Genomic DNA, 72,089 nt, shown 5'->3' with positions numbered 1-72,089 from the left:
CAGGGCAAGGAAAAGAAGATATTTGAAAATATTAAATGAAATCTAAGGATTAAGCACAGTGGGAAATTGCTGGTTGAGCAAGTACAGGCATGAGAAAATGGGTTCAAATGCCAAGTTCTCACATTAAATTCTGGGCATGGCGGTGGAAAGCTCTAATCTCAGTACTGAGGAGTGTGTGTGTGGCTGTGGTATTGGGTGGAGTAGAGACAGGCAAATCTTGGGGGTTCCCTTTTTGGCATAACAGATTCAGATACACAAAGGTAAGGATTCACATCACATAGGTAAGGACATTCTCTCTCTCTCTCTCTCTCTCTCTCTCTCTCTCTCTCTCTCTCTCTCTCTCTCTCTCTCTCTCTCTCTCTCTCACACACACACACACACATACACACACACAGGGAGAGAGAGAAAAAAGACCAGTTTATGATAGGGTGGAAGAGAAGATATTGTACAAAATGCAGACAAGGCTTGACTTTGAGGAGCAGTGTGGAAAAGAATCCTAATATGGTTTTCTCAAAGGGAATCAAATGAGTAATTGTATGTTTAACAGAGATTGCACCAGCAGTCTGGGGTTTCCTGAAGCAAAGCTGAAAATCTCATATAAAAAAGGTTAAGTCACAATGTGCCACACAGTGCTGAACATCTTGCTGTAGTTCTAAAACATTCATGCCTTATACAACCCATTTTCTCTGAGGGCTATCTCCAGAGACATTAAGACAAATGTACAGCAAAGAAGGATAAAGACTAAATCAATTCAAAACAGGATGAGAAGCTTTGTAGGTCGAACAAGAAATGTACTAGAAGTAAATCATGTTTTGGAGAAGAGTCAGACACAGAAGGCCTTTATAAATTTTAAAAATGTGAAGTCATGAGGATGAAGTAATGAAACTGGGATCTAGGGTGCAATAGGGTGGTATATTAAAGATAAACAGTGAAGAATAGAACATTCCTGGGTGATTATTCAATATTACACATGGCCATAGACAGAAATCTCAATAGACAGCCCTTCAAGTCTCTTCCTAATCCACAAACTACCTTTCTCACCTTAACATCACAGTGGGCAGGTGTGATTATTATTCTGCTATAATATTGACTATAGCAAGATGCACACACACACACACACACACACACACACACACACAGGTCTCTGGTTCACTACCTTATAATATGCATATGTGATGCCTGCACATATTACAGACTCATGGAATGAAATGAATTAGGTATGTGTTAAAGATATAATTTTCAAAGAAACATTTTGAATGAAAAAAAGGCAAGCATGTGTGTGCCTTAGTTCTAATTTTCTATATTTTAAAAGCATATAATCACACATAAAGGAATGCTTATGATATTTTATAATGAGATGCAGAGCAAATGGCTCACAACCATTAATTTGGGTCTTGATTGGAATATGAAATGTGGAAAGGGTTTATTTTATTTTATTATATTCCATGCTTTTTCCTGTACTTTTGTTGTTGTTTATTTAGTAAGCCTATATGTGACTTTGGTGTAAGGAATAATATAGACTTGTCTTCAGAGATAGTTCTCATGTGTCATTTATAGAAGTGATTTGAAGAAGTGATCAGTACAAAATGAGCTTCACATTTCAGAACACAAACCCACACATTGCCTTCTTCATTGTTACTTTTCCCTTAAAAACGCAGTATCAGCTGAAACAGGCTGCACTTGGTGGAAAACTTATTTGCTTTCTAGGGCAAGTTTCCCATCCCTCGCTGCCCATCAGACCATTCTCCTGGGTCTTTCAGACTACGCTTTGTAAAGACACTGATTTATAATTTAATATGATAAGTTCATATTTTCCTGAGTGTACTTTTGCCAAGTCTTCTTTTTTTTTCTTGCATTTAAGAATAATGCACGCTTCAGGGATATAGGGAGGATGTTTTCTTGGGTAGGGTTTTATACCCATGTTATCTGCAGGCCTACAGGAAGCCACTCTGGCATGAGTAATACTGTCATCTTTAGCAGGAATATATAAAGTTATCACTGTGTGAGAAGTGAAAGAACATGTCCCCACCTATGGGGGACATCCTCAGATACTCAGCTGGGTTTCTATGTTTGGCTTTTTTTCCAGCATAAAACTTCATACTACAGAAATGAAGATGGTCATCTGTCCATCTCTGGCAGAGAAATTCTTCAGACATCTACTTACTACTAACTGTAAAGCAATGGAGATGAAATGTTCTCTTCTCAAGTGAGGATTACTATGACAGGAATTATACTAAAAACATTAAATATCGTACCTTGTATACACATGAAAAATGTCTAGTTAGCCAGATATTAATGGTGACTGAATAACATTTTGTACACTATGGTTAACTTGAGAAAGTGAGGAAATGCTCCTAGAGTTTACATGGTTCAGAAAGTTAGCCTGCTATCATGGTAAACACATTTTAATTGCCGTTGTAACCTACTGTGAGAAAAGTTCACTTGCTGAGTGGATGATTCCTGAACTAAAATCTCAACTTTTTCCATTGTGTAAGTAAACCTGAAAGCCTAACCAACTTATGGGGATGAGAACGAGATATTTCCTCCCTTTCTTTTCACTAGGAATTGTGATGAGGATAAGCAAGGAGCACCATGTTAATCATGTGCATTGCACATAGAGCAGAAAATGGAATGGAGGAAGGAATGAAGGTAAGCCATAGAGAGGAGCAGAAATGAGCGCCCACATGAACAAAGTGAGATTAACCTTGGAAATGTTATTGCATCCCATAACCAGTGGTTCTCACCCTTCCTAATGCTACAACTTTTTAATACAGTTCCTCATGTGTGATGACCTCAACAATAAAATCACTTTTTGCTACTTCATAACTGTAGTCTCACTTCTGTGATGAATAATAATGTAAATATCTATGTTTTCCAAGTGTCTCCAGTGACCCTGGGAAATGGTTGCTTGATCCCCATAGTGTCAAATACTACATGCTGAAAACCACAGGCCTAGATGTCCTATTTCCAGTTTTATTCTCTCCCTCCTAAAAGATCTCTACATGTTGAGGTTTTGTCTTTTACTGTTTATAGTTATGCTGAGTGCTGGTCTCCAAGATTTAAAGTCTGCACTTAGCCTGAGGGACCTTGGCCTCAGTTAATTCTGATTGGTAAATAAAGATGTCAGCAGCTAATTGCTGGGGAGAAGAGACATAGGTGGAATTTAGGTTTCCTGAGCTAGGGACCACGAGGAAGGGAGAGGAAAAGAAGCTGTGTCCATGGCTAGAGGAGAATGAGAGCTGTAATGTGCTAAGGGCCAAGAGAAGATGGTCCAGAGGTTGCTCAACTGGGTCAAGAGCAGCCAAGATGGAACATAGAAATTAGTAAGTAGTCATTTGGAGTTATCAGTAGATGGAAGAGTAGATTCTAACAGCATGGAGGTTAGGCAGTTGTCTAGCTATTATGATGCTTAAGGCATATCTAAAAATAAAAGGGTTGTGTGTCTTTCATCTGGAATCATAAATGGTCAAAGGTGGGAAGAAAAGCCCCGTTGGGATTTTTTATTAATATATTTACAACATCTACTCCTTAGGTCTGAATGGTTAATTGCCTATTCTTGTTCTGTTGATATTCACTCAAGTACCTTTCTGTATTTACAAGCAGTCTTAGAACACATGTTTGTCACTCCTTCCTTATAAATTTCCAGCATCTGTCAACCACTACAATCATTATTAGGTCCATAGAATCTACATGCTTATAACTTTGTTAAGGCCTCCAGATCCAGCTTTGAGCAATTAGTATTTAAAGATCTCAGTTTTAAATTTTTTCTCATAGATGTGTCTTTGCCAGAAAATGTTAGTTGCAAAGATTTTATAATTTAGATTTAAAAATACATCTTAAGCATATGTTTTCTTCTCTGAGGGCACTAGGAACCTTGGCTTGTAACTGGAATCTGGCTCTCTGTAAGGCATCTTGGACTTTAAAATACATGAGTTTGTCTAACTTGGAACCAATTTTTTAACTAGTGGCTTCTCACCAGTGGTCTCCTTATAATAAAAACATCACCAGCCTTTTTCTTCAATGAGGATCAAACTCAAATGGCCAGGTTTTGATTAGAAAGTTATAACATTAAAGTCATTTTTTCCTTTAGGCAATTCTGTAAGGGGGAAAAAGTTAGTGAAAAGCAATAAACATAAATCAGTTATCTAGAGTTCCCTGCTTGCTTTTTAGTTGATTTATTCATTTTATGCTTTTAGGTGTCTTGCCTTCCTGTGTACCAGTGGAGGCAAAGGGATCATCGATCCTCTGGAGTTACAAAAGGTTGTGAGCAGCCATGTGGCTGCTAAGAACAGAACCCAGACCTTCTGGAAGAACAGCCAGTAGTCATAACTGCTGAGCCAACTCTCCAGCCTGAGGCTGTTGACTTACATGAGAATAACGTACTGAGACTACATTCCTCTTATTTCCTGGTCCAGTCAGGAGAATGCTGTCTCAAGAGTTGCATAGGAAACATACTCTAGGTTCAGAGATGCACTCAGCTGTGGAGATCGACAGTCTCATGATGTGACCTCACAAAGCAGAGCTCTTTGGCTGAGGAAACCCAAGTACAGTGCTGAGTCAGCTTCTATGGTTGAGATCAAATCTGAACAGTGGGCCTCGACTGGAGCTTCAGTCAGTTTTTCTGCTAGTCCTCAGCCTGAGTTAAAAAAAATCAAGCTGTGAGTTTGGGACTAAAAGTTTTTGGGAAAACATTATTTCAAATTAACATTAACTTCTCCCTGAGTTGTTCCATTTCTCTTCATTCATGGAAATGGCAGGTTTTTTTTTTTTTTTTTCCTTTCCTCTTTCTGTTAAGAAATGTAGAAAATGAAACTTCTACATTTGTCAAGATCCTCAAAAAGCAGTCACCTTGCAGTCAACAGACAGTTACTATTTGTGATATAGTTAGGTCATCTTAATGTCCTTCATTTTTTTAAAGGGCAGGAAATACACTGTGGCCCATCATGATATCCATAATAGTTGGCTTGAACTTATGAATTCTGTCTCATTCTCATCTTTCACTGCTCTCTCTGTCCTCATTCTTTCTCTCTTTACTGCATGGTCTCATTTAAAAGGAAACATTTCAATGACCACCCCCTCCTTTCTCAGTCTTAAGCAACTTTTCTCTCATTTTCTGCACATCTGTGGACACATGGGGAACACTATGTGAATACCAAATTGGTTTATTTCATCGTTTATTTATTCAGATGAAGGCCTTGCTTAAATTCTCTTTGTCTCTCACTTTGGGACCCTGCTGGGGTCTTCCTATTGGGCTGCCTTCTCTTTCCTTACTGCAACCTGGAATGACAGGGCTAGTTGACATCCACTGGAGGCCTCCCCTTTTCTGAAGAGGAATGGGAGGAGTGGATCAGGGGAGGGAGGAAAGGTCAGGGGGAAGGACTGGAAGGAGAGGAGGGAATGGAAACTGTGGTCAAGATGTAACATTAAATACATTAATTAATACAAAAAAAAATCTCTTTGCCTCTCAACTTCATTCCAGGTGACAAGAATCTCAATTTCTAAACATTTTTACCTCCAAAGGTAGACTTCCTAGATCTCTAGTCCTCTGTATGATATTGCTCTGCATGATATGACTTTTTTGTTGTTGTTTAATGGTATACAATTTATTTATTTCTCTTTGTATACATTAGGCCATGAACTCACATGGAATGGGATTTAGCAGCTTGGGCTCATTCCCATTAGTCCTCACAAAGTGCACTTCTCTGGGCAGAGCAGGCTTGTCCTTCACCTAAACCCAGATGCCCATCTCTAGGGCTTCCATTACGAGTTTCAGGAAGTTTTCTTTGACCTTAGAGTGCCTGGTGTGCTCAATCGGCACATTAAGCACATTAATTATCTTAGCAAGAATCTTGCCCTTAAGTTGCTAGTTTATGGTGATGTCCATGGCATGCTGGGTGACATTGTAGTCACTTCCCGGTTTGCTGTGGTATTCCCTTTTGGACAGAGTGGATTTTCTTGATGTCTACAGTCTCATCACTCTTGAAGGTAACATGCATATGGCCGAAGGAACTAGTCCATGTTTCCCAAAAGGCCTAGAGAACATATTGTGAATGTGTCCCCAAACCCTGCCACCACCCTGAGCTTCCATTTGTGTTTGCCATTTTGGTGAGTTACTGAAAGATGGCTGCCAGGACTTTTAAAACTCACATCAGCCAATTTGCCAACCACCTAAATGTGTTGGTAATGTGCTTCATAGTTATTTGTTCTTTTATTTTAAAGCAACCAACATAGTTTGATTGGACATTCTTAGTGATTTCAGAGATCCTAATCAGTTGCAGTAGTTAGTTAACCTGACCTGTGCTCTCAACAGGTCACAGGGATGCACCCGCCCAAGAGAGATATATGGATTTGAGGATGGAAGCCAGCCAGTCAGCCAGACACACACACACACACACACACACACACACACACACACATACACACACACACACACACACACACACACATACACACACACATGTACAAGCCAGTTCATTTTGAAATACCTTGGCTTTTATAATCCTTCCTGGGGCTAGCAAACAATCCCCTCTGGTATTCTGGAGTTAACAACCCTAAAAACTGTATTTCATCTCTGCTACTCCAGACCCAAATGGGAAAGTGTACACTAGGGTCACTTACTATTTGGCTAGTGCATCTTACACCCCTCTCATGGTGATTCTTCTCATCCTCTTTCCCTCCCTCCCAAGTCCTGGAATCCGAAAAGTCCCACCTCTGTCTTTTCTACCCAACCATTAGCAGGGGGCTGAATTTCTCAGTGATTTACATGTAAACAGTTTTGAGAACCAAAATTAACATTATAACACAAGCAGCATTAGGCCAAACCCACTTCAGATCTGGGCTTCAAGTCCTCTCTTCCAGCTGCATACCAAACAACAAAGCCATATTCTTAGTCCTGCTGCCTGTTAATTCCTGTCAGTGGGGTTGCTGCCATTTTAAATTTGAAAAAAGAAGCTATTTTACTATCTTGATATCATTTGCTCTAGTTCAAAAATTTTCTTTACCTTGTGAGTGAATGCTTTATTGTTGCTAAAAGTATCTTTTTAGTCTGAGAAAAAGCACACATATTTAATTGGTTGACATATAAATTGTCTTAAACATTAATTTCCACATAGACTTGGATTTTTTTTACAGACCACTTCAGACCCATTGAACTAGTATACATAGGCTTGATTATTGTGGCTTATCAGTTTATGAATATTTTAGCTATAAAAACATTTCTCTCGAACCCCAGTGCCTTTTCTGATAAGACATTTTCATAGCAAAAGTTGTCTAAGTGTTATGGCGTGTCAAATGCCATGGCAGAGAAAACATCTGTTTTGCTTCGGATGAATTTTGTTCCCATCTATCTTCACATGCCTGACTTGAAAGTTTTATTTTGTAGGTGTGAGCAGAATGTGAGACTCCCTTTCCATTCACAGTGCAGTCTGGAATGTTTTGCTGATGAAATTTCAGATTTCTTACAGAGTATTCTGCTCAGTCACACTTGTTCACCTTCCAGTGTGTTGGCAACAACTCTGAGGAAAGATTTATGCTCCAGTGTTGGCATTTCTAAGGAATTTTTCTGAGGTATTGAAATTGGAGAGGATGGCCCCATAGAGACCCGTCATGGCAGAGCCAAAGTGAACAGGCCATGCGGAGACTGAGAGTTGATGAAGAAATTTCCTGCTCACCTGTGCTTAAATGAAACTACTTTGCAGAAACAGGCTCTATAGCCTCCTCTGATCTATAGTAAATGCAGCCTTCTATGTTCAAGGGACATTTTATTATTGAGAAATAAGTCCTGAGGCTGAGGGGTGCAGCTATTTTTTTTCTCTCTTTCAACTGCCTCTGGCTGCATCCAAGATGTCTGAAGAAATGTAGCAACCATTTCTACATTAACAGCCCCCTAACGGTATGCAAGGCACAGCCTGTATAATGGTACACTGCTGCTCTGTAGAATACTTTCTGTAAAATGAAAATTAAGAACTCTTTTTCTTCACTCCCAACATTACTTGAAGGTTAATAAATATTCAAAATCTTGATTCTCACTACAGAAACTTTTATATCTTTCTAACTCACTGAAACAAAAATATCAAGAATAACTTTCTTTTTGAACTACACTCTCTTGTATAAAGATTCATCTCAGAGGCCCAGAAGGAAACAGAAAACAATTGATGATGGTTTGGGAGATGTAACTATGGATGTAAAGATCAATCAAATTAATTTTGAAAATCTAGTCAATTAGTAGTATCACTGATTTTATTTCTTTTCCAAAATAAATCGTCATTATTAAGCACTAGAATGCATGAGCACTAGTTCTAGATTTAAATGTCATCTTGAATTTAAATTAGCTTATACTTCCTGTCAGGCTATGAAGCCTCAAAGAAGACAAACAGAAGGAAATGAAATTTAAAAGTTTTTAGATGTACACATGTATTGTCCCCAGGAACAAATCAGGGAGTCAGCCTTAGGCTATAAGCATTCTTAACTTTTTTTGAAAAGTCTTTCCATTCTGTCAGTTTGTCAAGACTAGTCAGGTCAGCTCATAACTGTATATACAGAATTTGGGAAGCTGAGGCAGGTGGGTTGCCTGGAATTTGAGACCATCATGGAAAAGGAAACAGTATAAACAAACAAACAAACAAACAGAAAAACAAGGTAAACAAATGACCATTTTGAAAAATGCCTACATTGTTTTATCTATCTTTTAAATTTTTTCTACATTATAGTTTTGGGAAAAGAGTTTCTTATGAAAGAAGTGCTACTAATAACTTTTAAAGGAAGCTGCAAGACTCGCACACATTGGGATGTGCCCTGTAGTGGACAGATTAAAGATGACTGGATGCTGCATAAGAAATGATCGTACAGGATATGAAGGTTTCAAACACCCACAGGATAAGCAATCACCCCAGTGCTTTCGCTGTTAGAAAGAAGGAAAGAACATGCCAAAGTGAGATTTTCAGTAGGGAACATTATTTACTTATTTACTTTTAAGTTCTTAAGCAACTTTTAAATCTACACTACCCTTTAAAATAAAATCTTTTGAGAAGATAGAAATGAAACCCACAACCTCTCATTTGAAACCCATTTATAAATGATGGCAAACACCAGGGAAGCAAAACCCATAATACAGAAACAATATGACTGTTAAACAAGATATAACAAGGACACCACCAATAGGTATCCTAATGCAAAAGACAGAATCTCATTAGGCACCAAGCTAGACAAAGAACTGCAGGCAACTAATGACTTGTGGGTAGTCTCTCTCAGTGACTCACCTCCTCATTGTTATCTGACACCTACTTATCAGCCCTAAAATCATATAAGCACAAGCAACACTAAACAGATTCAGAAGCTGATGTGTGTGTGTGTGTGTGTGTGTGTGTGTGCGCGCTTGTGTGTAACAATAACAATAAAGAAAAAGAGCTTGTAGATTTGAGAAGGAGTAAGAAGGTCAAGGAAAGGGCTGGAGAGAGAAAAGGGAATGGGGAAATGATGTAATAATATTTTAATATTATTAAAAAATATCCATATATATGGATTTGTAGCTATTCTAAACTTGGAATATTGCCATATCTCATACCCTCCAATTATTAGAAATCCAACTGTCTTCAAAGACATTTATTCCAGCAACATGAAGACTAGTACTCTATCCCAACTGACTCATAGCAGCCATCACTCTCTTACACCATGTTTTCCATTCATTACTTGATGTTTAAATGTGTGGGGACACACAAGAAAGGCACACATTTTCCCGTACCTTTTCTTGCTCCCACCTCTCTTGTTTTAACCATTCCATTCATTCCTTTAAATCTAAATTTAGAAGAGTAAAGGATGCACAAAAGCCACTTGAAACACATTGAATAAGTGAGCACTTGTGTTTCAGTGATTTCTACCAGTGAGTAATTATTTGTTCAACTTTATTTATATACTTATTTACCTTTGAGACACAGTCTATGTGAATCCCTGAGTGGTATGGAATTCACTGTGTAGACTAGGCTGGCCTTAGTGCTAGCATTAAAGCTGTGTGCCATTTGTTCTATTTTGTTGGCATTTATTATACATTCAGGGAAAATTAGAATATAGCTGAAATAATTCATATTTTATGTAATTCTGAATTATTAAGCAAATGTAATGAATATTTAGAAGTTATCTTTATTATTTAAAATGTTCTCAGTTTTATTGACTAGTATGTAGATTTTCAATGTTTTTTCTCTATTTTTTTTTTTAATTAAGCCTTTGCCTAAGCTCCAAGTGAAGAAACGAAATTAAACACAACAGAATTTGGGTTCCCTTAAAAATATTTTGCTCTGTTCACTTCTTTTGTAGACAGGCAATCTGTTATCAAGGCAGAGACACTCTTCAATGATGAACTATAGTTGATCAAATACATTTAGTTTATCCCATAAGAAATGAAGCAGTATTTTGTAAATTGCAAAGTTGTATTAAAAATTTACATCTCTCTTTCATTTTGCCAGCCAGCTTTCCTTTAATCAGGATTTATTTGTGATTAAGTTTAATTTTCCTTATGAATTAGAAGATACATTTTGTAGAGATAAAAAGTAAACATAATTAAGAACACTTAAATATATCAGCAAACTATGGAACATTAAAGCAAACTCTAATCTCTTTTTACATATATCAAAAAATACATGTTATTATCAGCATTCTAGAAATTTCTTTGTCCTTTCCCTGTCCTTCTCAACTCTAGTGAGGAATATTATCCTCGTTATTATTAGAATTCCACACAAACTTGGTAGTAAAAAAATCTCTATTGCTGAAGCCAACGTGGTTCTTGCTGACTGGCTTTCATGATGTTGGAAGATGCTATGTAGACTGCTGGAGAACAGAGGAAGGCATCACCAGTCCTACCCAACTCTGACTCCTGTGAGCCAGTAATGACTAACAAGGCTCAATGAGCACATGGGCAATGGTGTCATGGATATTATAACAGCAATTGACCACTTTTTGATTATTTTAAGGGCTGTATACATAAGTGGATTTATTCTTCTACATTTGTCAAGAATCAATGGTTGGGAAGCCCATAGACCTTAAAGGTGAACTTTACCACTGTTACATAGTATCAAATTACTTCTCAACTTATAGTTGTGTGCATACAGGATAATGTGCAGTGGATAGTGCTTAATGCAGAAATTCACCACCGGTAAAAGTGCAGAGACTATTCTAGGGAAGTGTTTAACCACATATAGAAATGTATATCACACACACACACACACACACACACACACACACACACACACACAAACACACGCACACACACATACACACACATACATGTGTGTACACACATATACAAAGCCTCATGTACCAGAGAGGAAAAAGTAGCTTAAAGAGTGTAAGAGCCAGAGCAGAGATAAGGGATGATTAGATCTTATAGGCATGACAGGTCAACTATACTCAGGAATTTTTATCAGCTGGGGTTGCCTATACAAGACTCAACCAGTTACTCTTCTAGTAAAAGGGAAGGGCTCAGTGGCCATCACTCCAAGCTGGATAGCTACTGGCATATCTGGCTTCTGAGGGAGGGAAGCCAGTTCCCCCCCCCCCAAGGATATGGCCCCTTTGTGGTTGACCATAGTCCACTCAATGGCTCCACATCCATGAGTGAAAGAGAGGTACAAACTGGATTTCTTGTGTTTTCTATCATTCTTTAAGAGGACACAAAGTTTGGCAGTGGTTGAAAGCAGGGCATATATGAGGACTTAGATAAGGGGAGAACTGGGGGGTAAGTATGATTAAAATATACTGAGAAATGTATGAGATTCTCAAGGAATTAATAAAATGTTACATTAATATAACGATACAAATTTAAATTGCATATGTACATTTAGGTTGTACACATTCTCCAATGCACACATATATATGGTTGAGGTATATGCATGCATGCTATGATACGGTTATGATGGTCAGAAGACAACTTACAGGACTCAATTCTCTTCACCATGTAGGGTCTAAGGATTGGACTTGGGTCATTAGTCTTAGGAGCAAGTACCTTTGTCCATGGAGCAATCTCACTCTTTCTCCCAACATGCTGATGCCATTTCCTTTGATTATAGACCTAGTTCTGAGGTTGGCAGATCATGTCATAGTTTTATTTTTAATTTTTTGAGGACCCCCATATGGGTTTTTATAACTGTTATACTGGTTTGCATTCTCAGCAACCCTTAGGAGTATGGGTCTTCTTAAATTGTGTCAGTATAAGAGTAACTGGTATCTTGATGTACTGCTCATCTCTTTGCTCCTTATGACTAATGACATTCTTATATGCTTAAAATATTTCTCCACTCTAGAACAATGATCTTGCTTTATGTTATGAATGAAATCTTTACCTTTGACTTGTCACATTTTAATCTGTGGCATATCTATGTATTACACTGAAGATGCTGTGAGGTAAAGAAACATTTTCTTTGATGATTTCCAATAAAAAAGTATGTGAATTTAGAAAGTGTTTGCTTAGATCTTTTTATTTATCATTGCTAAAATTGTGAATAATTTAGAATTTCCATTACATTTGGAAAAATACACAACCAAATATTTTTATAAATAAGGTCTTTATGTACTCATTATTTATATAGTCTACAAATCTATCCATTGAAATCAGAAGAATTCTAATTATTTCCCTTCTGTGTGGTTCTTATTATAAATTAGTAGTGATTTTATTGTGAGGACTGCATTGTTAAGCGTATGTCTTTTTCATTAAAAATTTCCCCCTTTATTAAAAATATTCTTATCCAGTATATCCTGATTATAACCCCACTTCCATATCCCAGTTCCTCCCCACCTCCCCATCCATCTCCTTAGGATCCAGTCACTTTCTGTTTCTCAGAAAAGAGCAGGCTTCTAAGAGATAACAAAATATAACAAAATAAAATATAAGATAAAAAACAAAGACTATCACATCAAAGTTTGACAAGGTTTAATGAACAGAAGAAAAAAAGCCCAAAAGAAGGCAGAAAAATTAGATAGATATCCACTCATTTACATGCTCATAAGTCCAACTAAAATACTAAACTGGAAGCTATAATATAGATTCTGCGGCAGACCCACATAAGCCCTGTGTCTACTGCTTTTTCTGTGAGTTCATTGGAGCCTTGCTCAGTTGATTTAGAGGGACTTGTTCTCCTGGTGTCCTCCATCCCCTCTGGCTCTTACACTCTTTCTGACTTCCCTTCCACAGGGATCCCTGAGCTATGATGGACCAAGTATGTTTCTCAGACATGAGTACAGCCATTTTAACATACACATCAGGAAAATGCATTCTCTCTTTGATATTTTACATGTGTGACAATTTGAAATTTCCCACATAATAGTTTTCACTATTACATTTATTTAAAAGAAGAGGAAATCTAGAAATGAACTCTTCATCAAGAATAGAATTATCAAATTTTTTTTGAGATTATAATATTATTACATCATTAGTTTCTTTCCTCCATCCATAATCTCCTGTATACACCTCCTTGATTTCTTTTAAAGTTATGACATTTTCATTAATTATTGTTACATACATGTGTATATATACATACATATATATATATATATATACATACATACATATATATATATATATATATATATATATATATATATATATATATATACTCTTAAATATAACCTAAATATAGTACCAAGTGAAATAATAAATATAAACATAATATGTTACTTGCATGTATATTTTCAGGGCTGGTCATTTGGTCTTGGATAACCAACTGCTATGTTTTTCCCTGGGAAGATCTAGCATTCCTTTGCTTCACAGAGAAAACTTGGTCATCTCTTTTCACACTTTTTCTTCCTTCATTGCCCAAATCTCTCTCTTGCCAGTTAACAATATATAATCTCTGCTCCCACTAATTCAGACCATAGCACTGACTCAGCACAGTGGGCTTCGAAGTGTTCCTGGAAGCCATTCTTCCAACTGAAGGCTAGCAGTAACTAAATATAAAAATGACTCGGATCCATATGGGTGCAAACAGGAACTAACAAAAAAAAAAAATGTCACCTCAACTCAACTTCTCCTCTCTCGAATGCCTCAAATGTCCACAGCTTCCCTAACGTCTGCCAGAAGAGTGGCTACATGATGAAGCAAACTTTAGCAATATGTGAGTCTTCACTGATGACGACTAAATGATCTTGCTTCACACATTTGGCAAACACGTGCAGTGATAAAAACAGTGTTGGAGGTCTCAAGGATTCTACCTGCTTCATGGTACATATGCCTCGTACTATATATAACAAGATATCCTGTGTTCACAGTTCATTGTCTTTCATCAGCTATGTCGTGGCTTACAGCCTACATTTCCATATAAAATTCGATTTCCTTACCCTGTTGCACATAGATTTTTGTGGATTTTGAACTGAATTTATGCTGAATGGATGAAGTAATATTGGGAAAACTGGTCCCTTTATAGTATTAGGTCTTATATTTCATATACTTGTTATATCTCCATATACCACAAATTGTAAAAGTTCATCTTCTAGCTAGATAGCAAACCCTATCAAGCAGTGTTGCACATCTCTTCTTTTCTGTTTAAAGATCTACTTATCTTTATGCGTATAAGAGTTTTGCTTGTATATATATATATACCCTAACTGGAACAATTTTTCTATTATTTTTAAAGCTATGATTGCGAACAACTGAATGTTGACAAATGTTTTCCTACATCTCTTGCCACATTATAATTTCTATCTTTTAATGCTTTAATATGAAATATTACACTGATTGATCTTCATTAATTCTTGAGATTAACACCATTTAATTATTATGTATTGATTCTTTTATGTAGTCATAATTCTTTATTTTTAAGGACTGTTGCCATCCAAAATTGGTATATAAAATTATGTATATTTTGTTTTAGAATTAAAATACTGTTACTTTTTTAAAAAGACTTTTTTGGCATGAAGGGAGCTTATTTGGGGGAAGGGAAGGGAGTGAGGGCCTTGGGAAGGGGTAGAGACAGACAAAAGCAAGCCCTGAGGGCAAAGAGGTGGGAGAAAAAGAAGAACAGAAAGGGAGAGAGAGCTAGAAAGTCTGACAGGGAACACATAGGAACAGAGGGAGAGAGACATGGGGTGGCAGATAGGGACAGGTGACATCTTACTCCCTACTTAGATCCCTGGGGAGGATTTTGTAAAGTGATTAGAAAACAAACCAACAAAACAAAACAACAGCAAACTTCTGAGAAAGTATATTTTGGAAAAACTTACTGGCAAAATCATTGCGTTTTGAAGCTTTAGTTAAATATTTGTGAAAAATTATCTAGATTATAATTTCTTGTGCCACTCTTGGCAAGTTATAACAAACATTTGATAGAACCAAGTTTAGGCTCTTTGGTCCACATGAGAGAGGGAAAAATTCCCAGCACTAGTCCATGTCATTTTGTGTTGGTTGTTTTTCTCATGCTGTAGCAAAATACCTGGCACAGAGCATTTTGAGGAAGAAATGGTTTATTATGGCTTATAATCTGCCAGGATATATCCCGTCAGGGCGGTGAAGGGATGGTGTCATGTTGTGTCTGGGTAGGATGAGATAGGGCTGCAAGCACAGATGGCCCATTCTAAAATAAGATATTTATCTATTTTTGTGGTTATCTCCAGGCTGAACTTGGGATGAAGGGTTGGTTAATGACTTTGTTTCTGGAATTTTTGTTTTGTTCCTGGAGTTGGTGCCTTATTGCTTCCTTTATGAAATCAGGTCTGGTCCTTAAATGGAGATAAATGTGGTTTATGTCATTCTCTCAAAGACAAAATTATCAGATAATCCCATCACCGTGTATATAATAAAGGGCAATAACATTAACATACGTGTGTGTGTGTGTGTGTGTGTGTGTGTGTGTGTGTGTGTGCTAAAATATACAACTCAAAAGACCAGTAGAATGAGGGAGGGGGTTATTACTTACATAATCAATTTAACCATTGAAAATCACCAAGAGTATTATTTTAAGTTTCTTCAGCACACACACACACACACACACACACACACACACACACACACACACCTGAATATGTCAGTTAGTACACATACTAATTGAATTTACTTCACTATTGCACTGTGAATGCATATTTAAAGAGCTCATAGTACACATGATACTGAATATATTTTAAACTTGTCAAGCATCATATTGATCTACTAGCAAACTGCATGCATATTTTCTCATAATCAATTAAAATATTATATAAGCTATTATCATTTTTCTTTGAACCATATTTTTAGATGATGATTCTTAATTTTCAAGCATACCGTATTCCTTAATTTTCTGGATTTCATTCAATTTCTAACATACTTACTTTGTGATCAGAAATCACGACCTGTAATATTTTAATTATTTAGATTTTAAGCCATACTTTATAACAGACATGAAATTTTTATTTGCAATATCACTGCATACATGCATGAAAAGACTGATTCTTGCAGCTGTTTTATTGAATACAAATTACTTGACTAAATAACATATACTAAGACACTGACGAAAGCTTGGGGATGCTCACTTGGCATGAGATATACCCTGATGAAAAAGTTGGTCTTCTCATGGTAGAGCTCGCCCACTCTAGTTAACATGTACAGCTGCACTTTCCCCAGATGCTAGAAATTTAACTGCATAATGTGTGGTAGTGGGAACTGCATCTGTGCTCTCATTAAAGGAAAAGAAATACAAAAATAAAATTGTATTTTAAAACTGACAAGACATTAAAAGATTGAAAATTCTCCCGTGTTTACTGATGAACAAAGCTGATATAATAAAAATGCCCATTCTCCCAGCAGTGGACAGATGCTATGCAATCTCCTTCAAAATAGTAGTAACATTCTTTATTTAACTATAGAAAAATCCTTCAGGAACTTTCATGGGAACACAAATACACGGAGTAGCTAAAAGAATGCTAAATAAGAGATTAATGCCAGAGTTAACACAAATTATGATTCCAAATTATACCACAAAGCTGGAGTAAGAAGTAGGCACGTGGCTGGCACAGAGGTAGATACGTGTAGCATTGTATAGACAAGAAGTAAAGTCACACTGCTTCTTGACCAGAGTACCCCGAGAATGCTAGCCTCTATTACAAGAGGTGCTGGCAAAAGTAGTTATCTACATGTAAAAGTGTAAAACTCTCACCTTGAACAAAGAATAATTCCACTAAATGAAAGGCTTTAATGAGAGATCTGAAGCTGTCAGAGAAAAACTAAGGTAAAGACATTTGGAGTTTTAGCAAAGGAAAGAACTGTCTGAATAGGACTCCAATAGTTAAGGAAATTGTGACCAGTGTCAACAACTGGTACTGTGCCGAGGGGAAATATCCTCAGAGAGAAAGATCATCCTATGGAACGGCACACGATTTTTGGTAGCTATATATCTGATGGAGATTATTACTTAGAATCTATGAAGAATTTTTGAAATAAAAAAATAGAACTTATTTAATTGAAAAAATGGAAAATAGAAGTTTATACAAAAGGAAATAAAAAATAAAATTGATTTAAATTCCCTTTCAAAGACTGTCTTTTAACAGGAAAACAAATGACAACACATTCCTGTGAGAATATAGATTAAGAGAAACTCTTAGGACTGCCAGCTGGTGCAGACATTGTAGGAGTATGAAGGTTCTCACCCCCAAACATTAAACAGAACAACTAACTACACGATGTGCCTCTACCATTTCTGAAAATGAATATATGCTCATGTTCATATAAATTCTCTCTCTCTCTCTCTCTCTCTCTCTCTCTCTCTCTCTCACACACACACACACACACACACACACACACACACACACACACACATACTGGGGTGGGATACATGAAGATCTAAATCAATACACCACAGGAGTACTTCTCCAGACATATTTATTGCTGCCCTGTTCACAATCGTCAAGCAGAACAAACAAATTAGGCATCTATCAACAAATGGATGGTTAAAGAAAGTTTTGTGTGCATACACAAGTGAGTCGGGCCACTAATTATGAGACCCTGTAATTTGCAGGAGAATGAGAGCAAACTGGGGTTAGCATTTTCTTTCATTTGTTAAATCTAGATTTAAGAAAAAAAAAAAAGAAAAGAAAGTAAAAAGATAAGAGAACAGGTCCTATGTGGTAAAAATAAATGGAGCTTCGAAGGAAGAAGGAAAATTATGGTGAATATGATCAAAGCATATGACAATATACACAGGAACATGCCATGATTTAACCAGTTGCCACATGCTAACAGAAATGAAAACTTAAGAAAATAAAATATATGCTTATGTCACATAACAGTATGGAAGCTGAAAACAAGAAGTTGCTCAAACTGTTGGAAGTCTTGTATTTTTCTTGTTCTGTCATTTAATACCTGGGATGATGAGATGAGAGACAAGAGCCAACTGTGTCTAGTGTCAAGTTTTCCTAACTGTGCCCTGCAGAGACATTCAAAACCGTTTAGCTATGTCCATTTCAAAATATTTTCCCATGGTTCATCTGAGCATCTTTTTATAATTCCCAACATCCGTAAATAAACAATGCATCTAGGAAAGAACTTTCTTGTCAACATCACACACAAATTTAGCTATACTGAATTTCTGTAAATTTGCTGACATTTCTCAGAAAGGCTTGTATCCAGAATCACTTTTGCTTTTTGCCCTCCAGACACTTATTTCCCCTTTGAACACTATTACAAACTGCACTGGTTTTCCTTGCTGTATACAGTTTTCAGAATCTCTCACAGGCAAGACATTTCATTTTATATTAGTAACGTACCAAGAACACAGTGGTGCCAAAACAGAGGGAACACTGCTGCATCAGAGGAAACGGAGAAATTGGGACATCCCACACAAAACACTGAGTTCCCAATGATATTATGGAAATAAATATGCATAAAACACAGGACACTGATAGGTATCCAGGCAGCTCAATACATGGTAACAGTATGAGCCACCTTTGATCTTGTTGGAGTGGCTCACATACAGGTAGGAATCCCTTAAGGCTTTAATTAAGATTTTATAACATTTTCTACTATTTCGAAGGAAAGGTCTTGAAGGATATCTACCAAGGGCAGAGTTTTTGACAGTGTAGTAGAAACAAAAGGCTTAATGGAATGCATATTTCTATTTCTTCATTTCGTGTCTGTGAGACTTAGATTTTATATATATATATAGATAGATAGATAGATATAGATATAGATATAGATATATAATGCTTATCCTGAATTCTAGGCAAATACAAGCTTGTGATTAACCTGGGAGGGGGGACTTAACAAGCTTTAGGGAACAATGGATCTGAGCTTTTAAACACAGCCAACTCTCTTTATGATTATTTCCCAAAAGTGAATTACAGGATGGAGACGTTTTCCAATGACAAGGTCCACTTCAAGACACTAGTCGCTTTTACCCAGAGAATGACTGGAAATTCAAAACAATATTCCCAGCTTCCTGTCAGGTGCTGTCCCTTCTCTCCCTACAATTTATTCTACTGTGACACAGACATAATGCTGTCATCGTGTGGTCTGGAACTTTTTAGATGTCCTTTTAGACTGGAGGGAAAATTATATTTCAGGTTTCTCGGATAGGAGCAGCAGAATGCCACTAATTTATTTATGAGTCTGTTCTGTCCAGAAAGCTTTAGCTTTCTACTGGAAAAACAAAACCATGGTCTTCCTTACCCAGAGGACCAGAGGAGAGAATCATTCCTAAATGACACCAAAGAATTCACTGTGTCTCTTAAGACAAGCCACCAATCTCTTTGTGATTTTCTAACACAGAAAATGCAATAGCAACAAGCAAGCTGCCTTCAGTGAAGAGCGTTAGGAAAGACCAAGTCAATATACTAATGACAGTGGCTGATATTTACTGAACAAGTATCACTCTGACACTTTACATGTAGTTAGGAATGTTCAGTCCTCTAGCAATCCTACAGGAAATCTTCTAGAATTACTTGTTTTCAGAGAAGAAGTAGAGGCATGGAACCTTTGAACAACATGCCTAAAGTCACCAAGGAGAAAATTCAATTCAAATTCAAATAGTCTATACTCAGAACTAAAACTCAACCTTGATCTCTCCCCAGAACTTGGCAGGTGAAAGTTCTCATTCACAGCACACTTTAGTGGGTCAGCAGAGCTGGGTAGCTTTTCAGTGCCTACTCTACTAGCAATTTTGCCAGCTTCTATCCTTTGTCTTTGGCAAAGATGGATGTGTGGCTAAATGTCATAAGACACTCTTTCTGGGGTTGTGACATAAAAGTCTATTCATACTACATAGAAAACTTAATTACAGACCAAAGTGACAAACTCTACCTCATTCCAGATTGATGAAGCAGTTTGCTAGGTAACTTCAGAGTTATGGATACCTGATCCTTAATCTACTATAGAGGGTCAGGAATGTCTTAGAGGCAGTTGTGTCATGGATAGGATCACCATTCACAGGGATGATGACCTGAGACTCCCACCCTGCAGAGCTCTGCAAGGCAGCTGCAGGAAGCTTGTGGGATAGGAGAGGCTCCTTCCCCTGAAGCTGTCTACTTTTCATAACTTAGGGAGGGGCCTTGTGGATCTTGTGAATTTGAGAAACCTCAGTGGTCCCATGGCCCTTTCTTGCTCCCTCCTTAACTCAGAAGAAATTTGTTAGATAACATTGCAATTATCTCTTGACAAGAAAACACTCTTCTTTCTTGTTATCATGACCTAAAGAGACAATAATATCTTCAGTATGCTGTATCCTTTGAGTCTAAGGCTGTATGTTCTACTCCTTCTTGTGAACTTTTATCTCCCATGTCTTGATTCAAGGAGAATGGCCCATTTCTTAGCATTCTTCACCTGCACAGACTCTCCACCATATTAATTACAGCTGTGTCTCCTGATGTTCTTACCCATGTCCCTCTCTTAAAGCATGCTTCTCTCTTGAGGTCATTTTGCTCAGATGCAGGCAAGGTAGAAACATTCAAATAGTATCCTGCTTGGGCTGAGAGGAAGTGAGATTGGTGCTACATCAGTTGACTTTCTGTCTGTTCTACCTCACATTGTTCAGTCAGAGCAATCTCTCTTGAGTACCAGCCAGTTTTATTGATTTCCTTTTTTTTTTGTCCGCCACAGAAGATGAATACATCACTTCCCTGCCAGGCCTTCTTGATCTGGTTACCCTGACATCCAACATGACCCTGTAATTTCCTGGCGGACTCACTCTTCTTTATCATGGTTTTCAGCTTTTTTTTTTCTAATAGTCTACCTTGTTTGCTTATCTTCTTTAATGATGCTTGAGTGTTCCCTGTATCTCTGGGGTGGAGGAAGAAGCTGGTCAAGTTTGCCTTTCTCATAGTTCAATTCTTACCAGTATTCAAGCCCAGCATTCCTTATACTATTCTCATTGGGCTTTTCCAGGATTTAATAATTTGCTTAATTTTTGTCATGTTCTCAATGTTTAAAAATATTGTCCATCTCCTCATTTTGGTAGCAACCATAGATAGGCTTTAGATTTTTATTAGGAGGAGTGGATTGTAAGTGAACAGCGTCAACAACAAAGAAGCAATGGACAACAAGTGCTTCGAGTCTGGTTCAATCCCGCTAAAGTCTTCAGCTTCTACTTAGTGATGATTGCTGCCAACTGTGCAGATGTATTTGAGGACATGGAGTCACTTCTATTCTCTCAAAGCGGGTGGTGTTGATACTTCTGGTCTGAGGACAGCGGGGGTGGGAGGCAGCAAGAGGGAACAATGTACTTTCAGCTGACAGAAATTCTGTCCAAATCCCTTGGTTTTATACCTTAGTATCTTTCCACTGATTCAAATCTTTTTTCTTCTCCGTTCTCTGCATTTCCCAGCAGAGGATTTATTCTTCTTTATGTTAGGAATCAGACACTAAGACAGTTGCCTGATCTCTGCCATATAAAAAATGTATATATTTTCTGAAAGTCTTCCTTTAGTCTCCAGCCTAGACTTCCACACACAATAATGTCTTCATTTATTTTATGCTATCCTAGTCACTTCCAACATATTTTTGTACCGTAAACACTCCGGCTTACTCATTTAATCAAAAGCCCACTTTGTTCATTTTACTTTGTAATTTCGTTTCAGCACACTTTTACAGCACAATTGCTATGAATTTTCAATTTATTTTTACATCTATTTTTATAGCTGCCACTTCTGCAGTGTGCAAGATTTTTTTTTTCCTTCTTCTTAACTTTAAAAACATCGTTTCAGAGAGAAAGCTGTTCTAAAATCTGGCTTTTTCCTCAAACGGAACACCCACACGAAAAAGACAGGATGATAGAAGCTAAAGGTGGAAATGAAACACAAGGTCACCTTGCCGGTTTTTAAAGCAAATACAAAGATGTGTATGCAACAATGTCTAAATAGTATAATCTCCCATTTTAATCATAAAATATATTGCTGAATCTCACTTTATTCTTTTGTTTATGGGTTTTGCTCAAAATAATGGGCCACTTTTTCTTTAAACTCGGCTTGTACTGGTACGGTGATAAATATTAAAAACATTATTTTTTCCTTTTAATGAAGAGTATAATTTTTTGTTGTCTTTAGGAAGAATGTTCTAGTTGCTCATTGCTTCATGCAACCCACCTCAAAGCCCAACAAATTTAAAAAATAACTCTGATCGTTTGCTTTCGTTTGGCAGAGAAGGCGTGCTCACTGTGGAAGCCTTGTTCTGGGTTTCCATGCAGCTTCCAGGGATGAAGGTGACTGCTGAGTCATCTTACAGCTTTTCTCAAACACATGGCTCTGCAGTAGAGCCTCGGCTAAGGATACCAGATGGATACCTATATGTGGCTTCTCCAGGATGCCTTGGGCTCACCCCAATGTGGTGACTTTCCTCTAGGCAATTATCTCAAAATAGAGGTATAATAAAAATTGTCCTGTGTGACCTAACCTAAGAAACTACATTGAATCCTTTTCATCTTCCAACTACAATAGACCACTCCGGTCAATAAGGTAGAGAAAGCTTATCTTTCTGAGGAGATTTGGAAATAATTGCTCTCAACTCAGAGTAATGTTGTAAGATACATAAGATGATTTTTTGTTAAACTGTCATTGTTTTGAAAAAAAGAAATAACCTAACACAACTAGTTATATAACCAACTACTTACTATTCAAATTGATTAAAGGATAAACTGTTAAGTTTAGACACCACTTTCAAGGTCTCTTTATTGAAAACCATGCATAGAATCATCCAGGAGATCTAGCAAAGATCTAGCAAAAAAAAAAAAAAAAAAAAAAAAAAAAAGCTCTTTATATTGCCCATTTTGTCTTAATCTTTCCTACTTACTTCTTTTAAGCTTGATGCAGTCATTGAAAAGAAGAGGAAAAACGGACATTCTAATCCATAATCTGTAGACTCCTACTTTGATGAATGGGTTTAGCTGTAGCCTGCAGGGAATCTGCACTGTTTCTCTACTAGCTTTTCCTACCCAAATGCCAGACAATGACCTTGTGCTTTCAATACAGTGAAACTGTCCACAAATCCTAAAGAACTAATATTTTTGGTTTGGTGAGATGAAGGCTCACTGGGCAGGAGCTCTTGCCATTGAGTCTGATGACTTTTCCTATTTGGTGGAAGGAGAAAATTTCCTTCCACAATTTGTCCTCTGACAAATTATGCATAAGCACAGTGGCTCTCGTATGTACACACACACACACACACACACACACACACACACACACACACAGGTTTGGATATGCATATACCAATAACTAAGTGTAATGAAATACTTTTAAAATAACTAATATTTGTGAATTATGACTTTTGTATTTTCATGTCTGAAACTATTTCCATCTTTTATGTAAATATTATTATCACTTACTTATATAATTACCCTACAGAATATGTACACTTTTATTTTACTGTTCTGAATCCCACAACAAAATATAAAATCAATTTCCATCATATATTTCCTCCTTCCCAATAAGACAAAAGGATCGTATCTCCATTTGAAGTTGACTTTTCCAAATGATAAACGTTATTTTCTTCTCTCTTTTATCCTAGAATAGTCACTTGTGCCTCAAAAGTTTTCCCATGAAAACAATATCCCGTTTTGACAATGTGTTCTCAATAAGCTACTTGATAACATCTTCCTACCAATAATGATCAGTAGTAATAGGACGCAACAAAAACACTGATTTCTCTCAGGAGCATAAAACATACTGTGGAAAGTCGTGGTTAGTTTACAAGACAACTGAAAATGAACCCGGATTCATAGATGAGCTCAAAACTCCAATCTTTAGAATATCTATTAGAACTTTCTAAGACTATGTTCATTAGAAGTTGACATTAGTCAGGAATGTCACTCAGTAATCGTTTACTATTATTTTTCCAGTGTCTGACTCAAACACTTGATGAAATAATCCGAGTTCTCTTTCCATGCCACTTATGATGCTTGAGACATAAATCACATTTTCCTGCCTCATCAAATAGCTTTGCTCTGTCCTACAATTCAAGCCATTTCCTTTACCTCACCATTTCCAACACAATGGTTTCTCTACACTCCTACAGTTCAATTTGCCACTTTGCAATTTCTGGCATTGAAATCAGTATGAACTTCCTTCATCTTATACACAATAAAGTTATTTTTCTTCCTTTATTTCTATATTTCATCCCAAATTTTAATGCTAATTCAAATAATCTACAAATGCATCTGCTTATGCCTATGTCTCCACCGTCCTGGACATGTGCTGACTTGTCTTTATTTAATCTCTCTCTCTCTCTATTTTTTTAAAATAATCTCTTTTAGGAGATGCAGTGTGAGAGTCCAAAGTATGCCTTCAAACTGACTTGTGGGGAGTTGGGCTAATAGCTCTCTAGACCTGGGTCTTGGAACGTTCCTGATCAAGACCAGATTCACCACTGGAGCACCAGAATAAGACAATGAGAAAGGGGATCCCTCCCTCAAACCACCACAGTGCTAGCTTCTAGGATGGAAAAGCTTTGCATTGCCAATCTCTTACATGTCACCAAGCCTTGTAACATAACACTTCCAAAGGCAGCTTGTGATTTCAGGGACAAAGGTGACCCACACTGGAAATGTCACTGTGCTCATCATAGCCTGTCATCCAGATTAGCATTTGCAAAGTAGATGGAACCCCGGTTGGTGTTCCCTAATCCTGTTTCCAGAGTGATGTCATCCAGCAACTTGAGGCCAAGGATGGGAGGAGGAGAAGCCCTGTAGCTGTCTGATCCTAGCAACATGCCAGGAACAGTTTGGTAAAAGCTCAGCAGCCAGGCTCTGAGGAGCATCTCTGCTGTAGAAGGGAATTCAGATGTCCTCAGACACTATCACCATCTTGAAGTTTCGCTGGAAAAGAACAGTTACTGAATAGCCCATCAGGGAAGAGTTCCCATATACCTTTGCCTTTTAAACCCAACTTCTGCTTTAAAACTATAAAACAAAAACCTAAAAACAATTATAAAAGCCAGCGTTGCTATTTTTGTGTGTTTTTGACCTCCCCCAATTACTATTCTTCTTTAATGTCCAATGAGAATACATAGACATAATTGGATTTTTAAAATTACCCTTCAAAGTGACAGAACTAATGTGAGAATATTCTGTCATAAAGAAAAGGAGCATCTGATGTGCCCAAGCATGGTTAAGATAGAAATGGGAAAGCAAATCAGAAAGAAATGCATATCACAGCACACACTTACTCTAATTAAAACTCAAATCAAAGCATCCTGGAAAATGCTAATAGATCTGGCTGATAGGCTTTTTTAGCATATCATTTGATGTGTAGTGGCAAGGACGTAGAAGTTTTAAAAGGCAATTAGGAGCCTAGAGAATTAGCGGACTCTCAGATGTCTCTCCTCATTTTAAACAATATGCTACACTGTCAACAGGTTTGCCCAGTGGGAGGTGTGGGGGAGGGCTTTAAAATATTCAAATTTGAATTGCAATTCTGATTCATCTGATAGGACCAGGGAGCTTCTGAAAGCAAATATGGAACTGAGCTGCTGGTAACCTCTAAACAACTCAGCAGTGTTCCTGTGTCTAAAAGATCTTCTGTGCAGCCCACCCTGCCTAGGCAATGCTGTCCGCTGAATAGCTGAATAGCTGCTTTGTTCCTCAGAACTGTAGACCTGGGCTTGAGGTAGCCTGTGAGGGTCTGCTTTACTGTTGGCTAAACACATACTCACTCCCAGACTCAAGCACACACTCGGCCTTTATTTGTACAGGTGCTGTGTGATAAAGTACAAGCTCATACTTCTCAAATCCTTACAGCACTTCTCTCCCCAGCACTGAGAACACATTGGAGAAACTTTACCATTGAAAAGAATACAATATTTACTTTTCAAATGTCAAACTTGTCCGAGTTTGTAATCTTGGATAAGTTTCTGTGCTTTCTGTTTCTACTCTGTAAAGATAAAGGAAAGACAGAAAGCAAGACTAGGAACTAATGGATGTTTCAATGGTCTTAGTATGATAGACAGAACTCACTTGAGGAAGGTACACTTAAACAAGAAGTCTGGTTACTTATAACTAAAGTTAAATCTGACAGTATTAATACAAATAAACATTGACAAACAATTGCACATTTCATCTTGTATCTATAAGCTGATTTAGACCAGCTTTTAGCAGCATCTTCTTGCATGGTAGTACGAATTAACCCTTTTCAGAGTTCCCAGTATTTAATGGCTAAGACCTGCAAATGTCAGCCAGATGCCTTTAATGACATTCTCACTCAAGACTTTCATCTTCTTCAGACATAGTTCCTTCCTGTCCTCTTGGGCTGTGACTTTCCATGCTGATTCATGGACACTCTTTTTTTTTTTAAATGACTTTATTTTGCAAAACAAAGATAAATGTAAAGATTTTAAACATTTTTTGCTTAAAATTATACATTTCTGTCAGTAGTGTTTTTTCAGACATTAAAATAAATTTTACATAAAACCATGTGAATATGTTTTTTAGTCAGTACTTGATTTTTTTCAAGGGCTTGACAGTATGCATTGAAAACGTACTAGTTGCAATAAGCATAAAGTACATGCAAAACAAAACGCAACATGGGAATAGTCAAAGTCTTCTTGTTTTGTGAATATATGTATATTTTTTGTTTTCTTTATTTCTTGGACTTCATACAGTCTGTGAGTTGTTTCTGGGGGAGTGCAAGCCTCTGGGGTTAGCATCCCACTATCAGTGACTGCATATTATGTCTGTTCTTTTGTGACTGGGTTATCTCACTCAGGATGATCTTCTCTAGATGCAGCCATTTTCTTAAGAATTTGGTTAAGTCATTGTTTCTGGTGGCTGAGTAGTATTCCATTGTGTATATGTACCACAATTTTTGTATCCATTCGTCTTCCGAAGGACATCTGGGTTCCTTCCAGCTTCTGGCTATTATAAATAGAGCCGCTATGAACATTGTGGTGCATATATCTTTGTTGTGTATTAAAGTGTCTCTGGGGTATATGCCCAGAAGTGGAATAGCTGGGTCTTCAGGTAGTACTATATCCAATTTTCTGAGGTATCGCCAGACAGATTTCCAGAGTGGTTGTATTAGCTTGCAACACCACCAACAGTGGAGAAGTGTTCCTATTTCTCCGCAGCCTCGCCAGCATCTGCTGTCATCTGAGTTTTGGATCTTGGCCAATCTGACTGGTGTGAGGTGGAATCTTAGGGTTGTTTTGATTTGCATTTCCCTGATGGCTAAGGATGTCTAGCACTTCCTCAGATGTTTTTCGGCCATTTGGTGTTCCTCAACTGAAAATGATTTGTTTAGCTCTGTACCCCATTTTTTAATAGGGTTATTTGATTCTCTGGTGTCTAGCTTTTTGAGTTCCTTGTACACCTTGGATATTAGGCCTCTATCTGATGTGGTGTTGGTAAAGATCTTTTCCCATTCTGTTGGTTGCCGTTTTGTTTTCTTGATGATGTCCTTAGCCTTACAGAAACTTTGCAATCTCATTAAGTCCCATTTGTTAATCTTTGACCTTAGAGCTTGAGCCATTGGTGTTTTGTTCAGGAAATTTTCTCCTGTGCCATGTGTTCTAAGGTTTTCCCTACTTTCTCATCTAATAGTTTCAGTGTATCTGGTTTAATGTGGAGATCTTTAATCCACTTACACTTGAGCTTTGTACAAGGAGATAAGAACGGGTCTATTTTCATTCTTTTGCATGTTGAGTGCCAGTTGGACCAGCACCATTTGTTGAATAGGCTGTCCTTTTTTTATTGAATGTTTACTGCTCCTTTGTCAAAAATCAGGTGACCATATACATGAGGGCTCATTTCTGGATCTTCTATTCTATTCCATTGGTCCACTTGCCTATTTCTGTACCAGTACCATGCAGTTTTCAGCACAATTGCCTTGTAATATAGCTTGAGGTCAGGGATAGTGATTCCCGCAGATGTTTTTTTGTTCTTGAGGATGGATTTCGCTATTCTAGGTCTTTTGTTATTCCATATGAAATTGCACATTGATCTTTCCAATTCCATGAAGAACTGGGTTGGAATTTTGATGGGGATTGCATTGAATCTGTAGATTGCTTTTGGTAGGATGGCCATTTTTAAGATGTTGATCTTTCCAATCCATGAGCATGGGAGATCTTTCCATTTTCTGAGATCCTCCTCAATTTCTTTCTTTAGAGGTTTGAAGTTCTTGTCATACAGGTCCTTCACTTCCTTAGTTAGAGTCACACCAAGGTATTTCATAGTTTTTGTAACTATTGTGAAGGGTACCTTTTCCCTAATTTCTTTCTCCACATGTTTGTCCTTTGAGTATAGGAAGGCTACTGATTTGTTTGAGTTAATTTTGTATCCTGCCACTTTGCTGAACTTGTTTATCAGCTGTAGGAGTTCTCTGGTGGAATTTTTGGGGTCACTCAAGTACACTATCATGTCATCGGCAAAGAGTGATGTTTTTATCTCTTCCTTTCTGATTTGTATCCCCTTGATCTCCTTTTGCTGTCTAATTGCTCCAGCCAGGACTTCCAGTACTATGTTGAATAGGTAGGGAGAGAGTGGGCAGCCTTGTCGAGTCCCTGATTTTAGTGGGATTGCTTCAAGTTTTTCGCCATTAAGTTTGATGTTGGCTGTTGGTTTGCTGTATATTGCTTTTATTATGTTTAAATATGGGCCTTGGATTCCTGTTCTTTCCAGGACTTTTAACATGAAGGGGTGTTGGATTTTGTCGACTGCTTTCTCAGCGTCTAGTGAGATGACCATGTGATTTTGGTCTTTAAGTTTGTTTATATGGTGGATTACATTGATGGATTTCTTTATGTTAAACCATCCCTGCATCCCAGGGATGAAGCCTACTTGGTCATGATGAATGATGGTTTTGATGTGTTCTTGGATTCGGTTTGCAAGAATTTTGTTGAGTATTTTTGCATCAATGTTCATAAGTGAGATTGGTCTGAAGTTCTCTTTCCTTGTAGGGTCTTTGTGTGGCTTAGGTACGAGGGTTATTGTAGCCTCAAAAAATGAGTTGGGTAATATTCCATCTGATTCTATCTTTTGGAATAGTTTGGCGAATATTGGTGTTATATCCCCAATAAATGTCTGATAAAATTCTGCACTGAACCCGTCTGGACCTGGGCTTTTTTTGGTTGGGAGGCTTTTGATGACTTCTTCTATTTCTTTAGGTGTTATAGGGTTATTTAGATGGTTTACTTCGTCCTGGTTAAACTTTGGGATCTTGTATCTGTCTAGGAATTCGTCCATTTCCTCCATATTTTCCAATTTTGTGGAGTATAACTTTTTGTAGTAGGATCTGATGATTTCTTGAATTTCCTTAGTTTCAGTTGTTATGTCACCACTTTCCTTTCTGATTTTGTTAATTTGGATACTCTCTCTTTGCCCTTTAGTTAGTCTGGCTAGGGGTTTATCAATCTTGTTAATTTTCTCAAAGAACCAACTCTTTGTTTTGTTGATTTTTTCAATGTTTTTTTTTTTTGTTTCTATTTGGTCTATTTCTGCCCTAATTTTGATTATTTCTTGCAGTCTACTCTTTTTGGGTATATCTGCTTCCTTTTGTTCTAGGGCTTTTAGCTGTGCTGTCAGGTTGCTGATGTATGCTCTCTTTAGTTCCTTTTTGCAAGCACTCAGAGCTATGAGTTTTCCTCTCAATACTGCTTTCATTGCATCCCATAGGTTTGGGTATGTTGTGTTACCATTATCGTTGAATTCTAGAAAGTCCTTAATTTCTTTCTTTATTTCTTCTTTGACCCTGCTATCCTTTAACAGAGCGTTGTTTAGTTTCCATGTGTATGTGGGCATTTTGTTGTCTTTGTTGTTGTTAAAGACCAGCCATAGACCATGGTGATCTGAGAGGATGCATGGGAGTATTTCAATCTTCTTATATCGATGAAGGCTCATTCTGTGTCCAATTATGTGGTCAATTTTCGAGAAGGTGCCATGGGGTGGTGAGAAGAAGGTGTATTCTTTTACTTTAGGATAGTATGTTCTGTATATATCCATTAATTCTAGTTGGTTCAAAGTCTCTGCTAGTTTTGCAGTGTCCTTGTTCAGTTTCTGTTTCCCTGATCTGTCCATTAGTGAGAGTGGGGTTGTTAAAGTCTCCCACTATTATTGTGTGGGGTGAAATGTATTTTTTGAGCTTTAGTAGAGTTTCTTTTATGAATGTGGGTGATTTTTTATTTGGAGCATATATGTTAAGGATTGAGAGTTCCTCCTGACAGATTTCCCCGGTAATGAGTAAAAAGTGTCCTTCTTTATCTTTTTTGATAACTTTTGGTTGGAAGTTTACTTTATTCGATATTAGAATAGCCACTCCAGCTTGCTTCTTGGAGCTGTTTGCTTGGAAGTTTTTTTCCCACCCTTTTACTCTGAGATAGTGTCTGTCTCTGTCTCTGAGATGAGTTTCCTGTATGCAGCAAAAGGCTGGATTTTGTTTATGTATCCAGTCTGATAGTCTATGTCTCTTTATTGGGGAGTTGAGACCATTTATGTTAATAGATATCAAGGAATAATTGTTTCTGTTTCCTGCCATTTTTGCTTTTTTGGGTTGAGTTGTGTCTGTGTTTTTTTCTTCTTTTAGTTTTTTTGTTTAGGAGTTTTCTTGTTTTTACTAGGCTGTATTTTCCCTCCTTGTATTGGGTTTTCCACCTATAATTCGTTGTAGTGCTGGGTTTGTGGTCAGATATTGTGTGAATTTTGATTTTTCTTGAAATATCTTTGTCTCTCCATCGATGGTGATTGATAGTTTTGCTGGGTATAGCAGCTTGGGCTGGCACTTGTGCTCTCTTAAGGAGTGCATGATGTCTGTCCAGGCTCTTCTAGCTTTCATAGTCTCTGTTGAGAAATCGGGTGTGAGTCTGATTTGTCTGCCTTTATATGTTACCTGACCTTTTTCCCTTACTGCTTTTAGTATTCTTTCTTTACTTTGGGCACTTGATGTTTTTACTATTATGTGTCGGGAGGTATTTCTTTTCTGGTCCAACCTATTTGGAGTTCTGAAGGCTTCTTTTATGCTCGTGGTCATCTCATTCTTGAGGGTAGGGAAGTTTTCTTCTATGATTTTGTTGAAGATATTTACTGTGCCTCTTAGTTGATACTCTTCTCCCTCTTCTATTCCTATTATCTTTAGGTTCGGTCTTCTCATTGTGTCTTGTATTTCCTGGACATTTTGGGTTAGGAGCTTTTTGTTTTTTGCATCTTCTCTGGCTGTTTTGTCTATGTTTGCAATGTTGTCTTCTGCCCCCGAGATTCTCTCCTCGATCTCTTGTAATCTGTTGGAAATGCTTGCTTCTGTGACTCCTGATTTCTTTTTTTGGTGTTCTGACTCTAGGGTTATCTCTTTTAGCACTTTCTTTATTGTGTCAATTTCTGTTTTAATTTCCCTCTTCCATTCCTTTATTTCTTTGGTTCTGTTTTCATCTCGTTCTTTGAGTTCTTTGAGTATTTTTCTTGATTCTTCTTTAAAAGCTTCTGAATCTTTTTGCTTTTCCTCCCTTTCTTGTTTAAGTAACTCTATCAGCATCTTGAGGCATGATTTCAGGTCTGTGTCTTCTTTCTATGGAGTGTTTGGAATTCCGATGTTTGCTACTATCAGAGAGCTGGGTTCTGGTGTTGCTAGATTGTCTTGGTTTCCTTGGGATAAACTCTTTCTCTTTCCTCTTGCCATTTTGTTGTCAGTGATATGTTCTTGCCTTTCCCTTGTATCTGGTCTGTGTCCCTGGTACACTTTCCGTGTGCACTCTGCAGAGATCTCTCTACTCACGGCAGCCCAGGTTCCGGGTGGCAGCTGGGCCAGGCTCCGCTCTGCGTACTAAAGTTGCGTCCGGGTGGGAACAGACGTTCCTAAGATCTGTTCCTGGTCACAGATGCTCAGCCTCTCCGAGCCACCTTTCCGGCTGGCAGGTGGGCCAGGCTCTGCTCTGTGTCCTGAAGTCGTCTCAGGGTGGGAACAGAAGTTCCTAAGATCTGTTCCCGGTCACTGGGTCGGGGAGGACAGGGCAGGTCAGGGCAGGGGGTGCCCTTTCTGTGTGCACTCCACAGAGATCCCTCTGCTCCCCTGCAGCCTAGGTCTCCCACTTACCAGTTGCTCAGCCTGTTCGAGCCGCCTTTCCGGCTGGCTGTTGGGCCAGGCTCTGCTCTGTGTCCTGAAGTCGTCTCAGGGTGGGAACAGAAGTTCCTAAGATCTGTTCCAGGTCGCAGTTTCTCAGCCTGTACAAGCTGCCTTTCCGGCTGGCAGTTGGGCCAGGCTCTGCTCTGCGTCCTGAAGTCGTCTCCGGGTGGGAACAGAAGTTCCTAAGATCTGTTCCAGGTCACAGTTGCTCAGCCTATCATGGACACTCTTAAATGATCATTGTGATGGCATTGTGGTTAACATAAAATGGCATCTCTTACAGTTTCCAAAGCTGCCAGTATTTGGGATGTTACTAGAATCTGACTTCTCTGAAGAGCTATGGAGAACTAAATTCTTCCCCCCACTGGCTAGCCTAACCTTCCCATCAGCTCCAGCTAAGTTCCCTTGAAAACAGTTTCTCCCCAGTTGAACTAGTTCCCCTGTAATTTAAAAAAAAAAAAAAAAAACAGCTTTTGTCTTTTCTTTTCCTCAAAGTCAGAAAGACATTTTCTTTTTGGCTGTGAGCTTTCCTAACCCAGTCAAAGCAATTGTATCCCTGAACAAATCCAAAACAGGTTTCCATAGTTTTATTTAAAATGAAATGCCCCAAAGACATGGCATAGGATGAATGCCCAACAGCAGATTATCTGCATAAGAACAAGCCAGGTAAAATTCCAGCACATATAGGGGAGGGGCTACCAAGGCAACACAGCTAGAGGAGGAGCGTTGGGCTGTTAATGAGTGCAGTTGGGAGGAGAGTCACTTTTCTTTGGAGTAACCACACTGGAAGGTAATTCACAACTCACCTCCCCACCTATATGAGTATGTGCAGAACTAGCTGTACACAATGGGTTCCTTTAAAAAGCAAGAGAGGGAATCAATTTGGGAGGGAATTGAGTCCCAGGGCACAAAGAAGATGACAGTGGGCAGTGAGGGAATATGGTTAAGATACATTGCATACACATATGAAAAATTTCTAAATGTTTCAAAAGTAAGAAAGGGGCTCTTGGGGCTCACTAGCGTCTAAGGAAAGTATTAGGTATCAATGAGTACTGGGGGCTGATTATCATCATTGATGTAGCCACTGGTGAATCCTTATGTTCCTAAGTGGACAGTTCTACACCTCGGTTTATATGAACAACCCTGGTTAAATTCTATGGGTCATTAAAACAAGAAGATAAGAAATTGGGAGGGGAATCTTGTAGGGAGGAAGGGTGTTGATAAGGATGGGGAGGGGATATGAGAACAAGTATGATCAGAGTGTGTTATATACACATATGAAATTGCCAAAGAACATGCTTAGTAAAAATCATAAAAACCAAATACAGTTGTATAATTTTTTTAAAAAAGAAAGAAAATATTTAGGAGATTTGAATTACACATTGCCCCAGTTTCTACCAGGAATCTCCTAGTTTGTTGATCTAATTAAAAGGATCCATAGGCACTATTCACTACTCCTCTCTTTAACTCTGAAAAGACCTGGCTTTAAGTGAGGGTTTACAATCTTTCATTGGTAGCAGGGATTCTGAAATGATGAATCTCGGTATACTTTGGAAATCAAGCACCTTTAGATGGATGTTTGTGAAACCTCGAAATATGGAGACATTTATCCTACAAGAGCTTACGGCATAGAAGCGAGAGATCCACATTTGAATAATTCATCCCCAAGGTACTCCGTAACCATGGTTATCTGAAGGGAGAGGACAATAACAAAGTTCTTACGGAGAATTCTTGGATGAGTTGTATTTTTCTTGAGCTTGAGATGATGAAAGGCAGGTCCAGCAGGCATCCCTGAGAGGTAAGGTTGTAGCTCAAATGCATGGAGACAGTGGGCTGTATCATGAATGAATGACTGAAGTAACAGGAGGAGGAAGGAATATTATGAAAATACAAGGTTATTTTATTGTGAATTTAAATTGCCAAGAGACCAAGCAAGTCAATAACATGTTGATACTTTGTCTTCATTGAAGTGATTGAATATTGAATTTTCAGGGTATATGATCAAGCTTAGGTTAGAAGAGAAGCATAAAACCCACAAGCTTCAAAATAATAGGTACATTTAAAGTGAGAAAGAGAAGGGAGAAATGTTTAATAGTTTATCCTGTGCCAAAAGCAAGTGACACATAGTCCAGTCACAAAGCCCATCTGGGTTTGTCAAATGTAGCCAATATTGAAGGCACTTACTAGAAAATGTGTGCATATTCTTGTTTAGTTCGAATGGCAATATCTTTGTTTCCTGAGAATAGAGCAAAGACGAATATTGTGCTGTGCAAATTACCTAAGGTTAAATAAGGCCCGTTTAGAAACAGACTGTCATATTTTGATGGGGTCTGTTTTCTTCAAATGGTTACATTGTTGGTATAATTAACAGTCACGGGGTTGCTTCCATGATTCAGGGCCAACATGTTTTTAGACACATTATTTTTTTTTACCATATTGTAGCCATCTAGGAATATTTTCAAAGATGTTTTCCCTTGAATTTTATGAATTTGCCACTTGCCCACGAGCTATGAGACCAGCTGAAAAATCACAAATGAAATGCATATTTTTCAGAAGAACAGCTATGATAAGCAGGCTGTGATCAAGTGCTGGCCTCATACCAAGCTCCGTACTGCTCCAGTGATGTTACTGTATGGCTGAGCCAAAACCAAATTGCCATCAGCAAAATCAAGTATACTGCCCGGTGGATACAATGATAGATGTGGAATCGTGAAGACTCTAGTTTGGATCTCCAGAACCCTTTTAGAAAGCCAAGTGCAGTAACACCATCCCTTTGTTACCTAATGCGTGAACTGTTACTGGCAAAACAGTCTAGCTAATGAATGAGAGATGGTCTTCAAATACTAAGCTGGAAGGTAACATAGGATGGTATATTCAGGCTGACCTCTGAATTCCACATGGGTTTATATGTGGATATGTATATTTATCACATCATATATAGATAATGCACATGATATATAGATAATGAACATGAAATACAGATAATGCTTGTGCTACATATATATGCTTACATAGCACATGATATTTATGTTTATATATTGCACTGATATATATACATATATATATTGTATATGTGTACACATACTTACATACACTTTTACTACACACAGTTATAGTCACAGGACACAACACATGCACTGGAGCACATGCTTAGTGCATATACACATCAATAGTAAAATATAAAAAGGCTCCTTGTCCTGGATGCCCAAACAAATGTGAATGGGGACTTATACAGGTAGGAATAGCAGATTCATTCACAGAAATGTTTCTGTCTCACACAATTGACAGGGCCATGTAAAACTTCGAAGATCTTAATTCCAGATCACTCACCTCCTCATCCTTACAGAGTTGGTGGTTAAAACACTGAACTTCTTGAGGCCTAATGGCTGTTGCAAGTAAGGGTACACTCAGATTTCAACCAGCTCAAGCAGTTGAAAAGCTCCAAAGCGGTTTCTTAATATCCCGCTGCTAGTCCTTAGAAATTTGCTGGCAGTACCGTGGCTCTCATAGTCGAGCACGCTCTCCATACAGTGACGGCACTGTATTGCTCGCAATGTGCATAGCGCAGGCTCTGTCTAGTTGATGGTACCTAACTTCACACCAGTGGTCAGTCAATTCCAAGCCCATGATCCAAATCCGGCCTGCCACATATTCATGAAGGGAAAAGGAAAGCAAAAATAGCTTTTTTTAGACATTTTCAATGGTAGGAAAAAATATCAAAAGAAGACTAATATTTTGTGACAAGTGAAAATTATTTAAAAGTCATATGCTAGAGTCTATATTAAGCTACTAGGACATAAGCCACCCCATTCATGCATGTGACATTTTTTCCTGAGCTAGAACAGTAGAGAGGAATAATTGGAACAATGACCTATAGAGACAATATTTACTCTGGTCCTTTTTAATTGCTAAGCACTGGTTTGTGATTCTGCTTGAAACTGGAAACCAAGAGTCAATATTTTTAAGCCAAAAGATTTTAGAATTTATACTTGTTTAACTAATGAGAGCAAAAAACAAGCTTCCTTTAGCAAGATTTTGGGAGGTACAACAGTAATGCCAAAAGTCTCACATTGGTACCCAAAAGTATGTGATTTCTGAATTATGCCGAAAATATGGGTAAGCAAAATAATAGAAGAAAGGACGCAGTGTGGATCTGAAATCTCTGCCAGGCTTGAGGAAATACCAAGTTACAGAGTGCATGCCTGTTTGAATTTTTTCCTGGCAGGCACATAAAGCTGGACTATTTATAGTGAGGCAGGCAACGGGCAAATACTTGTTAGTCGAAGAACCACCTTTGAGAATATTGAGAACCATTCTTGGTAGGGGACAGGGAAAGAATAGGTTTAAATGAACCAGAATAGAAAAGAATATAGGAAGAAGATCGCAAAACACATTTAAAAGGGTGGGAAGGTATGATATTGCCCTGAATTGCAAAAGTTTGGATTGAAGCCATTCCTGGGACCTTCATGTCCCTTTTGGACCACAGCTCCTAGATATGTTCATTGCTTCACTCCCGAAGAAGTACTGTCCAAGTGTTCATGGACAGCATCATTTAGACCCACTGGATGACAACTTTTAAAAAGGGGCACAAAACTGTCAGAAGGGGTTGTACGTGTATATGTTTCTTTTCTATTGCTGTGATGAAACAAAAACAAGAACAAAAACAAAAACACGGCCATGGCAAGTTACAAAAAAAAACAAAACATTTAATTGAGCTTATAGTTTCAGAGGGTTAGAGTCCACGATGTCTGAACCAAGGCACGGGCCCAGGACCTTCTAAAAGTTCATACGTCAAACCACAATCAGGAGGCAAAAAACCCACAGGAAATAGAGATTTTAGAAACGTCAAAAATCTGTCCCCAATGACATGCTTCTGCCTAACCGGTCACACTTCTGATTCTTCCCAAAGAGTACTACCAACTAGGTGTCAAATACTCAAAGATGAGTCTGTGGGGCCATTGTCATCCCCACTACCTCAGAGCTAAAGAGGACCCAGGAGAAGTGGGAAGGGGAGAGCTTGGAAGTTGAATACACTCAATATATACCGTGTACCTACATGTATAGAATTAACAAAGGATGAACAAATATATCTTATATTAAACAAGAAGTACCCTGAGTTTCTTTTGACACATGTGACTAGTTTTCAGGTTTTTTTTTTTTTTTTTTTTGAGTCATTTTTCTGACAGATTCCAGACATTTCTATCATATGGAAAAGTAACAATGCTAGGCTACCTTGTGGACAGAAGAGGAGAAACAAGCAACCTCCAAGGTGTTTGTTTTCACCGATCCCAATAGCAGAGATAGTAAAAATGGCTTCAGGCTTCCGCAGAAGCTTGCAGTCTTTATAGGCATCACTGTGAAAGTCAAACTGGCAAATAAAATCACTGCTTCTGTGCAAAGAGTTGCCAAGCTCAGAGGGAGACATTCAATTGCCGTTTTCCAGCAGGACATGCAGGCTTCTGGAAGTTTCTGTAACCCTGTAAGCCTGTGGTTGTGCCAGTGTTAGCATATTTTAAGATATACCTCTAGGGTTTATTGTTTCCTCTTTAAGTCAAACGGCTAGAACATCCAGATGTTTGAACAATGACTCTACCAGAATGTGCTGCTTAGAAAGAACACCGATTTCCTAGATCAGCCATGGGCCAAGTAACCATCATAGCTTTGTGGCTCCCCTTGGTTTCGATTTGATTGTCCTACTGAAGTGCTTCGGCTGATTACATGTGACTAATGTTACCAGGATGTACTTAGTCTTATTTCCATGTTTCCCGTTCACACTATACATTATTATTTATTGAATTTGTAAAATATGACAAAAATTTCTTTTGGTAAATACATTCATGGCCCTTCATTATGTGTGTTTGGTTCATGCTAATAGCCCAAGACTCACATCTGTTTCTGCCCTGAGCTGAGTCAGGCATTCTTCTGAGGTCTTGTTCTGGTTTACACAGTAGTTTCTAGTAAGCGAACAACCACTACACTGTAATTTAGCAATTTTCTTTGAGTTGTTAGTTAACGTTTCCTCAAGTGCAGCCTTTCAAAAGCTCCTTTTTCCACTCCTGTGCCCAGTTAGAACCATCTCTTAAAGTTCCGGTTTCACCATCTGATTTATTAACTTTCCTTTGAAATGTCAGAAAATGGACTATCGCCACCTGAGCTGTAACAGAGCTAAAACCAGAAGTAATTGGGGAACAAAATAAGTGTGGGAAGTCATCAATCGATGAAAAGTGCTCGGATCATTATTTGTGTCCAGAAGTAATGCTCAGTTGTTAAGTCCAGTATGCAGAGAAGAAACGTTAACCTTCATCCTCGGACCCAGCAAACTCTCAAGTAGCCATTGACCTAGAATCTGTTATTTGAGTGAGCTACACAACACTGTTTGATTGGTTTAAAAAAAAAAAAGAAAAGAAATGATGCCTGTGAAAAGACAAAATACAAGCTACCAAAAGAAAGTTATTAGAAAATATCGTTAAGATCTGCCACCAGGAACAGCAGAGACCTGGAGCAGCAGGCCTGGTGAGAATAGGTTCCAACTAGCCAGGGGGCAGAGAGATCTCTGCTGAGCACGCGGAAAGTGCACCCCTGCTTGGCTTGATCCAGTGACCCAAAAACCCTGCCTACATCAGGCCCTCTGTTCCCAGCTGGCGGCATTTGGGTACAGAACTGGCGCTCGGACCATCCGCCACCAGGAACAGTGGATATCCAGGGAAACAGGCCAGGTACAAGGGAAAGGCAAGAACCAATCACTGACAACAAGATGGCAAGAGGAAAGTGAAAGAATGTACCCCAGGGAAACCAAGACAACATGGCAACACTAGAACCCAGCTCTCCCATTAAAACAAACAGAAGAATGCCAAACACTCCAGAAAAAGAAGACTCAGACCGGAAATCCTACCTTAAGATGATGATAGAGATCCTTAAACAAGAATGGAAAGAAAAGCATAAAGAATTAGAAGCTTTTAAAGAAGAAACAAGAAAAACACTCAAAGAACTCAAAGAACTAGAAGAAAACAGAACCAAAGAGATGAAGGAATGGAAGGAGGAATTTAAACAGAAATGTACACAATAAAGAAAACACTAAAAGAGACAACCCTAGAGGTAGAAATCCTAAAAAAAAGAAATCAGGAGTCATAGATGCAAGCATTTCCAATAGACTACAAGAGATGGAAGACAGAATCTCGGGGCTGATGACAACATTGAAAACATAGACAAAACAGTCAGAGAAGATGCAAAAACCAAAAAGCTCCTAACCCAAAATGTCCAGGAGATTCAGGACACAATGAGAAGTCCAAACCTAAGGATAATAGGAATAGATGAGGGCGAAGAATATCAACTAAGAGGCACAGTAAATATCTTCAACAAAATCCTGGAAGAAAACCTACCCTTAAGAATGAGATGACCATGAGTATAAAAGAAGCCTACAGAACTCCAAATAAGTTGGACCAGAAAAGAAATTCATCCTTACACATAATAGTCAAAACACCAAGTGCCCAAAGCAAAGAAAGAATACTAAAAGCAGTAATGGAAAAAGGTCATGTAATATATAAAGGCAGACAAATCAGAATCACAATCGATTTCTCAACAGAGACTATGAAAGCTAGAAGAGCCTTACAGACATCATGCAGACCCTAAGAGAGCATAAGTGCCAGCCCAAGCTGATATACCCAGCAAAACTATCAATCACCATAGATGGAGAGAAGAAGATATTCCAAGCCAAACAAAATTTACACAATATATGAACACAAACCCAGCACTACAAAGAATTATAGGTGGAAAATCCAATAAATGAGGGGAACCACCTCATAGTAAAAATAAGAAAACTCCTAAGCAAGAAAACCTAAAGAAGAAAGACACACAGGCACAATTCAACCTACAAAATCAATAATAGCAGGAAACAGCAACCACTCTTCCTTGATATTTATTAACATAAATGGACTCAACTCCCCAATAAAAAGATATAGGTTACCAGACTGGATACATAACAAAACTTAGCATTTGGCTGCATACAGGAAACTCATCTCAGAGGCAAAGATAGACACTACCTAACTCAGTTTTTGAGGCTACAATAACCCTCATTCCTAATCCACAAAAAGACCCTGCAAGGAAAGAGAACTTCAGACCAATCTCACTAATGAACATTGATGCAAAAATACTCAACAAAATGCTTGCAAACCAAAGCCAAGAACACATCAAAACGATCATTCACCATGATCAAGTAGGCTCCATCTCTGGGATGCAGGGATGGTTTAATATAAGGAAATTCATCAATGTAATCCACCATATAAACAAACTCAAAGAAAAGAACCACATGGTCATCTCACTAGATGCTGAGAAAGCATTTGAAAAAAATTCATCACACCTTCATGTAAAAAGTCCTGGAAAGAATAGGAATCCAAGGACCATACCTAAACATAATAAAAGCAATATACAGCAAACCAACAGCCAACATCAAACTTAATGGTGGGAAACTTGAAGCAATCCCACTACAATCAGGGACTCGACAAGGCTGCCCACTCTCCCCCTACATATTCCACATAGTATTAAGGTTCCTGGCCTGAGCAATTAGACAGCAAAAGGAGATCATGGGGATACAAATCAGAAAGGAAGAAGTAAAAACATCACTCTTTGCAGATGACATGATAGTGTACTTAAGTGACCCCAGAAATTCCACCAGAGAACTCCTACAGCTGATAAACAAGTTCAGCAAAGTGCCTGGATACAAAATTAACTCAAACAAATCAGTAGCCTTCCTATATTCAAAAGACAAACATGTGGAGAAAGAAATTAGGGAAAAGATACCCTACACAATAGTCACAAAAACTATGAAATACCTTGGTGTGACTCTAACTAAGCAAGTGAAGGAACTATATGACAAGACCTTCAAACATCTAAAGAAGGAAATAGAGGAAGATCTCAGAAAATGGAAAGATCTCCCATGCTTATGGATTGGAAGGATCAAATTTTAAAAATGGCCATCTTACCAAAAGCAATCTACAGATTCAATGCAATCCCCATCAAAATTCCAACCCAGTTCTTCATTGAATTGGAAAGAGCAATGTGCAATTTCATCTGGAATAACAAAAGAACTAGAATAGTGAAATCCATCCTCAACAACAAAAAAAATCTGCGGGAATCAATATCCCTGACCTCAAGCTATATTACAAGGCAATTGTGCTGAAAACTGCATGGTACTGCTACAGAAATAGGCACATTGATCAATGGAATAGAATAAAAGATCCAGAAATGAGCCCTCACATATATGTTCACCTGTTTTTTGACAAAGGAGCTGTAAACATTCAATGGAAAAAGGAAAGCCTATTCAGCAAATGGTGTTGGTCCAACTGGCACTCAGCATGCAGAAGAATGAAAATAGACCCTTTCTTATCTCCTTGTACAAAGCTCAAGTGTAAGTGGATCAAAGATCTCCACATTAAACCAGGAACACTGAAACATTAGATGAGAAAGTAGGGAAAACCTCAGAACACATAGGCACAGGAGAAAATTTCCTGAACAGAACACCAATAGCTTAAGGTCTAAGGTCAAAGATTAACAAATGGGACTTAATGAGATTGCAAAGTTTCTGTAAGACTTAAGACACTGTCAAGAAAACAAAATGGCAGCCAACAGAGTGGGAAAAGATCTTTACCAACCCCACATTAGATAGAGGCCTAATATCCAAGGTTTCCAAAGAACTCAAAAAGCTAGACACCAGAGAATCAAACAACCCTATTAAAAATGGGGTACAGAGTTAAACAAAAAGTTCTCAATCGAGGAATATTGAATGGCTGAGAAACATTCAAGGAAGTGCTCACCATCCTTAGCCATCAGGGAAATGCAAATCAAACAACCCTGAGATTCCACCTCACAGCAGTCAGATTGGCCAAGATCCAATACTCAGATGACAGCAGATACTGGTGAGGATGTGGAGAAAGAGGAACACTTCTCCACTGTTGGTGGGATTGTAAACTGATACAACCATTCCAGAAATCAGTCTGGCGATTCCTCAAGAAAATTGGACATAGTAGTACCTGAAGATCCACCTATTCCACTTCTGGACATATACCTCAGAGACACTCCAATATACAACAAAGACGCATGCACCACAATGTTCATAGCAGCCCTATTTATAATAGCCAGAAGCTTGAAATTACCCAGATGTCCTTCAGTAGATGAATGGATACAAAACAATGTGGTATATTTACTCAATGGAGTACTAGTCCGCTATCAGAAACAATGACTTTATGAAATTCTTAAGAAAATGGATTATCTTGAGAATATCATCCTGAGTGAGATAACGGAGTCACAAAAGAAAAGACATAATATTCAGTCACTGATAATGGGATACTAACCCCAGAAAGCACTGAACACCCCAGAAACAAGTCACAGACTTTGCAAAGTTCAAGAAAAAAAAAAGTAGGTCAGCTTTTCACCCTGTGTACGCATTAGCTCAGCTACACTGCTTTGTGGGATTGTGTTGCTTTGGCTGTGGTCTGAATATGGTGCCTTTATTTCATATTTGTGGACCAAGATCTTACTTTCAAGACAACAACTATGGTTTTCATATTGTTTCATCTTTTAACAGTGTTTCTATATTTTAAAGGCCCTGTACTCTGATTAGTTTTAAATTTTCATCAAACTCCCCTAATTTTGCACCTGTTTTTGTTCAAAGGGGTTTCTGGTAAAGAACAGCTAAGAACACAGACATTGAGAAACAAATTATGCATTTTAACAATTGTCTGAACCTCCCAAATGTAGATTAAATATATAAAGGAAAAAATTTTTTAAAAAAGAAAATATCATTAAGTAGTCTTCTAAAATTTGGCAGAGGCTATGAATAGTTAACTGGTAACTACTATGCAATATAAAGAGGAGCATAGTAAACAGCCATTTCAAAACTCCCATAGCCATCTTGACAGCAAAGAATAGAATAAGGACTATGTCTTAGCTGTGGTGAAACAGTATGATGATCAAAGCAATTTGGGAGAGGAAAGGGTTAGTTTGGTAATTTGGTTTAGGCTTCCACATTAGGGGAAGGCAGGACAGGAACACTACCAGGGCAGGAATCTAGAGGCATGGACTGATGAAAAAAAAGGCCATGGAGAAATGCTGTTTACTGACTTGCTTCCCATGCCTCACTCAGCCCACTTTCTTATAGAAACCAGGACAACCTGTCAAGGGATGGTGCCACCCATGATAACTTAGGCTGTCCCACATCAGGAAAGACTTCCTCCATACCTGACCTATGGAAGCATCTCTCAACTGAGGCTTCCTCCTCCTTGATGACTGTAGCTGGTCAAGTTAACATAAAACTAGCCTGTCCAGAATAATAGGGTCTGTATGACGTTGAACAAGTCACTTAAATTTCCATAATCTTTCTTTCTCTTTAATCTTCAACTCGCACAAATAAAAATAATTGACCTTGAAGAGTTTGAGGGAATTATGTGCAAGGCTTCAAAATGAGATCGATATATAAATGAGGAGCCAGCAGAATGGGACTTTTTATTTTTAATGGAAATATTGTAGACATTATTCATAGCCCTAAGCATCTGCTGCACACCACAGCTTCTGATTAGGGCTTCTAGGACATTCTCTCAAATTTATGTGGTAACCCTGAAATGCTTGGCTTGTTACTACTTCTCTGCCTCCAGGGCACTTCGAAAGCCTCTTACTTTCTGCTTAATACGCACATGCCACCCCTCCATCTTGTAGATATCAAAGTAAACATTAGGCTGTATGTCAACTATCTCTCAGAAACTGTCTGGGAATCCAGCACGGTGACCATGACCTGTGATTTCAGCTATTTAGGAGTTGACATAGGAGGACCACTTGAGCCTACAAATTTGAATAACATGGTAGGATATAGGACATTTTAAAACATAATCATCATCATTGTCATCATCATCACAATAACATCAATATCAACAACAGCAACACCAAAGCAGAACAAACAAACAAATCTACCATGATTTGCTTACTGTTTTAACTCTATAATGGCATCTTTCTTAAGACTTTGGGTGTTGTTTTTAATTTATTTGCTTAGTGGCAACATTTGCATTCCAGGTTAAAACACAGATAAAAGAGTAAAGTCTGGCTTGACTTTGTGGTGGAAAGTACTAGAAGAATTTTTTTTAACCTTATACAAATATAGTTTGTTTTTTTTTTTTTTTTATTTGTATAAAATGGCAGTTTGAAGGACAGACACTGGAAAACAATGTAGAATCTCAGAGTTTAGGGAGCCTTTAGGGACAAGGACCTGCCATGGGTACTGAAAAGTATCTCAGCTCCTGCCCAGCCCAGGTACCAGGCTTCCCAACTGTTCCAGTAGCAGCTCGTGCTTTTCCCAGGGAGTACCAGACACTGCTGGCTGCTGCTTCAGCCTCTGCCATCCTGGTCCTGACTGTTGTTAACAGAGCCTTGTTTTTATTTAGTCAGTGGCCACGAGCAGGTAGACAAGCTGGTAGAAGACAGCCTTTCCCAGCCTTTATTTGACCCAAATGTTTATTCTCTTCTGAATTTTTGTTTGTATACATTTATGTGCACATAAGAGTGTGTAGGGGTGGGTGCACCAAATGCTAACATCAAGAACGGACTTTCATGGCTTACCACCTTCGTACTTTTTCTTATTTTATTTTATTTATTAGCAAAACTCTCTCACTGAAATTAAAATTCATCAGTTTGACCAAACAGATGGACCTGTGAACCTTTGCATATTTCCTGCTTTAGCGCAATGCATTGCCACCATGCCAATTGTGATGCTGGCGTGAAATTTAGGTTGCATGGATAGGACTTTACTGATTAACTCCTACTCTCCACTCTTCCTCTGATTATGAAAGAAAACCATTTCAGGGGCGCCTGAAAATCTGGTGCATGCTAGGTACTGCACTTCTTATGGGTACTGGGTAAGTAAATGCTAATAAAATTTACTTTTTAAACTATGGATCTCTGTATGTTTATAAATTAAAATACATGTTTAAATTAACTCTCTGTGATCACATTTTGACATGAAGTGTTTACTACTTTAATGAAAAGATAGTAAACATCACGTCTACTTGATTTTAGGAACTCATCAAAATCTACAGAAATCATTTTTACTTTGGGTCAAAACCAACTAGAAAGTTTATGTTAGATATAAATTGAGGAAGAGAAATTACAACTTTTCTGTTTCTAGCCTACTCCATGTTGATTCTCCTGGGAAAGTAATTTTTTCATAGGAATATTTTTTATGTTATTGATGTCTTTATTTTTTACTAGCCAGAATTTGCATATTCAGTGCTCCGAAATTTTTTTATCTTCATTTGATCTAGTTAGTTGTTTAATATCTTGCATTCTTAATATTCAACTGATTTTCTTCCTTTTGCCCTTCATGTGCTAAGCTAGCGAGCTGGCCATGTAAATCCCCCTTTCAAGTGAACGCTTTGAGGTTCCTTGATTACTTCTACCATTAGGCTTTTTAAATACTCATTTCTGTTTTATCTTTTTAAAGGAACCCTTTCTTTCATCTTGGGTCAGATGCTCTGAGAATATGACTTAATGGTCCCTGTTTATTAAAACTTAAGATAATGAGACAAGTTTAACAAGAAAGGATGAACTAGGGAATAGAGAGAAAGAGCCCGAAAGAATATTGCAGTCACACAAGTTACCGATTCCTTTTAGCTAAATAGTTTTCTCATTTTTCTTTTTCTTTTTTAATTTAATTTTTATTGAATATTCTCTATATTTACATCTCAAATGATATTCCCTTCCCCTCACAGTCCCATTCCCCCTACCCACCACTTGCCTCTATGAAGGTGCTTGCTCTCTTATCATCCACTCCACCTCAGTGCCTTGGCATCCTCCTACACTGGGAAAAAAAACACCTTCAGTGGACCAAAGGCCTCTTCTCTCATTGATGCCAGACAATGCCATCCTCTGTTACATATGCAACTGGAGCCACGGTATCTCCATGTGTGCTCAATGGTTTCTGTTTTAGTCTCTAGGAGTTCTGGAGGGTTTGGTTGGTTGATCATTTAGTTTTTCCCATGGAGTTGCAAAACTTTTCATCTCCATTAGTACTTTCTCTAGCTCTTTCATTGGGGTCCCTGTGTCCAGTCCGATGGTTAGATGCAAGAATCCTCAACTGTATCTGTATGACTCTGGCAGAGCCTCTGAGAAGGCATTCATATCTGGTTCCTGCCAGTAAGCACTTCTTTGACATTTTTCTATTATAGGTATTTATCATATTGTCTAGCTGACAAATAGTGACCCAATAGATATTAATGCACTGTTTACAGATTCTACATAGTACTTACATGCATCTTCCCTAATATATATTAATATATCCATATCCATATAAATATATAAATTATATAAAGTGCAAAGCCCCAACACACAACAGTTGGTCCATTTCTTTTCTTTTCCCACATATTCTCAAATCAGAATATCTATACCCATTCCTCAAAGTGTGTCTAAATATGGCCATTCTCCTAGCAAATTCTCTACTTTACAAGTTAGTAGAGATTAAACAGGAAATGAAATAAATTTAAGCCCATTTCAATACTAGTCATCTACTACTGTCTAGGACCTAGTCTATTCTTATATGTCCACCGAAAAGCTACTAATTCAAAGAGATGTTAAAATATTCCACTATAAGCAGCAGTCTCTGTGAACATCTCTGCTGGGGTAACTCTTGCCACAGACTTTGGGAGCTTCTTGAAGATGCACAGGAAGATATCATGCCCAGACAAAGCTTGTTTTTCTTGTAATTTGTAGACTTACTCCCACAAGTCATTCAGTTCATGGGCTCAATTCCCCTTACTTTAAGAACTAACATGTTTCTCAGATTATTTTTTTTATATTTATACAACTTTAAAAATTACATGATTTCATGATTCTTTTTAATTGGATATTATTTTTATCTACATTTCAAATGTTATCCCCTTTCCTGGCCTCCCCTCCAAGCTTATCCCCTTCAAGCTGCTTCTATGAGGGTTCTTCTATACCCACCAACCTATTCCCTCCTGCTTCCCCACCCTGGCATTCCCGTACATCGGGCATCAAGCCTTGATAGGATCAAGGGCCTCTCCTGCCATCGATGCCAGGCAAGGTAATCCTTTCCTATGTATGCAGCTGGATCCATGGGTCCCTCCATGTGTACTCTTTGAATGATGGTTTAGTCCCTGGGAACTTTGGAGATCTGGTTGGTTGACATTCTGTTTCTTCTTATGGGTTCGCAAACCCCTTTAACCCCTTCAGTCCTTTCTTTAACTTTTCTACTGGGGACCTCGTTCTGAGCCCAGTGGTTGGCTACAAGCATCTGCCTCTGCATTTTTCAGGCTCTGTCAGAGCCTCTCAGGATACAGCTATATCAGGCTCCTGTAAACTTGCACTTCTTGGCATCGGTAAAACTGTCTGGGTTTTGTGGCTGTATATGTATATGGGATAGATCTCCAAGTAGGACAGTTTCTGGATGGCCTTTGCTTCAGTCTCTGCTCCTCATTTGGGCTCCATATTTTCTCCTGTGAGTATTTTGTTCTCCCTTCTAAGGATTGAAGCATCAATACTTTGGTCTTCCTTCTTATTGATCTTCATGTGGTCTGTGAATTGTATTTTGGGTAATCTGAGCTTTGGGGCTAATATTCACTTATCAGTGATTGCATACCATTTATATTCTTTTGTAACTGGGTTACCTCACTCAGGATATTTTCTAGTTCCATCCGTCTGCAAAAGAATTTCATAAAGTCATTGTGTATAATAGAACAGTAGTAATCCATTGTGTAAATGTACCACATTTTCTGTAACCATTCCTCTGTTGAAGAACATCTGTGATTTCATGATTCTTTAGCAAGATATTTTATCAAAATGAATTTGGTTGTGTGTAATTAAAATACTGCTTTGTAATTCTCAGAATTTTTATTAATGTATACTGTAATTATACAAAATTATGGTATTTTCACAATCTGCATAAACATATTTTGATCATATATTCAACCCTACCATGAACAACCATTACTCTTGACTCTCTTCTAATTTTTGAAAATTAGCTTTTATATATTTATTTATTTTTATTTTTATTTTGTGTATGGAGAAAAATGTCTAATGTTTGTCTGTTTGAGTCTGGTTACTTTTTTTGTTTACCATGATTTTCTTCAGCTTAATCCATTACAATATAATTTTCATTTTCTTGTGGCTTACTACCCCTTCATTATGTGTAAATACTGTATTTTCTTTATCTCTTCATCTGCCAATGGCCACACAAGTTGCTTCCATAATGTGGCTATTGTGAAGCAATCCATGATAAACACAAATACTCGGTACCCCTCCTGCATATCGACTTTGCTTCCTTTGTGTATGGAAACAGGAGTGATAGAGCAAAGAGTAGTTCTATACTTAACAGGATCTCTGTCAACCAGTACTCTGAGACGGATTGTATCATTGATGTGCTTTTAACTTTAAAACAACAGATATAAACCCCAACACTACATGTAGGTTAAATACTACTGTTGTGATCTAGAATTCAATTCTATGGTGAAATTCAAAATATTTATTTAACTTTGAATGTTTTGTGCGCCTTAGCAGTGTAGTATTGGCTGGAAGTGGTACTCCTTTTTCCACAGAAGTTGGATTTAAAATTAAGTATTTCATTTGTAAAGGAGTATCAATAAAAAGTTGACAAGAACACTTTTGATACATCAGTGGTGAGACACACAGTAGTTATAATATGAAAGTCTTCACTGTGCTTTATCGATTCCAAGTGTTGTTTTCCACCAATAATGGTACAACTAGGCTCTTGAAATGTTTGTTATCTCTACAAATGGAAAAATATTCCTTTTATTTTGACTATAACTGTTTGGAGAGTTGTGTAGTAAGACAAAAAGAAGGAAACACTTATGCATGTATAATATTCCGGTAACTTGTATTAGTCATCTTATTTAATTTCCAAATAATCTGTTTCTACATAATTGTGTAATGAAGAACAGAAACTTATAAGAGTAACAACCCAATAAATGCTAGAGCAGGAATTAGTATTTACATATACCTGACATATTTCCACATGTCTTGCGTGAAAACATTCTAAGAGGAAAAGTTAAAATGCCATTGTTTATATTTTTAAAAAGCAACAAGTTCATTAACTATTTTATATAATTTTTCAGAAGCAATACCATTATGTGCATGCAGAAAAAAAACCCTCATTTTCAACCTATTTGTGTGTACATTTAGTATATATTAAATTCTTTAAAGAAAACTTGGGGCATGGTGAGATGATGATGAATTGAGAATGAAAGGGGTCAGTTAGGAGGCTGTGTTCGGGGTGCCGTCTCAATTGGATGTGATTTTGCTGTGATTTCCAGAACACCCAGTTCATTGGAGGGTTGATATGAGGGTGATGGTATTACAAATTATTGTTGAATTTGCAACAAGTCTAAAGAGGGTCACGGGAGGTCTCTGGCTGTACTTTGAGGTAGCTCCCTTTGTGATGTGCACGAAGGATGTCAGAGTAGTAACACATCTGGTGCGTTGTGCCCTCACTTTGATCCTGATTCAAGACACAATCATCTTATAGCTTCTGTGAGTACCCTATTGTTGTTATCTATACCAGGAAGTGTTGGAGATAAATGGCAATATTCATGAAGCCAAAACTATACTATTTTCACATTTAGTCTCCAAAACCTTGCACTTAATAAACCTTTTTTCTATAAGTAGGCTCTATTGGATATTTTTGTTATAGTAACAAAAGCTGAGTATATAAATGAACATATCTCATTTCCTGTCCCCTGATAATTAATCCCTCATGCTCAGTGAGCTATCGGGAGATGCCCATCCTGTGAGCTCCATATTGATGACTGTAAAATGATGGATCAGTGACACTGAGGAAAATTTTGTATGTCACTTCTTCTCCCCCGTGCATCACTATTCCCACTCGTATCCTTTCTCTCCATTTCCAGCTGTTCCAAGTCAGTCATGAGTGGTGCAAAGAATATCTCTCTACTCATGACAAACTTTCATGAGACTCACAATGTGAGGGGAAAAGATATGTAGATTTTCTGGGAACCAGACAATCTAAGAAAAACATTCTTAGAAATATAAAAGAAAGTGTAGATTTTACACTTATATTGTTATGAATTTATACAGTCCCTCCTTTGAATATCTTAATTTGGATTCATTCAAAATTATATGCAAGAGGATTGCATAAATGTTCCACTTCAGTAAGTGTCCCCTGACTGTAGCTGATTGTTCTTAGTGGGTTTTGATTGTGACTTTTATTTGCAAACAAATATTTTCCTATTGCTTCTTTCACAGCTAACATGCAGTGACTTTCATACATGTGCTGAAAAATGCTACAATGAGCAAAATAAAAATGTTTTTGATGCCATGGATTAATTATAAGTGGCATTTTTGTTATTTTAATTAATGAATATGTAGGCATCAGTTATACCAGGGAAGGTATGAGAGAGAAAATACTAGATATTAAATATTATTTGGGCCCTAAGGATAAAGATACCATGTTAGAAACAAACACTTGCCACTTTTAACATTACATATAGATATGTAAGCATATGAGGTAGAGAAGCTGGTGTATGTTACAGGAGCATGTAGTGATATATATATATATATATATATATATATATATATATATATACATAATATATTTTCTATAATCACATGCATAGAATTTGTTATATATGAATGCATATATATGTGTGTGTACATTTCTAGATATACTTTATTTCTACCATAGAATAGTTAAGTAGATACTAACATTTTTTTCTAGAGGTGTGCCTTCTAACTCTTTCAGGGACAGTTTTTTTTTTGAATTATTAAACAGAAGAGTTCTCATTCATATTTGAATATCTTGACTGCAAACAACTAAATTAGACACTGCCATTATGCCATAGGACTTCTCAAATTGCAAACAGGATCTAAAGTTCCTTCTCTGCTGCATCTTTGTTAGCATTATTTATAAAATATTAAGTATATAATAGAAGAAGATAAAAAGGCTTAGTTGATTAAATATGAATAAGAAAATTGGAGATTGAGTTTGATAAGTATCTATACCCAACTGTTTTCTGTTCTCAAACAATTAAAGTTTCTCTTCAAAAACTTAATAATTAAGCTTCATAACTCAAAATATACAACTCTTTCTGTTTAAAAAAGTAATTACCAGTTCCTCTGAATATACGTATGAGTGCACTTATGTTCTCTTCAACTGAAGAAAATTTCCTTGATTAGAAGAGTCTTTAAAAAATATATACACAACTCAATTTTATAAGTAAAATTTTCAAATTGAAATGAAAACCAAAAGAGCCATTGACTCAGAGCTAAGACTCAGCAGAAGGATTTTTCTCTCACCCCTTAGAGCTGCTGTGGAAAGGAGCTAAATGGGATCCTGACAGTATTTTCATATTCAAAACAAAAAATATAAATGACAGTATTTTCATTACTGCTAATATTGAAAGTATTAGAGTCTAAATATTTATAGTCTGGAGAAAGATGAAATGAACATTTGCCTGAATTAGGAGGGGACAAAATAGAAATCGTACGCTAATCTCCAAAGTAGATTTGGAAAATTTATGAATCAATCAGCATTTAATGTCCTTTGTAGAGTTTCATCATTTTTCCCTCACTGACATTTAGGAAGAATGTTAAGTTGACAAAAAATAATAAATAACAAAGTGAAACAAATATACCAAGGAAACTGATCAATTTAATGAAGGCCTTAATTAGATGATTCATGAGGTCTCTAATTGCACCCACCCACAGGCCAGTCAATAAATAATGGACTTGAGAGACCTTGTGTAAATAGTGTGTTGGCACCAGGAAAAGGTAAGATTAAAACGAACTCCTGGAATAGGTCTTGGCAGCTGCACTCTACCAAGGCTGAGGGTTGGTGTGAGTTGATGCAGAGTGATTCTGTGCAGGACAGTTTGTTTTTCACGTCTGCTGTTCTGGGCTCACAAATGCAAAAATATTGATGTTGCCATAAACACAGGAAAGAACACCACTAGAAAAGCAGTAAACATTTTCAACTCCTAGAATTATCCCCTGCTTTTGCCCTTGAGTGGAAATATTTTACCGTATAGAAGCAAAATATTGCAAGGTGAGGAAAGGTTGATAGAATTTGTGTTTGCCTCTTGGTTGTTTTGAGAATAGGCATGGCCTTTGTCGGCTTGTTTGGACTTGTTGGCAAATCCTATCAGCTAATAAACAGTGAACATCTACAAGGTTAGACTCCCTGTAGGAGACAAGACTTAAATCTTATGATTACTCCAGAGGAGTTTGTCTACTTAGAAAGACATAATGTCCTTCGGAGTAAGCCATTTCTAAAGCATTAGTCAGTATTTCTAATTTTGAAAGGACAACTGAAAGCCATCTTTTCCTTGTTTTCATGTTGCTTCAACATTTCAACCATTAGCTGCCAGCACCTAAAGAAATAAACCAATTTCATCACTTTATTTTCTAGATTAAGCAGGAAGTTATGGCTCACTGAATTCCTAACTTATGCTTATTCTTGTAATTTATACCTTCAGTTTACTCATGGATTCAATGACACATACTGTACCCCAAGACTGGTCCTGTTTACATGTCTTTCTTAGAGTGTAAACAAGTAAGAATCAAACTATTTCTAATTCTCTGAAGCATTAGTGTACCAAGACTTTTGATGGTTTCAACCAACCATACAGATTCATAGCATTCTAACACAACAGAATCATGCTGCATTTTTTTCCATCTTCAGAAACAACCTATTTTGTCCAGCTGAATGCACCTAGGCAGAAATTTGTTCTAATGGAAATTGACTCTGTTGTATAACCCAGTATTCTGACGGAGTGATTAAAGCTTGCTTCTCGGAAAAATGATTATCAAAGAGAGATTCCAAGGAGAGTGTGAGAGAAAGATTCTCAAACACAGAGTCTCCTTGAAATTTCATATACAGATTTTACTCCCCTGAAGACTTATGAAAATACATATATTGGCATTCTGAACTCATGGTGACAAAGGACAAACTCGGGTAACACTTCTCAAAAATCAGTAAGTTAAACCTGTCACTAATACTTCCCCTGCAATACTCATGAGTTATTACTTATTAAAACCTATACTTCAGCTGTGCTACCCTAGACCCAATTGAGGGCACCATGGGGTTGCTTTTCCCCAGCTCTTACATGATTGTACACTCTCTCTTCTGCTTCCCCAGACTGGCGATACTAAATCCTTCTTCTTTCCTTGGTTCCCTTGCCAGAGAAGTCCCACCTCTGTCTCCTTACTCAGCCATTGGCCATGGCAACCTTATTTACCAATTAGAACAAACTGTGGGCAGAGACCTGCAGCATCTTACATGCAGGATTCTTGTGTTGTTTTCTGGGAACACAATTAACATAATAAAAGCATTAAATCAAATCCACAAGAGAAAACAATACAGCAGTTCACATGATTGCAAAGTCAAAGAAATGGTTTCAAAAGTGACTTGGTACAGAGCAAACTAAGGATCATGACTAAGCCCCTGCTTCTGCCTTCATTCTTTATGTGTGTGAACTCCTTGATGAAGAAAGTTGCCTATATTATACCTTCTTATCCTTCCAAAATGAACATTGTCATCTGAGAGCTTCATTATGTTGGAGCAGTTGGAATACCATCATTTGTCCAACCTTCACTCAATCACCACAATTAGATGAATACAAAAATACAACATCCTCTTAGATATAGATCTTACTTTCCACCTCAAAAGTTTAGAATGTAACCCCACATGGACTGAAGAAAGAATAAAAATGAAACTGTAAGCTAGACAGAAGTAATTTTTCTAGTGTCTTGGAATAGAAACCATTTTAGCTTCTTGGGAGTCTTACCACCAGCATAGTATACACAACCTCATCTTGAATAAATTCTTATAGGTCAAAGATAATGAAAGGTCACACATGTAGGTATTAATCTATAGATGTGATAAACCACACTTACGAATGTAATAAACTATTAGTAATATTGTTAACTTCACTATATTCATTTTTTAGCATTTCTTAAGCACTTTCATCTATATAGAATATAAATACTTATAATTTGAATTCAGAAATTAATCTTATTTTATTCAATTTATGTAGATGCTTGTATGAAGATAGTTCAGAATTGAATTTCTATAAGTCATGACACTCTTTCCCCTTGAATAAAAACACTATATAATGTTACTTTTGATTCTATCTGAAGGTAAAATAACTAGAATACCAACTTAAACATATACGATTCTGGAACAGAAGCATATTTCTAGATATGCATTTCAAATAATAGTTAAAATATTGTGCACGATATATATTAAATTTCCACACCTTAAAAAATCTATAGACATCATTTAATCTTGAAATTAGCAATATACTTTCAACATTTTCAGTATCAAATAAGTCTATCAGAAAGACATATTCACATTAGCACGTCTTTATAAAAGACATACATTCAAGGACTCTTTACTCACACAAACACCTACAAGGGCACCTCAACTCAAGTGGATTTTTCAGGGTAACCTTACTTATCCTAAAGACCATTAAACTTCTCTGTGTTACTAGCTCTAAGTCAATGTTTTATCGTGCAACAGAAAAACCTAACCAAGACATTGCTGAGAACCATTGACTGACTATGCTCATGGCCAACAACATCACTGTATTTTATCAGTAGTAAATAGTTTATTGTGATCCACTCACAATAAAATCCTTGAAAGCTGTTGAGCAACCTCAGGCATAAATTCCAGTTCCTGACTGGGCGATTCCCATTGCAGTCTTCCATGTCATCTAAATGCTGAGCCCAAGCCATATGGCCTGATATAAATGAACCAGTTATATGATGATGTTTTATATCTATCAGATATAGTTCTTTTAATTGACTTTACAAAATTCAATTAAGAAGGTAATTCTTTCTACAAATAATTTATTTTTACAATTGTTTATATACCTTATAGGCCAATGAGTGTATGCCTGTGTGGGAAGGGGTGTTTGTGTGTGTGTGTGTGTGTGTGTATGTGTGTGTGTGTGTGTGTGTGTGTGTGTGTGTGTGTGTGTGTGTGTCTGCATATGTGTGTGCATGTATGCTATAGTATGAATGTGGCTATCAGAGCATGGCTTTCAGGATTTGGTTCCCTCTATACCACCATGCATGTCTTGGGGTTTAAACTCAGTCTATAGGGCTTGGCAGAAACACCTTTACCTTTTGAGCTATCTCACTGTGGGTTTGAAGGGCCAAAGTGGAAATGTGAGAGGTCGAGTTCGATTGAAGCCCCGAAGACAGGTAATTGTCAACCGGCAGATGCTTTCTGAGCTCCCGATTGCAAATCCACTTTGCCTGGATGCACCACAATGGGGCAGATGTACAAGGCTCTAGGCAAGCCCCAAACCCCACCTTCAGAGGAGAGAGTGATGTAGACTCTAGCCAAATCAGCCACTCCCTAAGTCCCTCCCCTACACACACACACACACACACACACACACACACACACACACACACACACACACGCGCGCGCGCGCGCGCGCGCGTAGCATTAGAAAACAACTATGGCTAGTCTTAGAGTCAAACGTATGGAAAGCCGGTGGTTGGATCCCGGACTGTTTAAAAAGAACAGAACAAAGGAGATAGGCACACGAAAATAAAGACACACGTTGAAACCTTCTCCTCGGTCCTGGGTCCTGGCTCCTTTGTGGTCTTGACTCCTTCGTCCTCCGTGAATACTTTATTCCAGAGCCTTATCACAGGCTCTGCACTTTTCTAACAGGCAGGCAGGGGTTTATGGCCCTGGCCAGCAGGGCTATAATCTGAGCAGGGGCTGAGTCTTGGCCCGCCAGTGTTCACAGGCCTGGCAGCACCCCGCTGAGATTCGTTCCCATGCCTCCCAGCCTGAACTCCTGTGGACCAGGCAGAGTGCACCAGAGGCAGCCTTCCCTGGGACCTGCAGTTCAAGGAGCTACCTTCCCCATCGCCCAGAGGGGCAGAGTAGGACCCCTCCCCAGAACATTAAGTACAACATCTCACTGGCCCTGGGGATAATTTTCTTAAAATAAAATAGCAATAGAAGTCAATTTATAATACACATAGGAATCATTCCAGAATATTAATCCTTTCTCTCTACTTCAAGAAAATTCTATTATTGTGGCTAAATTGCAAATATCCATTCAATAGCCATGATCTCTCAGAAGGATTACCAAAAGTTTGAGAAAGTATCAATGAACTTTAGTGTTCTTTCATAAAAAAAAAAAAATAATATAATTCATGTGTCAATATAACAGTGAGCAATATATAAAGGTTGTTCATTACTTTTTAAGTAAAAGGTGATTTTAAATATTAAAATATTCAGAAGCATGATGACATTTGTCACTGTTCTGCCCTAAAGTCATTAATTCTTTCTATAAATGCATGTTATAGGAACTATACCCAATGGACAAATTTATCACAATATATTTCTTCGCAACTAAGATCGCCAATACCTTAAATTGTGATTTTTTTTTAAAAGTACACTTATGTAAATAAGTGTTTTTCACTTAAATTATTCATTTTTCAAAATAAGATTTAGCTGTGTTGAGATATTTGTCAAAATTAAAATTCTATCTCTATCCTCCTGCTAAGTTTAGTGGCACAGCTGCCATGAAGCCTAAATACAACTTTTATAAGTGGGACATAGAATGGCATGCCATAAGTAGAATATGGGGGTCTCTTGACACATTTCAAGGCCCTAAATTCTGCTCCTACATTTAGTAATTTACTAAAACTGAAAAGTTAAGAATGGTGTGTAGAAGATGCTCTAAAATCTGTATAATTTTCCACATTGCTTGATGGACATGGGGATGCTTTTGCATAAGAAGACCATCCTAGATGACTGACAGCGATGGGAAGGGTTCATGGAGTGTTCTCCTGGGGAAAGAAGGGCATTATTACTGCCTAATTCAAGTGTAGGTGCCGGAAGTAAGGGTGGCAGGGAAGATGGTAGCTGCTGAGAGAATGTCAGAAGTGGTGCTGGGAGTCAGAATGAGAATGGCCACAAGAGCTATGTCAGAGTATGAACAGAATAAGAAGAGCATCAATAAAGTGTGGCAGAGACACGACTGCATATGGAGATGGGACCTGAAAAGATAAACAAAAATGAATCATTGGTAGTGGGAGTCAAGAGTTTTGATTATCAGAGAAGGGGAATAGGCCAGGAAAGGACAGAATACTACAATGAATCTTCTGGTTATTCAGATGTGCATCTGAACTATGAATGCAGAGATGTGTGCATATCCACAGAAACAAAACCAATAAGAGCATAGCCAGACAATCTCATTAGCTGATGAGCTCATGCGAAGATCAATGGTGTAATTTCAGTGTGAAGGCCAGAAACTTCAACACAAGTAAAGACAACAGCTTTGTTACAGGTTGAAGGCTGGAAAATGTAAAAACAAAAAAACAACTTAAATACATAACTTAAAGATAAGCAAAAAGAGATCCTTCCCTTGTATGTACACTAGGGCCAATATTTTTGTTCTATTAAAGCTTTCAGCCAGTTGGCTGAAACCAAGCTACATCAAGTAAGAAATTATGCTTTATTCAGTCTCATTGTCAATGATTATTCTCATCAGGAAACACCTTCATGGATCCTCTTAAAATAATAATACTCAAGAAAATATCAGAAAACCCCTTCCCTCATTACATGGACATGAAATTAACAACCACAATGTGAGCATTTGAGTGTGCACAGCTACAACACCTAGGACCCATATCTTGATCACTACATATTGGGGCCCCGAGAAGGTTCTAGAGTCCCTCCTGCTGCCATGACATAGGTGGGTGGGCACCACTCTGATGATGAAGTATGTGGTAGAGGAATGGGAGAGAAGGAGGAGCAGAAAAGTCTGTGCTCTGTGAAGAGAGGTGAAATGGGGACACAAAGCTGTTGAGGAACAGCCTCATGTGAGTATCGTTAGCTGTCACCTGAGGCCATGCTGATATCTCAGCTCATGCGGCCATGGAGGGTCATGTAAGGGTCTGTGGCTCTGCAGCAGCTGGGTTCTGTATTGATATCACCAAAGGCCATGCAGATGTCCCTGGTCTGGGTTGATGCCTAGAGCCATATTGATGGTGGAGGGCTCTACATAACTGGTGTCCATGAGGAGATCAGTCTTGCAAAATCAAAGCTGTAGGATCACCATGACACAGGATAACAACAAACTATGCTAGAAGAGTCCCATTGAGAATTCAATATAGGTAGTACAGCAGAATCGAAAGGCATCGAACCAGTCTGATGACTTATTGCAATGAATATTTGCAAGTAAATCTGTTCAGATAGAGGGGTATATTGTGTGACCCATGGCAGCTTTCACAGCATGACTTTTGTATGTTTTGTTTTCTTTGGGGTGAGAAGTTGCAGGACAGAGGACATATATGGAGGGACAGAGAGATGGGTGGGATTGGGGTGCATAATATGAAATTCACAAAGGATCAATAAAAAGTTTTAAAAAACCAAATATCACTGGAGAATGGCTTTATTTAGGGTAGCCTGGGATCTTGTTAGATGAACCTTGAAAACTGTTTATTGTGACCTAAGGTAGACAGGGCCAGAAAGATGTCAAAAAGACACTAAACAAGATCAAAGAGACTCCGATTAGCCAAATCTACTATAGATAGAAACGGTAACAGATTATAATGCAAACTAAAATAAGAACTTATGACTGAGTCTATAATTTTGGAAGTTAATGAATTCATTGACAGTGTGCTCTCACTGAACATGCAACAATTACCAAAAAGTTATGATTTTTAATGGACAATTCTGGCAGATACTGTGGTAAACGTGTGCTAAGTGGTCCCAGTAATAGTAAGACAAATGTAATTGTGTATTGGCCTATTAGAATGGAACATGACAAACACAGTATCACTTCTCTGGTGCTCCAACAGAAAAGCAAATACACCATGCATAAAGACAAGCTGTACTCATATCAAAGAACATTATAACAAATACAGGATCATCATCTTCAATAGTATCAGGACAATAATTTCAATGAAAATTTAAAGACATACAACTGCACATAAGAGGAGAATAAACTGAGGTAGCAACCTAATGCAACATTTGATTTGGAATTGGATCCTTCCACCATAAAGATTATTTGAATAACTAATACATATAGGAGCTGTACAATTAAATGAAAATAATGCATTTGTGTTCATTTTCTGACATTCATGAATTTTTATCTTTAATAAACATTACGTTGTGTACATGGAGTTATCATTTTATTCTCATATACAGGAAAAAAGGAGCCTTGTTCTGTTCTTACAACTTTTTTCTACATTCAAAATTGCTTACAGATACTTAATTTGTTAATGCTTTTGCAATTACAAAGATCAGTCTAATGACTTCACATAAGGGTGAAATGGAAGATTTACTATAACCTTTGTCTTATAAAGTTATACTGTGTATGAAGTTTTTAAATCTTTATTACTCAAGAAAAACTAACCAAGTAGTGGGACTTGAATATCTGTAGTCACAGGAGTGGTGCAGTCCCATATTTCATCATTGGGCGAGTCTCTGTTTTTTTAGGTACTGCCCCTATATGGTAAACATGTTTGCTCTGCAGCACCCATAAAACTGCCTTGGCGATTGTTCTCACCTATCTATTTTATAGCTATTAACGTAAAGTACATCCAGTCCTTAGTTATTATCTCTGAAACTTATATACTTCTGGGCACTGCTGCCTGGAAACTCATATTTTACTTGACTCCATACCAAGATTTCCTCACACTCATCCTACCAGTACACTCTTGTTAAGAGGTTGGGTTTTTTTTTTTTTTTTTTTTTTTTTTTTTTTTTTTTTTTTTGACTCTTTATCTGCTGATAGCCCCTAAAATACAGAGACCTCCCTGGTTTCAGTTTCAAGTTTAATCAGGTCCCCAGTATACACTTTCCCCACATCATCTTTTTGACATCTTGGTAATCCACCATAAGTGAATGTCTTTACATCTGTATTGTAGATAGCTGTCTTTTTCATGTACAGACTTAAAGCATCTAGTGTCTAGGAAACATAAAACAGTTTTTCTCAAAAAAAAAAATTATAGAAAACCTAAGACAGAAATTGTTACCAAGTCCAAAGTGTATTGTTTTGACAGACCTGACCATGCTTTTGAATGGTTATTAGTGGAATTTGAAACCTTGGGCTAGAAAATCCATTGAGTATTAAGAGATTAATGGACTGTTGTTGGAACAGAGAATATAATGCCAAGAGTAACAGTGATGATACAGACCTGGCTTATAAAGTTTCATATGAATGTTTGAGAGTTTCTTAAAATTCACTTGGGCCCATTTAATATTTTATATTAAGAATTTGTGGTTCTGGTTACCTGAAACTGAAAAATCAACTGTGATTAACAAGAGAGCCAAACCACTAAAGTGAATTCTTTGCTTTGCTTGGATAATTGATACTGGGTAGCTGGAGATGAAGAACTAAAGGTATGATTAAGAAGAGATCAGCATCATTGAGGTAAAGCTTCCAAGAAGTGTTTATGCAGGGTCAGAACACAGAAGCTATGGTCCAAAGCATGCCTTGGCTGTACCTTGTCATAGTACCCAAGTTTAGTAGTATGTAAGTGTCCCATATGGTACTGGTATTGATAGGTATGAATGGGTCATGGAGAGCTGCTGAGGCTAAGCACTGTGAGAGACCAGTTCAGGCCATTAGTGAAGGTACAGCATCAGTTGTAGTAAAGCCTCAGGATGATGGGAGTCATAGTGAGAACTTGAGACTTGCTACCAAGTGTCAGAGTCAGAGTCTTAGATGAGAGTCTAAGGGGCTAGAATGGACCTATGGCACAAGCTATGTGTGCTTTTCTGTACATGGAAAATCAGGAGGATAGAGCTACCTAGGCCTGTCAGAGTCTAGGTTATGAGTGAATACAGATATCTAACTGAGGTTTATTATTGTTGTTATTATTATTAAATCTTTTTTTTACAGTCCAGTTATCCCCCTCCCAGGCTACCCTGTAACTGTTCTTCATCCCATACTTCCCTGCCCCACCCTCTCATCTCCAAGAGGATGTCCATACTCCTCACCCAGACCCCAGCAGACCTCCCCACTCCCTGGGGCCTAGAGTCTCTTTAGGTTATGTGTATATTCTCTCACTGAGGCCAGACCAGTCAGTCCTTTGCTGAATAAATGTCCTGGCCCTCGTATCAGCTGATGTGTGTGTCTGGTTGGTGGCTCTGACACTGAGATTTTTACATTGTTGCACTTTGTTTTATGTTAGTCTAATTATAACAATATCTAGGCTCTTACTTTTGGAAATCAGAAGAAATTATCTTTGATTTTAAAAGAGCCCATGATTATAGAGACATTGAAATTTTAGAAAGACTTTCAATATTTAGAGAGACTTTGAATATTGAAAGAGACTTTGGATGTTTTAAAGGGATTGGATTTCATGAGTGTTTAAGACACTTAAAAGTTAGAATGTACTTTATATTAAGATAAAGATATTAAAATAAAATCTTGAGATCGAGCAAGATAGCAAAGCTTCTAGTGATGTATTTGTGTTTCAGTTGACAAGTAGTAAATTGTATTGGTTAGGGTTTTTTTTTTTTTTTTTTTTTTGTCCTTGATACATGGTAGAGTCATTTGAAAAGAAGAAATTTCAATTAAGAAAATACTACCTGAAGCTTCACTTGTAGGCAAGACCTTTCAGGCATTTTTAAATTAATAATTGATATGGAAGGGCCCAGTCTACTGTTGGTGCTGCCACCCTTGCCAGGTGGGCCTGAGTTATACAAGAAAGCAGGCTGAGCAATCCAGGAGGAGAAGTCTTGTTCAAGACTTAAAAATGGAAATAGAAGCAATAAAAAAAAAAACTGAGGAAATCCTAGAGAATGAAAACCTAGGGAAGGAAACAATAACTATAGACACAAGCATCACCAATAGCATACAAGAGATGAAAGACAGAATCTCAGGCATGAAAGGTATGATTGAAAATAATTGTTACATAGGTCAAAAAATGTTAAATATAAAATATTTCTGATATAATATATTCAAAAATTCTTGAACACCCCCAAAAATTAAATCTACAAATGATAGAAATAGAAGATTTCCAGGTACAAGGCCTAAAAAATATTTTCAACAAATTCATAGAAGAAAATTATCCCAAAGAGTTGACAATAGGTATACAGAACATCAAATAGATTGGACCAAAAAATAAAATTTTCCTTCTACATAAAATATAATCAAAACATTAAGTGTGCAGAAGAAAGAATATTAAAAGATACAAGGGGAAAAGCCTAAGTAACATACAAAGACAGACCTACAGAATTAAACTAAACTTCTCAACAGAGATTCAGAAAGCCAGAGGACCTGGGCAGATCTCTGGCCGTTTCTAAGAAACCACAGAACTACTTCTATATACCACAGCCCAGACTACTATATCTACAAAAGCTTTCAATCATCATAAATGGAGAAAGTAAGGTATTCCATGACAAAACCAAAGTTAAACAACATATATCCAAAAATCCAGCACTACACAAGATATTAGAAGGAAAATTCCAAGTTAAAGAGGTTAACAATACCCCAAATTACCCACAAAATAAACAAGAGCCAAACCAAAAGCAGGGAAGTACATTACATGCTTACACCCCCCCACACACACACTACCAACATCAAAATAACAGGAATTAACATGCACTGGTAATTAGTATCTCTGAACATTGGTAGATTCAATTCCCCCAATAAAAAGACAGTCTATCACATGGATGTAAAAACAAGATTCATCTTTTTGCTGCACACAAGAAACACACCTCTGTTGAGGCTAAGTCTGTTCTTTTGTACTGTAGTGCTAAATTCTGACCTTCAAAGTCTGGTTTGAGGAATAAGAAGATTATCTTGTACAGCAGTGGTATTATATAACTTTTCTTTTTATCTAAAACTATTAGTTGAATACAGATGCCTACAGATGGGTGGATAAGTGGTAGGCAGAGTTTGGTACCTGGGGCTTAGTGTCCAAAAGAGAGACCACAAAAAGAAAAGATAAGTGGAGAGAGGAGAAAATGTCATACTTTAAGTGAATTATGAAAACTTAGCCATGAGGGCTGGCCAATAGAACTAAAGAGTAGTTCAGGTGGAATATGGAAGCCATATCTTGGGGTTATTGGCAGAGAAATAGACATAATAACATAGACAGTAGATATCTGCCTAGCTATAGTTCTTTAAAGGTATTTAAATATAAAATTTTTGTGTCTTAAATCTAGAAACTGAGTTATCAAAGATGGGTTAGAAGCCTCTGATTGAGGTTAAATATTTAGTACAACACACCTTAGCAACAAAGATAGACATTACCTCAGATTAATGGGCAGAAAAAGGTTTTTGAAAACAAATAGACCCAAGAAGCAAGCTGGAATAGCAATTCTAATATCTAATAAAGTAGACTTTCACCCAAAATTATTCAAAAGAGATGGGGAAAGACAACATACTCATATTTATACCAATCAAAGGAAAGAAACAATCAAGATGATGTTTGAATTCTAAATATCAATGTCCTGAATTCAAGGGTACTAATATTTGTAAAAGATACACAACTATATCAACACCATATATCAAACCCTACATATTAATAGTGGGAGACTTTAAAACCCCACTCTCACCAGTGGACATGTCATCAAGACAGATATTAAACAGAAATAATGAAAATAACAAATGTTCTGAATTAAATGAACTAACTATTGCATGATCTTTGATCAAACCGTGAACTCTGAGATTGTATTATTTATTGAAAAAAGCCTGTTTCTAATTGTGTTGTGGCTCAATCCTTAGCTCACACCTTTAATTGTTCTATCTGAAATAAAAACATGCCCTTAGTAAATATCTTCAATGCCAAACAATGACGGTAAATTTAATTTGTATAACAAAGACCCATGTTTCAAAGTGATGTCAAATTGAGTGGCAGACAAAGTGACAAATCAAAGAAAAAGTTGACAGAATAGGATATACCAAATTCCCAGGAGAACAGAGAGGAAAGAGAGGAAACTTATGAGAGAGATAGAGAGGGGGGAGTGTGTGTGAAGAGAATATGCAGTTTTACAAGATGATTTACAGAGACATGTTTAAGAGAGAACAAGCTCAACACAGGTGATGAATAATGAGCCAGCGAATGAGGAGTCAGAAGATTTGAACAGATTGCCAAAGTTAGTATGATGCCAACCAGAGCAAAAAGTCACAGGCTGAGAGAGAAGCCAGATTGAATAAATCAGCTTGGAGAGAAGTTTGAGCCAGAACAGCTGAGTTGAATCAGCTAGCCAGAAATGAGAAAGGGTGAGCTTATTCAGCAGTAAGTCTCAGAGGCCGAGAAGATTGTAGATTATACAGAGGCTTGAAGTTTCTAGGAGTAAACCTAGAAACTTTACTCTGTTAGCAGACAGAGGCAGTAAACCTCAGAGACGACATTCACAATAGGGGAATAAAAGTTATATTTACACCTAAAAAATATCTATAGAACATTTAAACCAAACATAAAAAAATACACCTTCTTTTTAGCACCTCATAGAACCTCCCTCATAAGTGACCATATAGTTGGTCACAAAACAAGCTTCAGCAGATACAAGAAAAATCATATAACCCCTTGTATCTTAGCATTCCACCATGGACCAAAGCTGGACTTTAGCAAAAACATAAACAACAGAAAGTACAAACTCATGGAACCTGAACAATGACTACTGTGTCAGGGAAGAAAGAAAGAAAGATTTCCCAGAATTCAATGAAAATGAAGGCACAAGATACCAAAACATACAACACAGTGAAATCAGTGATAAGAGAAAAGTTTATAGCACTTACTATCTTCATAAAAGAATCAGAGAGATCTCAACTAGCAGCTTAATAGCACACCTGAAAGCTCTAGAGCACAAAGAAGTAAACACATCCAAGAGTAGTAGATGGCAGGAAATAATCAAAATCATTACTGAAATCAATATGTTAGAATCAAAGAGAATAATACAAGGAATCAACTAAAGCAAGAGTGGGTTCTTTGAGAAAACCAACAAGATAAAGAAACGCATAGTCAAACTTACTAGAAGGTAGAGAGAATATCCAAATTAACAAAATCAGAAATAAAAGGGGACATGACAACAGATAACAAGGAAATTCAAAGAATTTTTAGATCTTACTTCAAAAGCCTGTACTCTGCAAATTTGGAAAATAAAATGGATGGTTTTCTTGATAGATAACACTTACAAAATTAAGTCAAGATAAGACAAACAATTTAAATAGACCAATAACTTGGAAGGAAATAAAAATAGTAGCTAAAAGTTTTCTAACCATAAAAAAAATCCCAGGACCATATGGTTTTAGGGCAGAATTCTACAATATTTCAAAAAAAGAGCTAATATCAACACTGTTAAACACAAAATAGAAAGAGAAGGTAGATTGCCAAGACCATCTACGAGGTCACAGTCACTCTGATACCTAAACCAGACAAAGACCCAACAAAGAAAGAAAATTTCAGACACATTTTCCTTATGAAATTTGATACAAAAATACTCAATAAAATACCTGCAAACTGAATCCAAGAACACAACAAAAACATCATCTACTATGATCTAGTAGGCTTTATCCCAAGGATGGAAGGATGATTCAACATATGAAAATCCATAATGTAATCCACCATATAGACAAACTAAAAGAAGAAAATCACATAATCATCTTATTTGATCCTAAATAAAAGACTTTTGACAAAATCTAACAGTCTACAATAAAAGCCTTAAAGAGATCAGAGATACTAGGTCCATACCTAAGCACAATAAATGCAATATATGGCAAGATGACAGCCAACATAAAATGAATTGAAGATAAAGCAATTTCACTAAAATCAGGGATAATAGGAACCTTGTAAAATTATTATTAATATTCTGTGGATATTAATTAATGCTAAAAAATAATGTGGTGGTAATGTTCAGTTGTTCCTTAACCAGTTAGTTCTCCAATTAAGAACAGAGAGACCTGATGATATTTGAAAGTTTAGGCCTTAGCTGGCCAGATTTAACTAGCTCATCTAAGTTAATTCAACTACCTATCCCCATCAGTCCATGTGGCTAGCTACACCTGTAGTGACACCCACCTCCTCCCATTACTCCTTTCTCTTTCTTCTTCCCAAAGTTTCTTTCTCCTCCCTATGAATTCTAGACTCCCCGTCTCTACTGCCCAACAACTTTTATTGACCAATTAACTTGTGGAGAGTTCTGTTCAACAATAACTGGTGTACATGGAAATTCATGTGTTTTGGGGAAACCTGATTTTGGGGTAAGAAATTTAGCATTTAAACACATAGCAGAAGTCCAACTCTAATACCCATTCTCTCCATATGTAGTCAATAAAGTATTTGAAGTTTTAGTTAGAGCTATAAGACAACTAACAGAGATCATGGGGATATAAATTGGAAAGGAAAAAGACTGTATCACTATTCACAGATGGTAGGGAAGGATACATATGTGACCTCCAAAATTCTACCAGAAGTTTCCTACAGCTGATAAACACCTTCAGCAAAGTGTCTGGATACAGAATTAACTTACAGAATATCAGTAGCCCCACTTCATAAAATGATAACTGATCTGAGAAAAAAATTAGGGAAACAACACCCTTTAGAATAGCCACAATTAATATAAAATATTTTGGGGTAACTTACCTCTAACCAAGAAAGTAAAAGACCTGCATAACAAGACCTCCTTGTCTCTGAAGAAAAAAATTTGAAGACCCCAGAAGAAGAAAAGATCTCACATGTTTATCAATAAGTAGAATTTCCATAGTAAAGATGGCCATCTTATCACAAGAAATTTACAGATTCAAGGGAATACCCATCTAAATTACAAAATAATTCTTTATAGATTTTGAAAGAACAATATTCAACTGCATATAGAGAAACAAACAAACAAAAACAGGATAGCTAAAAAAATCCTTTACAATAAAATAACTTCTGATATATCACCATCCCCGATTCAAACTGTTCTACATAGCAATAGTAATAAAATCTGCATGGTACTGGCACTAAAACAGACAGATTGATGAATGGAATTGAACATAAAACCTCAAGATAAGTCCATGTACCTAGACAAATTGATTTTTTGACAAAGAAGTCAAAACCACACAATGGAAAAAGAAAGCATCTTCACCAAGTGGTGCTGGCCTAACTGGATGTCTGCAAGTAGAACAATTAAAATAGATCCATATTTATCACCCTGTGCCAAACTCAAGTCCAAGTGGATTAAAGGCCTCAATATAAAACTGGATACACTAAATCTGATAGAATGTGGGATTATCTTTGAATGCATAGAAAGAGCAGTCAACTTCCTGAATAGAACACCAACAACTGAGTTAGGGGAGGCAACTGTTTCATGTGGTGGGTCTCTTGGGATCCACTACAGGAGGATTTATAACTTATGGATTATTATAGGGTAATGTTTTATCTAGGTTGGCAGTTTGTATCAATATCAATTGGCTGTGAGTTTATCGTATGGTGTTTTCCTTCATGCAGCGACTCAATTGAGTTCAAGAGAAAGGTATGGAAGCATGCCAGGAAACACCAAGCCTGCCATGGAATTGGGATGTGTGAGGTTATTGTGACAATGACTGACATGCTGCAGGAACTTAGGGGGTTGGGGTAGTTTTGAGAGTTCCGGGCCAGAGAGTTTACTGAGTCCAACTAATTGAGATGAAAATATCCCTCAGAGGTCCTGTGGCCCCATGGTGCCAGGGATAGCAAGGGTTGGAGTTTCATTTTTTAAAATATTTACTGCTAAAGAATCTAAGGAAGGATGCTTGAATCTCACTGAGAAGGAGAGCTAAAAGACATGAGAAATAGGTGGAGTGAGGGAACTGGTTGGGAGAAGAGGCAGGTGAGGAAGAAGAGGGATCAAGTGTAGAGAGGGCAGAGCAAGAAAGAACAAGGAAAGAACTGAAATTGGTGATGGTGTTGGGGAATTTCTGGGATTAAGTAGAATTCTACAGCAAGAGAAACTCCCAGAAACCTATGAGAGTGAACCTAAGACCCCTAGCAATAGGATATATGGAACCTGAAACTCTCACCTCACATCACCAGGCAAAACTTCCAACGCAGGGATTAGGGACACCAACCCACCCACAAAACCTTCAACCCACAATGTGTCCTGCCTACAAGATGCGCAGGTATAAAGATGGGACAGAAATTGAGAGAATGGCCAGTTTGAGACCCTTTTCATAAGAGACCCTATCCCTCACACTATTAATGATATTCTTCTATACTTGCAGATAGGAACCTAGTACAACTGTCATCCAAGACTCTTCACCTAATAGCTGATGGAAGCAGATGCAGAGACCCACAGACAAACAGGTCAGACTTGGGAAACTTTGTGGAAAAGGGGAAGAAAGGATTGAAGGAGCCAGAGAGTTGAGAATACAAGAAAACCCTCAGATTCAACTAACCTGGGTCTTTAGGGGTTCACAGAGACTGAAACACCAACCAAAGAGCATGCATGGGACAGACCTAACCCCACTGCAAATATGTAACAGATGTTTACCTCAGTCTTTATGCAGGACCCCTAACAGCAGGACCAAGGGCTACTGTTGCCTGTCTTTAGGCTCATTTCCCCTAACTGGGCTGCCTTGTCTAGGCTCATTTGGAGAGTATGTGCCTAGTCTTACTGCAACTCAATATGCCAAGGTTGGTTGATAACCATGGGATGCCTTCCCTTTTCTGAGAAGAAAGAGGTGGAGGGAAGAGGAGCTGAGTGTGGGGAGAACTGGGAGGAAAAGAGGGAGGGTAAGCCAGGATCCAGATGTAGCATAAATAAATAAATTTGAGAAAACCCTGATTTAAACAACCTCAAAGATTTTTCTCTAGCAAATAACATCCTATTATAACCATTTCTCTCCAATTCTCCAACTTGATAAAGATCTTCTGAACCAGCAAAAAGGTGTGTATTGTCTTACAACATAGTTTTCCCACATAAGTGCACACATCTTACTCATAGGAGAAACCCTAATAGATTTTTTTTTTCTTAAAGGAAGAAAAACAGTTATCCACTTCTTTTGCTGGGAAGCAGCTCTGTTTGTGCAGAAGACTGCTGTCATGTTCCTCAATTTGCAAGATTGATTTCCGTCAACAAAGCCCCAAATTGTATTTGTGAAATGTTTGCACAGTTAACTCATTGAAGCCATTTCGAATGAAACATTTAAGCCGCTCCCCAAAATTCTCCTTCAACCGCATCTCTGAGTCTGATTTATTTTGTTGGAATGTTGTCCAAAGTACAGAGATTTATCACTGTTAAGTTTCAACTTATTATATTTGGCCCATCATTTCAGCCTGTCAACATCTCTTAAAATCTTGGTGCTGGCATGTACTCCAGTCTTTATCCATGCCAACTTCATGTCATGTGCATCTTGCTTGAGTATGTTCTCTATCCTCAGATAAGCCACCAAAAATGGCTAACAGGAATGTGCTGTTATTCACAGGACAAAAAGAGAGATGAAATCATCAAGGGAGACATATAAAGACAAGTATCTTTTGATTCAGAGCAAAGGTCTTGTGTGCAGGCATGCTTGCTCTTGGCATCTCCTACACTGCTTATCTTGACTGGTAGGTTGATATGGTGAGAGAATGAACCCTGGAGGAAGTGGTAACCTTAAAGGTATTTTAATGTCCTGAAAGCTAGGGTAAAAGGAAGTGGGAAGCCAAAGACAAAACTGTTAGTAAGGTACTCAGTCTTAGAGTCTCAAAATGGCACTGAGGCATTTGAAAACCTTGGGAATAAATGCCTTTAAGTTTTGTGCCCCATTTTCCTCCCTTGCATTTAAAATAGTACATGTCTCCTTATATAGAACTTACAGAGAGTAAGCCATTCCTCACTGCTCATTGGAATGTGAATGCGTATCTCTAGCAAGCATAAGCAATGCTTAAAGTTACTGTAATCTTAGAGCATTTTCCTGGTGAGTTGAGCACAGAAGTACTGAAGGGAATTCCCAAAAACAGAAATAATAAGTAGGTGTAGTCACATTTTTTTTCTTGTGGATCGGTGTTCGTTTCTTCCGTCTTTTATTAAACATAGATTATTTTCTCATACAATATGACCTAAATATAGTTTTCTCTCCCTCTGTTCCTCCAAGTCCCTCCATATCTCCTCTCCCATATGGATCCGTTCCCTTTCTGTCTCTCCTTAGAAAAGAACAGGTTTCTAAGAGATAACAGCAGAACATTTTTAATGGTAAAATTAGATAAAACAAAAACCATTATAGTAAAGGTGAACAAGCTAAGCCAAAATAAAAGTAAGAGTCCGAAGAATAGGCTCAAAAATCAAGAGACACACTTGTTCACACACTCAGGAGTCACATAAAAAGTACTAAACTGAAACCTATAGTACACACTCAGAAGACCTGGTACTAGACCTGTGTAGACCCTGTTCTTGCTGCTTCAGTCTCTGTGACTTCATATGAGCGATGTCCACTTGTTTTACAGGACCTTGTTCTCCTGGTGTCCTCTATCTCCTGAACCTTCCCTATTCATTTTGCCTCCTCCCCATCAGATTTCCTGAGCTCCGAGGGAAGGGATTTGATGAAGACATCTCCTTTAGTACTGTGTATTCCAAAGTCTCTCTCCTTGCATAATGTCAGCCTGTGGGTCTCTGTATTTGTTCTCATCTGCCGTAGGAGCGAGCATCTCAAGTGATGGCTGGATAAGGCACTGGTTTATGAGTATAGTAAAAGTTCATTGGAGTTAATTTATTGTTGCTTTCCACTCCTGAGGTTTTCTTACGGTGACTCAAATGCCCTAGCTATCTTTCCCCTCATTCCCTCCCTCCATCCTATTCTCTATCCCCCTTCCCACCCAGTTCCCCCATTTTTGTTCTCCACCCCCTATTCCATTTGACCCATAAAATTTATTCTTATTTCCCCTTCCCAGGAGATCTATCTGTCTCCCTGATCTCTTGCTCTGTGACTATCCGCTCTGGGTCTAAAATCTGTAATATTAAAATGACTGCTTAACTTTTTATCTTGCCCTTTGCTGGCTCCCGCTGGGCCATCTGGGATTTCTAACTTGACGGCCTTACATGGCCTCTATGAACTCTGGCGAGGTTCACTCTACAACCTTAGTTGCTTCTGTCCCAGGTGGATATGACCGCCCCAGCGTGTTGTTTTTTATTCACTTCCCCTTGGCGTGTTGCTGCCAAGCCTTAGACACAAACATCCCACTACATCATTTGAGTTCAATTAAGTGGTAACATCAAAGAACATACAAAACTATCTGATCCAACAGGCATGACATAATTTGCCAACCTTTACAAGTCAAATAATCTCGGATGATTCCATCCCTCATAAAATACTCATTACAATCTTATTTACAAAGAGATGTGCGGAGAGAAACATAAACATCTGCCCCCATCTTGGTTTCTCCTGGAATCCTTCCTCCTCTCTTCCTCTTCCATCTTCCTGGCCTTTTCCCCCTGCCTACCTCCCTACTCTCCAATCATGAATCACCTTAACATCAACCCACTGGTTTTCATTTATGTATTATAGCTAATATCCACCTATAAGCTAATATATAACATATTTATACTTCTGTGCCCTCTCTGCCTCACCCAGAATAAGTTAATTTAGTTTCATCTATGTTCCTGAAGATTTTTTTGATATCAGTTTTTTTATATGAGTAATACTCTATTGTGTAAATGTACC

This window comes from Micromys minutus, assembly GCF_963924665.1.
Source record: "Micromys minutus genome assembly, chromosome: 5".
Taxonomy (NCBI): domain Eukaryota; kingdom Metazoa; phylum Chordata; class Mammalia; order Rodentia; family Muridae; genus Micromys; species Micromys minutus.
This window is presented reverse-complemented; position numbering follows the sequence as displayed.